This window comes from Miniopterus natalensis, chromosome 1 (assembly GCF_054644295.1).
Source record: "Miniopterus natalensis isolate mMinNat1 chromosome 1, mMinNat1.hap1, whole genome shotgun sequence".
Lineage (NCBI taxonomy): Eukaryota > Metazoa > Chordata > Mammalia > Chiroptera > Miniopteridae > Miniopterus > Miniopterus natalensis.
The window spans coordinates 117,335,473-117,407,561 of record NC_142081.1 but is presented as its reverse complement, the minus strand read 5'-3'; the positions used below and the strand labels follow the sequence as shown (position 1 = coordinate 117,407,561).

At 43.1% G+C, this 72,089-nt stretch overlaps 2 protein-coding genes across 2 annotated transcripts; one reads left to right on the top strand and one right to left on the bottom strand.

The window, feature by feature from the left end:
* Positions 1-36,606: 36,606 nt before the first annotated feature.
* On the top strand, positions 36,607-44,147 carry C1QL3 (complement C1q like 3). Its single transcript, XM_087815837.1, has 2 exons — positions 36,607-37,194; positions 42,914-44,147. Exons 1-2 carry the CDS (start codon positions 36,607-36,609, stop codon positions 43,091-43,093), a joined length of 768 nt encoding a protein of 255 aa, XP_087671963.1. The 3' UTR covers positions 43,094-44,147.
* A 1,019-nt stretch (positions 44,148-45,166) lies between these two features.
* PTER (phosphotriesterase related) lies at positions 45,167-66,445 on the bottom strand. Its single transcript, XM_016213238.2, has 4 exons — positions 65,978-66,445; positions 64,332-64,597; positions 52,368-52,508; positions 45,167-46,869 (listed from the first exon to the last, which is right to left on the bottom strand). Exons 1-4 carry the CDS (start codon positions 66,407-66,409, stop codon positions 46,659-46,661), a joined length of 1,050 nt encoding a protein of 349 aa, XP_016068724.2. The 5' UTR covers positions 66,410-66,445; the 3' UTR covers positions 45,167-46,658.
* Between the last annotated feature and the right edge of the window lie 5,644 nt (positions 66,446-72,089).

Here is a 72,089-nt window from a genome sequence, read left to right as displayed (position 1 = left end):
AACAAAGAGGAAGGTTGAAAAACCTGTGTCCCCGACACTGCAACCTGCTGGATCTTGGGACCAACGGGGACCTTTTCACTGCATGTTGGTTGACAGAGTGACAATCAGCACCTTTAGGGGGAACCACACAGGAACATTCCACAGGATTAAGGCAGCAAAGAAATGCTGTCTGCCTTGGGTAACTAAAGTCTGCTATTTTGCTATAAACAACGCTCTGCAAGTAGCACAACAATTCTTGCTCCCCCAGGGCACCCAGAGCTCAAACTTGTCATGAAAAAGTAATGGCAAGAAATTCTACAAAGGAATGTGTGACAGTAATTGGAAATAATTTGAGTAGAAGGAATATGAAAAAGGTTCCTTTCTATTATTAATTCTCTTTTTATAATATAAATGATCATTTGTAATACATTCATTTCGACAGTAGTCCAAGACTTTAAAACTACTCTCACAAATCAGTTATAAACTGATAATCAATTTCTTAGAGATTATACTGATTAAGGAAACTATTCTTCTACTATATTTTTTATCACCGGTATTTTTCAAATGTCACTTAAGTCTCTTAAACTTAAAAAACCTCACTGTTAGCCAGTATGCATGGTAAATGTAAAACTGATGGCACAAATGTTATGAATAGTACCTCTTAGGACAAAATTTGATTTGTTTGAAGGCAGATGACATTATAAAGGATAGTCAAGATGTCAGGTGAAGGAGTTGGTATGCAACTTGATTTACTTAGCATCTTTGTCACTTTATAGATTGAGATATGATTGATGGTAACATTAATATAGAAAGTATGTTAATATTAGAACAGGCTTTAAGATGCCCTAACTAGAAAATTCTCCCTGTCCTCAAACTGATGTAATTTGGAATAAAGTGCCCTAAGGATACAATGCTTCTTAGACGGCAAGGTTTTGATAGAAGTGTTCTTTCTTTTTTTCTTTTTAAGTTAAATCAGTTTTATTGAGGCATATGTTATATACAATAAAATGTACCTATTTTAAGCATGCATTTCAATACATTTTGACAAATTTATACACGAATGTAGCCACACCACCATCAAGGTATATAGGACACGTTCATCAGGCCAAGAGTTCTCCTTTCTTCTTTGTCTTTTCCTAGTCAACTCCTCTTCAGCCATCGGCACCTGCTAAACTATTTTCTGTTACTGTTGATTGGCTTTGTCTTTTCTAGAGTTTTATATACATCAAATCTTACAGTGTGTGTATTGTATCTCACTTCTTTCACTCAGCATAAGGCTTTTGAAATTTTTCTACATCGTTGCCTGTATCAATAGTTTATTCTTTGTTTCTGGCTTGTTAGTGTCCCATTATATAAGGATAGTGCATGTGTTCATCCATGCACTTGATGATGGACGTTTAGTTTGTTCCCCCTTTTTGGCTGTCATATGTGAAGCTGCCTTATACATTCGGGAATGTCTTTCTGTGAATATATGTTTTTATTTCTCTTGAGTAAATATGCACTAGTAGTATGGTAGGGCACATGGTAAGTGTATATTTATAAGAAACTGTCCACTTTTTTTCAGAGAGATTGAACAGTTTTATATCCCCACCACCAGTTATTCCATATATTTGCCAACACTTGCTGTTGTCACATCTTTTCAGTTTTGGCCATTCGAATGGTGCGAGGTGACCTCTAAGGGTGGGTGATGACTATTGATGTTGAGCATCATTTCATAGGCTTATTGGCCATGCCCAGATCTTCTCTAGTGAGGTGCCCGTTCAGATCTTTAGCTAGTTTTAAATAAGTGGGTTGTTCATTTTGTTATGGAGCCGTAAAAGTTCTGCATATTTTCTAGATATATTCCTTTATCAGCCATGTTCCAGTCCATGACAGACGGCGTGTACAACAGTAGCCCCCTGAGATTATAACGGAGCTAAAAAATTAGTGTTGCCTAGTGACGTCACAGCTGTGAGCCTCCCAGCTCCTGACCGCCAAGCCCGCGGCGCTGCGGGTGGGAACAGGCCGGCGCCCGGTGCATAAAGGCACAGCGCGTCCGCTTCTGTGCCGCGCATAATACGTGGTAAGGATACTATGTAAGGACACAGTGCTCGTCATGCTAATGACAAACTATGTGATGGCTTATGTGTTTACTATTATTTGAGACCGTACCCTTTCTGCTTCTAAAAATAAGTTGGCTGCGGCCTGGGCGCTGAGGCACCAGCCCCCGGCCCCCCCGTTTCCTGGGCCCCTTGGCTGCATCGCTCCCTCCTGCGCTCGGGTTCACCTCGTGTTGTCGGGGACAGAACGTGCCGTCCAGGCCCGCGGCCCAGGAGCACCGGGCTGCACCGCGCCCAGGCTGTCCCAGCCAGCGGTCTGTAAGTCACAGCGCGCTCACAACGATGAAATCGTGTGTGTCCCCGTTGTTAAGTGACACAAGACTCGGTGTGTGTATGCATGTGTAAATATGGGCAGCCCTCGCCGAACATCGTTGATAGAGTCTGTGACTTTAAGTGAAACAATACATAACGAAACCAGTTTTGCCATAAGCTGATTGATAGAAACAAGAGTGAAATCCCTGCTGCATCTCATCCATGTTATAACAAAACCATGCTGAATGAAATGATGTTATTCGAGGGCCTGCTGTATAAGATTTTCTCCAGTTGGTTTCTTGCCTTTTCATTTTCTTAACACGGTCATTTGAAGACCAGAAGTTGTGAGCTTTGATGAAAAGGGGCTCTTTTTAGTGCCTACTTTGTGTCTCCTCCACAGCTTTGAACTCTGAGTAGAGCTCTGTGAACTCAGAAGTAGACCCTTAGTGAATCTTTGTTTACTGACAAACTAGGAAAAGGAAAAGCATTAGCTCTGAATTGAGAATCCTGTTTTAGATGTTGACAGTCTGGCTTCCTTCAAGGAAAGTATGCAGATTTCTTTTAAAGCAGTCTCATGGGGTAGGAAAAATATCTATGCTCCCATTTTATAGGAAAATGATCTCAGGGCGACAAACAGAAAAACCGAAGTCCGTGACCCGAGGTGATGGAAGTGGCTGAGGCGAGCAGGGAGACTAATTGGTCACAGCGACGGTTCTAACCCCAGCCCTTGAGGGTCCTCCGCTTGGTGCCCAAGCCCATTGAGCTAAATAATTACAGCAAGGCCGGGGCCTGAAGGGATCAGCCCACGCTGCTGGTAGTAATTCTTTCCACTTTATTTTGTTTCTTGCCTTTCCCCGCCCTCCCTCCCTCCTTTCCTTTTCTGTCTGTCTTTCCTTCCTGCCCTCAGCGCCACCGTGTGCTCCATTCAGCTGTGCCTAGTCCCACCTTTCCTTCTGTGCCCCACGTTTCCTTCTGTCCCCCTTTCTTTCTCCCTCCCCCCCTCTCTGCCAGTCTTAAGTGAGGAGCTCACTCTTTATAACTAAGCAAACCCTAGTGTTCACAGGGCAGGAGAACACATTGGTCTATATAACCTGATGGTGGCAGAGCCAAGAGCCAAGGCCAGGCTCCCGGGGGGGGGGGGGGGGCAGGTGGGTCAAGGGGACTGGAAAACCCAGCCCGTTGCAGGAGAAAGCCCTGGGACGTTCTGTCTGTTTTTTCTTTTAAATTAAGTTCACTAGAAATGATTTTTTCCCCCCTGTGACTAAGCCTCTGTGAAACAGCAGCCATTATATAGATTTTTAAAGGAGTGATGGTTTTATCATACAAATCTCATCCTATTTGCCTGTTTCAAACTCGGATGAGGTCCTCCGTCCTCAGGGCGCCCTGCAAGGGCCTCCACGGGCAGGACCTTGCTCCCGGGCCTCAGCTCCTCTCTGGCCGCTCGCCCATATTCCAGTGTGTATGTGTGTGTGTGTGCAAGTGTGCTATTTATTTGGGTGGTTGTGTGTTTGTTTGTTTTCACACCAAGCCCCTCCTACTGCACACTGTTCCCCGCAGTCCTCTCATTGCATCCAACACTCTTCCCCCAGCCCCTCTCCTTTCTGTCTTTGTTCTTCATAATAACATAACTAGGTTTAGTTATGAAAAAAAATGCATGCTTGAAATAAATCCAACCAATACAGAGAAGTTCAAAATATAGTTTTTAAAAATTTTATATATATATATACACACACATACACACACACATATATATACATTTATATCACAGTTATATATAGAAATAAAATGTATTTATTGTATATTTTTACAAGAATGATAGATAAGGATAAGTGCTTAAAGTTTTATTAAAATAGGATTGCATTATTTATAGATTTTAAGTTAAAAGTTTTACATTTATTTGAACTTATAGTAAAAAGAAACTGAGGGGAAACTGAAAAATAAAGGTTTCTTTACCATGAGAAACATTACTTCCTAGAAAACCGCTCTAAAGTTAATAAAAATACAAATTATTAATGAACCATTCTCTTTTATGAGCCTTTATTAAGATATAATAGGCATGCAATAAACTACACATAAAATGCACCATTGCACACAACACGGACAAGCGATGCAACTGCGCTGTGCAATTTGGTAAGGTTTGCACATGTGCACACCCCTGGAATGAGGACCGCACTCAAGACAGCGACCAGACCTTCATGCTCAGAAGTTTCTTCACGCCCCTGTGCAAATCCGCTCCTTTCCCCCTCCCTGCCAACCTTGCCCCATCAAGGGGCTGTGGTTTCTATCACGTAGATTAGTTTGAATTTTCTAGAGTTGTATATACATGGAATCATACACTATGGACTCTTTTTTGCCTGGCTTTTGTCACTCAGCATAATTACTTCGCGGTTCGTCTGTATTGCCGTGCATCAGTCATGTACACCTTTTCATTGCTATATACTATTCCACTGAACATATATACAGCAACCTGTCACGGCCTGTTGATGGGCATTCGGGTTGTTTACAATTTAAGGCTATTAGAGTCATAAATCGAACTTCAAAATGTAAAACTTCTGTCCTTCAAAAGAAATTGTTGAAAGCATGAAAAGACAAGCCACAGTCTAAGACTAGATATTTGCAAAGCATGTATCTGATGGAGGGTTTGTGTCCAGCATCTAGACAGACCTCTCAAAACTCAAGAAAATAAACAACCCATTATAAATTTTTTAGCTACATATTTTGATTTTAACATAATCTGCTCACTCCTTGCTACAAAAAAAAATGAGGAAATTAGCACTTACACTTTCTCCTACAATTGCTCCCTTCTCTTCTCATTTATGGTTATATTACTGTTTTTTATATTGTCAAGGTTTATAGGATTTTCAATGTGGCCTGTGAGCATAATTGCCACTATATTTATTCCTAGTTGTTTATCTAAATAGATTCAATGCTTACAGCTAGTTCTTCACCAGATCTTCTTTATTCCTAAAGGTTTAATTTTTATTAATTTATGACTGGCTGGATCTTGTTGGCAGGTGACTTTGTTCCAGAAGGGCCCCCTGAGCTCCCTGCGTGCTTGATCATAGCTTTCTGCTGCTATTGTTCTTGATCACTGGTCGTGTCCGCTTTCCTCTCAGCCTAAAAATCGATGTCTTTCTTCCATGACTTTAAAATTAAGTTAATACCCCAGTACTTTTCCTTCCAATTGAACGGCATTACAATTAATTAACTAGCTGCGTAATTTTTGTTTAATGGCTTTCCTAGACGATATAAATTTTAAAGATAAAAATCATGTCTGTTTTACGATGGTGATAGCATATTCCTAGCACAATATATGGCTCAAAATTGGTGCTTGAAGCATTAGTTCATTTATTGAACAAGTATTTGAGGAACTAGAGCTATAACAGTAAATAAAATAGACCCCCCAAAAATCCCTACCCTCCTGGAGTTTACATTCTGGGGGGATGGGAGAGGAGGTAGAAAATGAACAAATAAACATATATAGTATTTGGAGTATTTTAGAGAAAAAAATATATGAATTTTATGTAAATCATTCATATATAAAATATATAATATGTAGAGAGTTTTAGAGAAATATCTTTAAGAGAGTAGAGGTTATGGTGATTTGAGACAAGGACTGTTTAAATGCAGTGGTTAAAGAAGCCTTACAGCAGAGTGGTATTTAGGGAAAGACCTGAAGGAGGCAGAATTCACTTAGGACCAGACTGAAGATGGTGAAAGGGAAAGAAAAACTGTAACTGATACAAAGAGGAGGAAGAAGGCGAGTTTAGAATGGATTAGTAGCCCCTTTCTCGTCACCCACGTTCGTGTTCAACCAGAAATTTATATACTGAACTGGGGAGCAGAAAGTAATTTGGAATTTTTGATTTACTTTTTTCCTTCAGCCATGCCTGTTCTCAACCAAGGAAGGGAAAGGTGTTGGAAGGGTGCCATAGGCCTCTGTTGGGATTACCCGATCTCAGTCACCAATTGGGAGCAAAAAGTAACAAGAAACTCTAAAACAAGGTATTTTAATAAAATAACTACAAAAAGGTTAGGAACTTCTCTTTTCTCTTTATTTCAGAACAAGGAGGGTAGAGAGGACTTATTCATCCTTTAAATAAGTATCTTTTTAAAAAATATGTTTTTATTGATTTCAGAGAGAGGAAAGGAGAGGGAGGGAGAGATAGAAACATCAATGATGAGAGTCATTGATCGGCTGCCTCCTGCACGCCCCCTACTGGGGATGGGGCCCGCAACCCAGGCATGTGCCCTGACTGGAATCGAACCGCAATCTCCTGGATCCTAGGTCGACGCTCAACCACTGAGCCACGTCAGCAGGCTAAGTAAGAATCTTTTGGGTACCTCCAGTGTGCTGTGGACTGTACAAACTTGTAGGGGTACAGCATTAAGCTCAGCAGATAAGGCTCTGTCTTGTCTTCATTGAGCTTTCAGCTTAGTGTTTCACACTTGAGGATTACATTAAATTTACACCAGAGATATTGGCAAGCACCACACGTCTGAGGTTGTTTTATTGATTATCTGGACTTAAGTTTAAGTGAAGACTATTAAAGAGGCAGCTTCGGAGAAAGCATTTTGTGAATTGGACTGTGGGTGGGCCAGGAAACCCCTTTGTCACTTAATTTCTTCATCTCTCAAATGGGAATAATAATAGTATCAAGTTCATAATGCTATTATGAAAATTCAATGTTTTAATACCTATAAAGGCCTTGGAATACTTTCTGGTTTATAATAATTGCTCACTTAATGTTAATTACTATTTTAAAAAAAATTAAGTGATGGAGAAAATGTTGACCATGCAGATGAAATTTAAAATTATGTCATATTTGTAGGTAAAATATTGTGAATAGCACAAAAAAATGAGGCAGAATTCTAGTATTCAAAATTATTACCTGATTCAGCAGAGAAGTCACTTGTGTCATTGATAAATGAGTGAAATTCCAACATATGTCTTCTTTGTTGTTCCACTTTCCTCTTACTCATTAACGTAAACAAAAGTATCAACCACGTTCATGTCAGAACTAAGCTCATTTATCATTTGCAGCCATAGCTTGCCTGCAGATACAAGAATTCATCAAAAGTCAACAAAAACATGCTATAGAATCAATCGGCTCCTGTTCAAACCCACTGTTGCCGTTTGTTTCTATCCACAGCATCACTGTGAGTTCAGAATCAAAGGTCAGAGGGCAAATGCTCTGTACTGCCTGTTGATTTGTAACCAAACGCCATCCCCTGCAGGCAGCTCTCTCACGGCCCACGTGGGTAACGGCAGAGGCTGGGCTGCTTGACGCCACAGCGTTAATCCTGCTCCCTGGCAACACCGGTGGACCGGCCAGTATAAAATAAAACTTTCATATGAGGAGCTGGCTGTACTGACCCTCCACTATGGGTTAGGTCACACTGAATCGCTCTTTCCTTCTGTCTGCCTAATGCTATCACCCAGCTCCCGATGGGTGGGACATCTGGTGGGTCTAGTGGCTGGGCCACATTCACAAAACAGCTTTACCTCGCTGAGAAACTGAGAGCTGTATGGACACCCCTCCTCGGTCCAGGCCACTGACCGGCTTTAATGCATAACACATGTTCCATGAAGGAGAGGTACAGCAGTGTCACTTATGTTGGGTTACTGAGACTTTGCATTGGAGTGTCCCTTCCTTCGAACATTTTCTTTTTTGTAAATTTAAGCCATATATAGCATGCCATAAATGGGGCAAGAAACCTGAAATTTTATAATAGTCTAGGAACGCACCCCTTTGAGGAAGTTGCTCCACTTCATGGGAGAATTTGCCAGTGTGATCAAAGAAGTAGGTTTCTGAAATTTCTTATTTTACTATTGCTAAAACATGTTATTAAATAACTAGGAAACCTAGCCCTGGCTGGTGTCGCTCAGTGGTTAGGGCATCAGCCCACTCACTGAAGAGTTTCAGGTTTGATTCCTGGTCAAGGGCATGTACCTGGGTTGCAGGCTCGATCCCCAGCCCCTGTCAGGGCATGTGTGGGAGGCAACAAACAGAGATGTCTCTCTCCAATCCATGTTTCTTTCTCGCTCTCTTTCTCTCCTTCCCTCCCTCCCTCCCACTCTCTCTAGAATCAATGGAAAAAATATCCTTGGGTGAGGGAGGATTAACAAAAAAATTATTAAAAAACAAATGAACAAACAAAAAAACTAGGATACGTTGAATACCTTTGCTTCTGATACTTGCTAATTCTGGACTTTGTGGATTTAGGCCAGGGATGCAAGTCAATATTGAAGACATGAGAGGATGATGTGGATGGAGGTGGACTCCTTCAGGCTCCCTGGAACAAGCTTATTTTCTGGTCTAGAAGGCTAAGGACACCCAAAGGTTGGTGATGTCGCAGATCAGATGGCAAGGCTAGACTTGGGATTTCCAATTAAATCAAAGATCTCTCTATGAAAGCCTTCAATATGTCGTTTCACTAAATCCAAACAACAGTATTTTTTTAGAAGTTTATTACCAACCTGAAAGAATTCTGGAAGTGGTGGTAGTCCACTGAATCTGCTTTGGTTCACTCTTTTACTTAAAAAATTCATATTGATAGATAGATGATAGATGATAGATAGATAGATAGATAGATAGATAGATAGATAGATAGATAGATAGATAGATAGATAGATATAGATAGATGATAGATGATGATGATGATGATAGATAGATAGATAGATAGACAGATGATAGATAGATGATAAATAGATAGATGATAGATAGATGATAGATAGATGATAGATAGATAGATAGATAGATAGATAGATAGATAGATAGATAGATAGATAGATAGATAGATGATAGATAGACAGACACACATAACTCATGGGATATTCTAGAAGTCAGAGCCTAACCAGGAATCAGAAATCATTTGATTTTTTTTTTAAAGGGGCTTTAATGAGAGTGGGTTACCCAAGTATGGAACAAGCAAGAATCTAAATGTGGGACGGTAAGGTGAGCCTAAAATTGGCAACACCAGGGAGCAAGAAGGACAGTGAGAGGAGGCGGGATTACTGAGGCCTGCAGGCAGGGAGAAGTATGCTGAGCTTCCTCTCCACCCCCCTCCCTTGCCTACTTCCCTTCCCCATCTTGCCTATAGCAGTTTTTATGTCTCTAACCATTGGAAGGGGGGAAAGGAGTGGGGGGGACAGTGGGAGGACAGTTCTTACCTCATGGCAGCTGGAACCACCATGGAAACACAGTAACTGTCCAGAGGCCATCTGCAGCAGCGAGATAGGGAAAATGCCCTGGTTTTTCTCTCCAACACCTCCATCTCTCTACAGTACCTCTTCCTTACTGAACCCAGTTAGAGCCCAGCTTACACAGGAGCCTGGAAAAGCAGCCTCCAGAATTAACTCTCCTGAATTAGCTTTCTATACCTGTATAGAGATTTAGGTATACCTGAGAATGACAAACTTAGAGGCTTAAAACAACCCATATTTATTATTTCATACTTTCCCTGGGTCGGAGTATAGGCACGGCTTAGGAAGGTCTTTTACTCAGGGTCACAGATGTTGAAATCAAGGTCTTGGCCAGGGTTGTGGTCTTATAGGAGGCTCTGGTCCTCCTCCACACTCATTTAGGCTGTTGACAGAATTAAACTCCTTGTGGTTGTAGGACTGAGTTTTCTGGCTGGCTATGAAGTCTCAAGAGGCTCTTACAGGTCGCACTCATGTCCTAGCCACCTGGCTCTCTCACAACATGGCAGCGTGCTTCTTTTAAGCCAGCAGGAGAGCCCCCCCTCCAGTCTGCTAAGACAGTCTCATACAACAAGGTCTAACCAAGGGGTAACTATCCCATCATTTTCACAAGTCCTTCCCCGTGAGTGTATACACCAGCAGTTGAGATTTGGGCACCATTTCAAATTCTGCTACCACAGCTCTGAGGTACTGCAGACAGTGGAGGTGGGCAAATAATAGGTTTGGGGGCAACTAGCTTCAGGGCCAGTGCAAACGCAAAATCAAAGCAACTTTATTTCCTTTTTGCTGAAGCACCCTTAGTGAGGCTCCTTAATTGCTTACCTTTGATGAAGATTTCAGCAGACCTCATGACTTCCCTGATCATTCTTAGCTCATGACACACTGAGTCAGTTAGTGGTGAAAATGCCCAGTTGCATGGAAGAGTCAGTACTTTAAAGATGATCAGAAATGATGCTTTTCCTCTTTCCATCTGGAGTCCAGATGCTATCGTCTGGGAAGGTGGTGTGATTACTTTCTGCTCTGTTTCCTTACTTTGCTCTTCTCTTCCTCCCCCCTGTTGCTAAGTGGAGGTTCTGAGCCCCCTACCCCCTACCCCCCCACACTGGAGCAGAGAGGAGGGTAGGATTTCACAGTGAGGGTGGAAGGTGGGCCGGGAGTTCTTACTTGACTGGGACTGTTAAAGGCTGGTTTTGTGCTTTCTAGCCTGGTAGATGTTGAGCACTTTCTCTTGTGGGTGCTTCTGTGGGTTCTTTGGCGACATCTTCAGGGGCCTGTCCCACCTGCAGTTCCCTGAATGCAGGAGAGTGAATCTCTCTTCTCTGTGGTTTCTAATGGTGCTTTTCTCAACCTCTATGAATCTGGATTCACCTCCAGCCTTTTTCCACCAAAGTCCCTTCATCTGCTAAGTGGCCATCTCAGACTTCATTAAGACTGTGACTTCTCAGCTCTCTCCCACATTTCCAGTCTATAAGAAACACTGGTGGATCCTTTTGCTCTGACAAACTCTCAAAGGCAGGGTAATGCCCAGGTCAGCCATCCTCTCTGAGCTAGCCAGCCTGCTTGCCACCCTTTAGGATAGGAGTTAGGTACCAGTCCACTGAGCCCACCATGTCATTCTAACTGAGGGGTTCCTGATGGGCCCCAGTAGGTTGGAAGTGCAGCGTACAGTCTCTCCACCTTGCCCCCGTGGGTGGGTGTGGGGAAGTAAGGCTCAAAGTACCCTAATAGCTCATTTTTATACCCATTTATTCCTTAGATCCTTAGATGCAGATAGGGGCTTAAGAACCATATAATACCTTTTGATTTTCTCTTTTGAGAAAACTTGCCCCTTGGCCCGCCACCCGACTTAGAAATATTGCCTAATTAACGAGATGTTTCAGTTGAAACTTTATTTTTTCCAGATGGAGAATCTTAAAATCAAGGGAAGCCCCTGATTGCATAGAGAGGACATACCTTTGTTTTGAGGAAACTAATTTATCTTTCAGCCCCTCTCTTTTCTGCCATAGAGAGACTCAAACTGTTGAGAGAAGCTGTCCCACATATACTCCCAGGAAGATCATTTGATTTTAGAGACTAGAATCCAACACAATATTCAACATCTTTCAGACCTATGCAGTCATTCTAATAAACTTAATAGCTAGGACATGTGTCTGTGAACATTATAAATCATGTTTCATCAGCAAGCTGTCATGAGCAACTTGAGTTGACTTACAGCCCGAGAGAAAGAATGGAATCAATGTTGTTTCCCTGCAGCATTCTTGTAATGCCACTGGTGCCTCAAAGATTCCTCATGTCTCAGCATTGAAACATCCATCTTGACTAATGGCAAAATTACACCCACGGGGTTTCACAAAAGACAAAAATCTCTCCTCATCTTTACCTGAGTATCTCAGAATGCTGCAGGCTGGCGTCTCTGGAACACCATGTGTCTTTGACCATGTTTATCCAGGTGTGGATGGTAGACCCTCTATGATTTTTCTTCTTCCCCCTTTGCTGATAAAATGGCACACGAAGACATTTTCCATGCTACAAATTAAGAGGAAAATATCAAAGTCGTATCAGGGAAGACAAACAAGTTGTTCCCGCAGAAAACAAAAAGCCCACCAAAAACATACAGTGAACCGCACTTTGAAAGGAGACATTTCACAGGAAACTCTTCACAGGGGCACAAATCCTCCTTTGCAAACCCGCTTCCTGCCACTGTCTTATGCATCACTTGTCACTCACGCTTTCACATTTTTCCAAATATCCATTTTTGATCGGATATCTCCGGTTCTCAAACATGTTTCTGTGTGCCCAGGGTGTCTTTCTCCTCCTTTGGTGCCTGATAGCCAAGGCTTACTTCAGACGTCTACCTTTCACCTGTAGGCAGAGCTTGTGCTCGATTCCTTCTGAGCCCCTAACGCTGAGCATGGAGTTGAGCAAGCAACAGTCCTGTTGGTCAAATCCAACCCATTGCCTGTTTTAATCAATAAAGTTTTATTGGAATACAGCCACCTCATTTGTTTGCATATTGTCTATGGCTGTTTTCTTGCTTCTAAGGTGGAGTTGAGTAGTTGCCACAGCAACCCAATGACCCACAGAGCCTATATATTCATTATCTGGTCCTTGAGAGAAAACCGTTGCTGACCTCCCTCCATTTGCATACATATAATAGGACCTTTGGCATCATGGGCAGAAACTGTTTGCTTAGTTACCATGTCACCCACCCACATCATCATAGCCTTAGCCCTTCAAGGTACAGACCATGAAGAACGGGGGCTCTAAAAGTAGATGGTCTCGTTTCAAGTTTCAGATCTGCCACTTAGGAGCTGTGTGACCTCAAGAAAATGACTTCGTCTGTCTGGGTCTCAGGGTTTTCACTGGGAAAACAGGGGTGATAATAATAACCTCACAGGGTTGCTTTGTGGATTAAATGAGATATTACAAAAGTACTTCAAATAATCTCTGGAACAGAAAATGTTAACTGCGAAGAGTCTTGGTACCCACGAGCCCTTCAAGTGCCCCACACGGAGAGGGCCTGGAATCTCATGCCTTCTCCTTGAAGGTTTCTTACATTTGTTGAAAGAGTGAATAAAGAGGAAAAAGACATAAATATTCCTGGGAGATGAAAATAATGGAAAATACCCAAAGTTGAAGACTGATTCCAGGCACAAAGCAGAAGTTGGACTCAACCTACTTAAAGAAGGGGCAATAAAGCACAGGCATGAAAGTCTTCATAGAAGAAAGAAGACAGGACAAACTGGAAAGCTTGTGCGAAAGAGTAGAAATTCTCCTCCAGTTACATGGTTGATTTTTTTAAAAAGCGGAAGAAAAATAGAGCGATGTTAGCGGAAAGCTCGCTCTCCATCACCCTCCCCGATTCCTTTGGGTTTGAAAGGAAGGAAGCTAAGACACAACGTCACCCTCGCCTGCAGTGCATGCTGAGGGAGGAGCTTCTGCAAATCTGTATTTCCATGCCTATTAAGTGAACCGAGTATGTACCTGCAAGAAACACCTTCACCCTGGCCTCACATGGGCCAGACTCTCTTCCATCCTGTGCATGCCCAGGGCTTCCACTGGCCACCTCACCCTGAGCCAGTGCTTCCCAGGTCTTTGACTCCCACGGCCTCCTAGCAGAAGCCAGAGCCACAGCTCTCCACCTCTGTCACTGCTCAGGGGACCCGTGCTGACTTGCCGTGATTAGAAGACCTTTGAAGGTCTTTGCCAGTTTTTCCTCAAAGCGTAAAAAGCGATTATTACAATTAATGCAATCCACCAAGTGTTCCTCTTCCAGAAAAGCTATTTCAGGGTAGGTCTGCCATCTGTCCCTTTCAGAGTTATGAACCTTATCAGTGAACTCCGTCCAAGATCCCAGGATTCGCATGCAAAGCCTCAGAGGGCATCCTCGGCGGGATCCACTCCAGCATTTGGCTGTTGGGCTGTGCAAGGTCTCAAGTTCACCTCCACTGTGGAAAAGGCTCCCCTGGCTGGGCGGGAGGGTGGACGAGTCCGGCCTCTAAACGGATATTTCTACATTTGTTGCTGCAGAGCGAGCCCACAGCCGGCAGAGGGAGCTTACTTTTTGCCGTCAACAACCCTCTCCCTCAGCACAACTCTGATGCTTGAAGATGCTCCTGACAACCAGGAAATATGGAAAAAACACCCTCGTTGGCATATGTTGTCGCCCAAGCCAAGGGAAATAGAAAAGTGCTGGCCAGAGGGATCCAGGCTGAACAGGAAAGAAAGGAGGCAGCAGAAACATGACTCCTAGTTTATACCAGGTGTTCTTAAAAAAGGTTTAAATTGAAACCAGAGATCCACGTTTAGCTATCAAAGATCAAGATAAAATTTAAAACAACTACTTGTTATCCTTTTTGCAAAAATAAAACGCTTGATTTCTGTCTTTCTCTTTCTCCCAGGAACTCTGAAGCGACATACCCCAGTTTTGAAAGCGTGGTGTCAACCGAATGGCTGGGAAAGGCCTGCTTCGCTTCTCACCCAGCTCCCTCGTTCCTCCGAAAGAAACCTGGCTGCAGAGCTGCCAAGCGTACGGTGGAGAGAGAAGCCTTATCCCAGCGACGACGGGAGCGACAGGCACAGTGGGAAACGCAGCGACTTCTCTCCTGTTCACACGTTCGGTGGAAGCTGCCATTTCTGGGATTTGGCACCTCTTTCTCTCCCACCATCAGGAGAGTTTCATGTAAGAGATACAAACATCTATAAAGTGCTCCCTGTCTGTGTTTCTAACGACTGGATGTTCCTCTAGTTTTTTGGCTCGTCCAGTGACTTTTTTCACTGGGATCCACGTAGCCCGTGGGTCTATGAGTGGTCGCCGGGAGGGAAATGAGTTAGGTTCTTTGAGATGACCTTTGGCACCTTCAGAATCTGTTTTCCAGGAGACAGGCTCTCAGCCAGGGGCCTGGGCGCAGGTGTAACAGAGGGCGTTTGTCTGGGGTGCAATGACAGCGTGTCCTTCGTCAGCCCCGGAGCCGTGGAGGGCGGGGTGGCCCTTGCTGTTGCCGGGAACTTTCCACTTTCCCCCGGTCCCAGGAGCCAGCTCGCACTCATGTGGGAGGGAAATGCAGACCCCACTCTTCCTTGGCAGCTTCTTAAAGCGTCGCTTGCCTGACCCTGTTCTCACCATGTATTTACTGTCACATTTAATATCTGTTATCAGGCTTTTGTTTACCAGTGAAGATATATATTTAAAAATTGCTATCGAGATGCTGCATCAACTTAAGATATATTTAAAGTTTTTACACAAGGCTGGGTTTTGCATATACTAGCTCATGTGCAAATGAAGTATAGTTTGCAAAGTAAATTCAATCAAGTTAACAGATATGAACATAGCCAGTAGCGAGATCTTCATTGCTCCCTCAAGCTTATTGCCAACCCTTATATGCCCTTTCGGACTGTGAGCCTCAGAGTTTAGGTGCAACTGAGATTCAAATGGACGGATGCAAAAGCAAGGTCATGCCTGTCATTCACAGACACTCCAGCTATTCCTTCTGCAAGAGAGGACTCGACCTGACCAGTGTGTGCACATGGCCCACGGGTAGCCCCAGAGTCACTACGCACAGCCTGCCGAGCCCTGTGACACGGCCCTGGGCAGCCAGGCCTTTAGACTGTCCAATGACCTGAGATGGCTCATACAAAGGACCCCTCCCAGAGTTACTACATTAATGAACTAAGCAAAGAAGACACGGATCCTCCAGAACCTGAGAACACATAAAGGAATGACCAGTTAGGACTGAGAGGAGAGCCGGGCCCACACACAGAGGAAGTCAGGAAAACACAAAGGAAGACTTAGAGGGAACACAGACACCGGAAAACCAAGCCCATCCTTGAAGACACCTGACTTCCTGATGGTTTCTGCTCCAGCCCAGGTCTGTGTTCATGACACACACCCTCTGCTTCAGTTGTGAAGCGAGCCTCTGCTCCTGCTTTCAGAACAGTCCCGGTCCCCTTAGGCACTTCGACTGTGGACTAGTATAAATAGCCTCATGTAAGCCATGGGGAAATATTGTTACACTTAACTACCTCTTCTTGCTATTCTTAAATATCTCGTAAATGTCCTCTTAATCCTGTGCAAAACAAAGATGACCGCCTTTCTTTCTCACTTGGTGCCCCGTGGACATGACTTGTAGGATTAGAGTATTTCTGCCGTGCGAGCCCCCTGCAGGCGCTGGAACAGTTCTCCAGAGAAGGCAGGGACCTGGAACACACCACCTAGGGAGCCAGGCGCCCTGGAGGCGTCCCTGGTTACAGTGAGGAGGAAAAACTGACATCTGTTTTCTTATGGCTAGTCCTTTTATTTAGGTGTTGTTGTTTTTTATATATATAACATGGCAGAAAATATACATGGAAAGATTTTAAACGTTAGATGAAAAGGAAACATCAGGGAGCATGTGGCATCTTTCAATCCCGTGGAAAATATGGGCATGAATATAGGACAGATTTTGGATGGTGCTGACCCCCATTCCCTGTGACGTCTGTCGAAGACAAGGGAAAGCTATGAGGCCATGCTCACCATTCATTGAGGTCAAGGGTGCTGGGATTTGTAAAGGGAACTTAGACAGATACACGCCTCATTCATTTATTCAGCAAATTGAATTCCAAGCACGACTTCAGGAGCTGAGGTTACAGCAGTGATGAGAGCAAAGTCCCCTCTGTCCTGGAGCTTACATCCTAAGCTCAGGGTGTCCCACAGGGTGACCTATGGGGTGCTAGCCTGTGGAGGGTCAGTAGCAGCAAAAAAGGGGACCCTCTAATTTTAAATCTTGGAAATGACTTGGTCAGATAAAATTAAATAGGTTTTTTGATAGCAGATCTGCAGAGCCATATAGTTTGCTACATCTGCCATAACAAAATACCAGAGACTGGGAGGCTTAAACAATAGATATTTATTGTCTGGAGGCTAGAAGTCCAACATCATGGTGTTGGTAGGGCTGGTTCTTCTGAGGCCTCTCTCCTTGGCTTGTAGATGACGGTCTTCTCCCCGGGTCCTTACGTGGTCTTCCCTCTGTGTGTCTGTGTCCTAAGGTCTTCTTATAAGGACACTAGTTATATTGGATTGGAGCCCACGGCCAAAGACTTCATTTTCCCTTAAAGATCCCGTTCCAAACTCAGTCGCATTCTGAGGTACTGGGGGTTAGGACTTTGACATAACAATTTGGGGAGGGGGGAGAAACAATTCAATAACAACAGCCTTGTGAACCCGAGTCTCCCTTAATTGTAAATCAGACCATGCCCATCCCATCCCCCTGCCTGTGCTATGGCTCCTTTAATGAAAGAGTGAACCCTAATATAAACTATGGACGTTAGTAATAATGTATCAATATTGGTTCATCTTTTGTAACAAATACACCAGGCTCATGCAGAGACATTGATAACAGGGCAACCTGCGTGGAGGGCAAAGAGGCTACCTAGAAACTCTGTCCTTTCTGCTCTGTTTTTCTGTACACCTGAAACTGCTCTAAAAAAATGTCTATTGATTTGCTTTCAAAACAGGACAAATCCTACATAAACAGAAAAAATAAAAGACCCCATGAGTTACAGAGATGTTTCATTACCAGGGACCTTGAGAAGCGGGCCCCTTTCCGCCTCCCCGACCTCTCCTCCCCCCGCTTCACCCTGTTCCCGCCGCACCCACCTTCCTGCCCCAGCACGTCGGCCTTGTTCATAGCGAGGGGCCTTTTGCTAGTTGTTTCCTGAGCCTGGACCTTTTTTCCTCCCCAGAGTTTCCAGGTCTCAGCTTACATATCTCTTCCTCAGTGAGCTCCTCCCTGCTCACTTGGCCTAAGGAAGTGCACAGGGCACTGTCCCCTTAGCTGCTTTTATTTTCTTCACAGAATTCCTCCCTGCTTGGTATGTTTTGTTTCCGTGCCTACGACGGCCTTCCTTTCCTGCCCTCCCACCCCCGGTTCTTGGGCTCACCGAGCCTTCCCTGACCACTTCTCACCATTTCCTCTGAGACCTCCTGGTCTGCGTGCCGTCTGCCCTGATCTATTGCAGCAGCCTCCTAACTGGTTATCAATAAGATATAAATGAAGACGGGTGGGAGTCCTTGAAGACGATTCCAACAATTTGGTTCTTTCAGTCCAATTTAGATTTAATTTTATACACAAGGATTTCCCCCCACCTTTTTCTCTTGAACAGTGTAGCTATAAACACAAGGTGGGGGGGGGATGAACACCCTCCTTCCCATAAAGATCTTTGTTTAGCGTTTCAGGTTGAACACCTTGGAACTGTTAGGGCAGCCACCTGAGTTGATCTCAGCTGGTGTCGTCGAGAAAGGTGAGCCTGAGCACAGTGAGAATTTATGAGGCAATTTAGGAAAAGATAGATTTAAAAACACTGAGCGTGCCTGGTGGATCTGGGAGCACAGGTGTACTTTCTTCTGTTTGGAAAGAATGGCAGAGAGATGCTCCCCAGCCCTGCATTAGCTGGTGCACGCCAGTGCTCCTCAGCTACCTCAGAGGAGATGGGCTTTAATGTGTGGGTTGAGAGGTAGGGAAGGGGCCCGGTATTTTTATGCCTCATTTTCAGAAGGGAATGACCCCTCTTTCCAAAAAACTATCGCAGGGTGAATGAGTTAATGGTTTTGTTTGATTTTTAATTTTTTGTCTTTTTTTTTGCTTTATTTTGTGTGCGTGTTTTGTTTTGTTTTTGCAAACAACAGAAACAAACTCAAACCAACTGAAGCAAAGATGGGGGAACTGGTGACAGAAACATAGGGGCGTCTTGTGGAAATGATGGGCAGAAATAGAAGTTGGCTCCTGGAAAGAAAGCTCTCAGGGCTCCTGTGACTGCTGCTTTCTGCCTGACCACATACTCCTTCGCTGTCTCCGTGAATTACCTTCCCTTCTGTGCCGTAAGGTGGGCATCCATTGCCCTCCTTCCATTGTCTGAGAATAAAAAATTAAGCGTTGCAGCCAGGAGAGGCCATCACAAACCTCGGTCTCAATCCAAGTTCCTGGGGAAAGTCATCTTACAGGCACAGTGTCCGTCTCTGGTCCAGTGTCTGTGGCCAAGGGCAAGGAAGCAGAGACTCAAAATACAAACTAACCTGTTCCACCTCCTTGCTCTGTACACTGTGAAAGAGAGATGAGGGGTGGGGAAGTGAGAAAATTCTCAGGGAAGGGGACTCGTTGGGAGCTGGACTAATATTCCCCCAGGGCTCCACCGAGCGGGTATACCGGTCATTCAGTCATTAAAGATTTAATTAGCTGCTACTACAAGAGGGCAGAAAGGCAAGCATTGGGGAGACTCTCTGCCCTCCAGGAGCTGGGAATCAAAATATCCATGTGTGGAAAGTGTCAGGAAATATATAAACAGGGCATTATGGGATAAAATACAGGGTGTCCCCAAAAACGTAGGCGCACTTAAACAGCTGATAGCTCAATTTTGAAAATGAAATGTATTTTAATAAACACTGCCTTTATAATTATTCAAAGTATGTGTGTACATTTCTGGGACACCCTATATGTATTGAGTACCTGCCATTTGCAAGATGCTGCAGAATGTTAGGGAGCGAGGGCACTGATAACTAGCACTCCTCTTTGCCCAAGTTCTCAACCAACTTAAAAATAATATGAAGCAAACAGAGCTCAAAGTACTACCTTTATTACCAACAAAGGCTAGGTTGGGGAATGTAGTTTTTATCTGCAGGCAAATGGGCTGCCTTTGCTAAAGCCCAGAATTGGGCAGCGGTGGCTGGGACCAGGCATGTAGAATGGTGTTTATTGAACACCAACTATATGCCAAGCACTACTCTAGATATGGAGACAGAGAGGCGAGCAAAGTTAAGTTTCTGCCCTTATGAACTTGACTTTCCGGTGGGGGTAAAGAGACAAAAACGGTAAGATTGTGGTATAGCCCCTGGTGTTAGTTTGCTGGGGCTGCCGTCACAGTGCTACAGGCCGGGCGGCTTCAGTAACAGAAAGGGCTTTTCTCACAGTTCTGGGGGCTGGAAGTCTGAGGCCCAGGTGTCAGGAGGATTGTTTTCTTCTGGGAGCCCTGAGGGGACAGTTCATTCTAGGCCTCTCTCCTTGGCTTGGAGATGGCCGTCTTCTCTCTGTGTCTACACTGGACCTTCCCTCTGTGAGTCTGTGTCCTAATCTCCTCCTATGAGGTCACCAGTCACACTGGATCAGGACCCACCCTCATGACCTCATTTTAACTCGTATCTCCACGGACCCAATCTCCGAATAGGAGAAAAGTCAACCCATACCAGCACCATAAAGAAAAACAAAGCAGAGTTACAGGACTTCAGTGGAGAATGGAACACTATTTTAGAATGAATGGTCAGGGAAGGCATTTCTGAGGAAGTAAAATTTGAATAATAGTTTTCTTTTGATGAATAGTAAGCCCCTTAAGAGCTGGGGCCTTTGAAGGTGTGCCAGATGGGGTAACATAAGCAGGGGCCTGGTCCTGGAAGCGTGTGCGAGATATGCGAGTGGAAGGTGAGGAAATAGATCTGGGTGGACTCAGGGTGACCTTTTTTGGGTAGTTATAGAGATTAAGGTCATAAGCAGGGTGTAGAGAGGTGATAAAGTACACTTCCTGTGATGTTAGGAATTCGAGATTTGTCTTGAGACAACTGGGCTGGGAATCCTTTGAAGATGCCAGGAAATGGAGAAACCGTGAATGTGATCCCTTGGGGAGAAAACTGAATGAGGGGACTGTAGAGTGAGGACTGGGAGAGGCTGGCAGGCGAGAGACCATGCAGGAAGCTGTTATGAGGGTCCTGGTATGTCGTCATAAAGACCTGCTGTAGAGAGCAATTTCAGGATGAAAAAGTCTAAATGAGAGATAATTTTAAAGGAAGAATCGGCTAAGTCCAAATCGGCATTCACATCTCTTACTTACGTGACATAAGTCAGACTCGTTAAGCTCCCTGGAGATGGGAACCCACAGTTAGAGCTGTGCCCGTATCTGTGGTTCATCTGTTGCTTCATTTAAAATGCAGAGAATGCAGCCAAATTTGAGTTGCAAATGCTGAGCAGGTCTCCAGTTTCAGGAGACGGCAAGTGCCTGGCTGTGCTGAGGACTGGAATTTTCATTGTTCTCCTGCCTCTTACGCATGTCCACACGGAGACCATTACGTATGGGTGGAATGCTGGCCCCCTCCCCAAATCCGTGTGTTGAAGTCTTCGCCCCAAGTACCTCAGGATGTGACTGTATTTGGAGATGGGGCCTTTAAAGAGATCATTTAAAGAGGTAGGGTAAAACGAAGCCGTATGGGTGGGCCCTAATCCAAAGTATCTGCTGTCCTTATCAGAAGAAGAGATCAGGACACAGACACACACACAGAGGGAAGACCATGTAAAGACACAGGGAGGGGACAGCCACGCACGAGCCAAGGAGACAGGCCTCAGAAGACCCAACCCTGCCCACACCTTGATCTCGGACTTCCAACCTCCAGGAAATTAATTTCTGGTGAGAAAATAAATTTCTGCTGTTGAAGCCTCCCTGTCTGTGGTTCTTTGTGTGCACAGACTAGGAAACTGCTACACCACTGTGTTCTGATGGCCACTGCTGAGTGTGCAGAGAGTTCCAGAAACCTTCCTTGACCTCATCGCTTTGGGTCAATTCCCTTCCTTTTGTTCTGCCCTTTAGTAGAGGAAAAAGATTCTGGTCACTCTTATCATACTGCTCTGTCCAATACATAGCCACCAGTCACTTGTAGTTATTTAAACTTAACTTAATTAAAATTAAATAGCGTTAAAATTCAACTTCTCTGTTGCACTTGCCACATTTCAAGTGCTCGGTACTTCATGGGACTAGTGGCTGCCTTACTGGGCAGAACACGGATAGGACGTTTCCTCCATCACAGAAAGTTCCCTTGGGCGGGGCTGGTGTAGAAAAGAGCTTAACCATCCCTTAAAGCCCCAACCTGACTGCATTTGTTAAGGTTTTCTCAGTGGGGAGCAACATAAACCCCCTCTAGGTAGAACACGTTAAAAAAAAATGGAGGGTGTATAGCAAGGTGTGGGGGGTGCTTATTGGGGGATATAAAATATCTCAAAATGATCAGAAGGACAGTTGAAAGAACCATGGGCAGCTCCAAGGACTTTGGCTTTTCCGGGCCTTTGCTCAGTGGAGCTGTGTACATCTTCCTATTGCACATATCCAAAATCAGGAAAAATCTGAATGGCCCGTTGTGAGACAAAGGTCTAAAATGTGGCTGGTGCAGAGATGGCAGTGGGGTTCAAGAGGACCAGATGGCCACAGGATGTCTACCGGTGTCTCCCCAATGATCCCAGAGAACAAGGAGTCACTGTGGGTGGGGTTGGGTAACAGCATCTGTTTAGTGGTTGATCCAGAACCTTCCATTGCACATCAAACATGGCCTATGTTTTGATCTTTACTTTTAATAGCGCAGAAGCAGCAAATACAATGGTTCTCTCTACCTATTTTGACAAACGTTAACTGAGGACTTATTTGGTGTCCAGGTGCTTGTACAGATGCTATGGGATATATAGAATAAAGGCTGAGGTATGTTTTGTTAAAAATATATCTAATTCCTTAATAGAAACTTGTGCTATGCAAAACCACATCATTTCAGAGCTGACAGGAGGCTGGTTTCACTGGATTCTTTGCTCCTTAATCTCACAATGTTAATAAATATTTTCATTCTTTTACTGCTTGAGCACTATGAAAAAATTACACAAAGCAGTAAATAAACAGCCATTAAACCTGAAGTCCTTCCTTCCAAAGCAACAATCTCATTTGCTTTAACTAGTTCTTATTGCCGAGATCAGCTATAATGACATCTTGCCGAAGCCCACAATTTTATGTTAGTGAGAAAAATCCTATAATTTTCCCTTTCATGAAGAGTACCCCGAAAAGAGTTTTCCAACTTCAGTCTTGTACATTTTATTTAAATCACTGCACAGATACCCCAAACATCCCTAGTAACACCAAGCTCAATGACTGCATCTAAATTCCACGCAAATACCTCAAAGCCCTTTAAAATACGCTCTCTACCAGAAAGAGGCCACTTCACTGCAGAGAACTCAGTTCAGGTGGAACTCTCTCCTACTATAAATTAAAAAATGGCACACAAGTGAATCATTAAAATAATTGCATTTGTGGTTAAAAAATTAAATCACTAATGACTCCAAAATTAATAATCAGGAAATAATACAAGTGGAGTGTCCTGAGTGCATAACAGCAAAAATGAATCTCAGGGCCAGCAAAACAGTGGAGATTTTAATGTGGAATTGCCCCCCTCCCAGCGGTCCATCCAGGCACACATCCCTCAGTTCCGATGACTCTGAAGGGCCACGTCCACCATGCCACCAGGGCACTGACCCGGGGTCTCAGTAGATTCTGAGTTGGTCAAAGGAAGTGGCTGGCACCGGTCTGGCCAGTCTTCTGGCGTCCCCTCCCTACTGCTTATCTTCAATGGCACTGGTCAATACTGTAATTGCCATTTCAAAGGGATCCTAATTCTTACCATATGCTCACATTGGTTCAAAACCTTTCCATGAGCATGATGAAATTTGAACGCCAAGCTTCAATGTGCCGCCACACTCGGAGCTTGTGTTGTTCTAAAAAAGCTGGTATGGAGAAGCCCTCGGAGGAAGAAAGCCAGGCTATCATTTTCTCTGTCATTCAGACTCTCCTTTCCTAGTTTAAACCACCTGTATTTATTCTTGCATTTTTATCTCCCTGGCTCATTCCCTTTTGTGTCCTGAAGGAGTATTTATTTTTCCCCTTTTGTATCACGTCCTGTTGATCAATTAGGAAGAGCAGTTTGCCTTTTATTTTTGGCTGGGGAGAGAGTGTTACCTTTCGAATGGTTTCTGGTCCTGGGTATTAATGTACCCATCACAGGGATGGCATTACCATCCACTGAATCCATTTTAAGCTCATTTACATTGTACAATACTTATTGCTAACTCAGTGTACAGATCTAAAGGGAGCTGAAAATCATTAAAATTCGCCCTATTGCATGCTTAAAGATCTTCAGAAAATTCATCGACTGTCTCAGGAGTTCTGGATGATTTCACCACGCATATACTCATCTATATTTTAGAGATTGTGAGTAAATATCCAATGACCTACTATAGGCTAAATTAAGGAGTTACTGGAGTTGAAATAAATACTCTTAATTACAAGTAACCAATTAAATGTGAAGGGAGAAAAGGGATTTTTATGTTTAGAGTAAGTAGACCAGTGCTTGCAATCCACAGGGGTACAAACAGTTGTTAATTTTTTATATGAGTAGTTTCTGGTGTTTATGAATATTGTTATTAAATAGTATATGCAATCATTTTCTATTTTCAGAATTGCCGATTTGGGTGTGACTTGGTTAACTTCCTATTTGTTCAAGGTTGTGTGTGTTTTTGTTGTTGTTAATCCTCACATGAGGATATTTTTTCCGTTGTTTTTCAGAGAGAATGGAAGGGAGGGAGAAGAGGGAGAGAGAGACAGAAAGAGAGAATGTGAGAGAGAAAACATCTATGTGGGAGAGACACATCAACTGGTTGCCTCCCACATGCACCCCTCCTGGGGGCAGGGAGCGAGCCGGCAAGCCAGGTACATGGCCTTGACCGGGAATCGAACCCGAGACCCTTCAGTGCACAGGCTGACTCTCTAATCACCGAGCCACACTAGCCAGGGCAAGGTTGTGGGGGTTTCTTTCATTTTTTTTAAATTTATCTTTATTGTTGAAAGTATTACAGATGTTCCCCTTTATTCCCCCATTGATCCCCTCCACCCTGCATCCCCCCCATCCCTAGGCCTTCCCCATACCAATGTCTGTGTCCATGGGTTATACATATAAGCATATAAGTTCTTTGATTCATCTCTCCCCACCCACTCCCCCACCCTCACCTTTCCTCTGAGATCCCTCAGTCTGTTCCATGCTTCTATGTCTCTGGATATATTTTGTTCATCAGTTTATTTTGATCATTAGATTCCGCATATGAGTGAGATCATGTGGTACTTGTCTCTCTCTGTCTGGCTTATTTCACTTAGCGTAACACTCTCCAGTAAGGTTGTGTTTTTATAATACAAGCAGTAATACTTTTATATCTGTAGTAATTCACTGGTCAAAATATTGTAGGCATGACTTGGGAACAAATCTGCCAAATGGCTTTTTTTCCCTGTCTGTAGCTAGTCACATTTGACTGAAAATCTCATACTGAAAAGCAACAGAAATGTGGAATTTATTTGCTTTTATCTTTACTGAGCTTGGCCCCTCCAGCGATACCACTTACTGCACTTCTGATTTTGATTTGAAAGTCAGTTGTCCTCTCTCCTGGTTTAAACTCTAGTCCCAGTTTTTTATCTCATTCATGTTACTCTTGCTCCTTGCGTGTTTTCTGGGAGAGGCCTGTGCCTCGCATCGGACGTGTCTGCTTTCTGTGAATGCCCTTCAGGGTGTGCTGGGTGGTAAGCTGAGTTACACGCGGGCTACCTCAGCTCCTCGCTGGGGAACCTGCCTCGTCCTCTGTAGGGCTCCCTCGGCAGTTAGCGTGATACTGTTTCCCACCCCTCACCTCTCCACGTGTAAGCTCTTCTTGGAATCTGGGAGAGAAGACAGTCTTTCTCCTGAAAGACTGACTCGTTTCTTTCTTTCTTTTTTTTAAGTATGTGTTTGTATTTTTTTATATGTATTTATAGATTTTAGAAGAGAGAGAAATGGAGGAGAGAGACATTGATGTGAGAGCGCAACACTGAGGGAAGGATCGGCTGCCTCCTGCAGCGCCCTGCTGGGTGGAGCCCGCAGCCCAGGCCTGGGCCCTGCCTGGGAGTCCGGCCAGAGGCCTCTCAGGGCACGGGGCATGGCTCAGCCAACGGAGCCACATGGCCAGGGTGATGTGTTTCTCTCCCTCCCTCCCTCCCTCTCCCTCCCTCCCTCCCTCTCCCTCCCTCCCTCCCTCTCCCTCCCTCCCTCCCTCCCTCCCTCCCTCTCTCCTTCCCTCCCTCCCCCTCTTTCTTTCTTTCTTTCTTTCTTTCTTTCTTTCTTTCTTTCTTTCTTTCTTTCTTTCTTTCTTTCTTCCTTCCTTCCTTCCTTCCTTCCTTCCTTCCTTCCTTCCTTCCTTCCTTTCTTTCTTTCTTTCTTTCTTTCTTTCTTTCTTTCTTTCTTTCTTTCTTCTTCTTTCTTTCTCTTTCTTTCTTTCTTTCTTTCTTTCTTTCTTTCTTTCTTTCTTTCTTTCTTTCTTTCTTTTTCTTTCTTTCTCTCTCTCCTTCCTCCCTTCCTTCCCTCCTTCCTTCCTTCCTTCCTTCCTTCCTTCCTTCCTTCCTTCCTTCCTTCCTTCCTTCCTTCCTTCCTTCCTTCCTTCCTTCCTTCCTTCCTTTCTTCCTTTATCTCTATCCCTCCCATCACTTAGGGAACTCCAAGGTTTTAGGAGCTCGATATGAGGCTCCCTTTCTGCCTTGGCTGTTGGGGGCCACAACAGCACCTTGTTTTCTACTCGGTAGCTCCCATCCTTGATGTAACTTCTGCTGCGATTCGTCTTCCCTTGTCCCCAGCCTTTCCTTTAGTCACATGTCTCTAGTTCTCTTATTATTATTATTTTTTTTTAAGGGAACTGTTTTGTGTGTCTTATTTTTTTCTTGTTAGACATTTCAACCACTTCTTTGGAAACAGGAGACATTTAAAAGAATTAATGTAATTCTGTATTTTAAATATATATATATATTGTCTCCATTTCTTGAGGGCAAATAGGGCATAGGAAGAATACATTTCCTCACACCTTGAAGAAATGAGGGGAGAACCCCACAGGAGACCTGCTGGGCCCATGGTGTAGGTGCTTCATATGGTTGTCCTCTCGGGCACGAATCTCGGAAGAACTCCCCTTCCCCTTCAGTAATCGCAGGCGAATGTCTGCTCCCACCACACCCACGGTGGAAGGTGTCTGGAGAATGCAACGGTTAAACAGATCTAACCGTATTTTTAAACTATTGGAACTGGTCCTAAATATCAAGCCTCCAGGCGTCCCTTGCTGCATAGTAAACACACACTAGGTGTGATGTGACATCTAGGTCCCTGATACATGTCGAACCCCATGTCTCGTACAGGTTATTCCTCTGTTCTCATCTTTACTTCCTTTAGGAGGAATCCATCCGAACCTGGTCTTGATCTGCCGTTGCGGGCAGCGTAAGGAGGGCTGTCCCTGGAAACGTCTGCCGTCCACCCAGGCTAGCTCGCTACCTCTACATGTCTTATAACGTATCTTTAAAAGTTCTTCTGAGCCCGGCCGGGCGTGGCTCAGCGGTTGAGCATCAACCTAGGATCCAGGCGATCGGGGTTCGATTCCCGGTCAGGGCACATGCCCGGGTTGTGGGCTCGATCAATGACTCTCTCATCATTGATGTTTCTATCTCTCTCTCCCTATCCTTTCTTCTCTCTGAAATCAATAAAGATATATTTTTTAAAAAGAAAAGAAAATAAAAAATAAAAGTTCTTCTGAAAAGGATGCTGCTTATTCCCAATGCAACAATTCAAATCAAGAAACACGTCTTTAGCTCCTAGTGAACAGGTCCTCAGTGCCTGTGGGTGGTAGCGAGGCGAGGGTCGGGCGGAAGGCCAAAGCCGACAGGACCGGGTGTTCCTCTCAGGAACAGGGGGGCAGGGGCCCCTGACAAAGCAGAGGAAGGTGATGCAGTGAGAGGACAGAATGGGAAGCACCGAGAAGAGGAGGTGCCCGGGAGCGGGGACAGGGCGCAGGTGGCAGGGAGCTCTGGGGAGGAGGGACGAAGGACGTGGCTTCAGAGCAGGGCCTTAAAAGAGGGATAAGAATGGAGATTAGGAGAGAGGAGAGGCAGGAGGTAGGTTGAACGGGTGGAGGCAAGGCAAGAGCAAAGTGGGGCATGAAAACAAAGTTTCAGGCATGATTAACTGGTAACAGGACAATGGGGTAAACAGGCGATCGTTTATGAAAATTAAGGCTGGGAAGTTGGCGGCCCTGTAGCAATTTACGCAGCACCTGGCATTCCATGCTTAAGGAATTGTACTTTCTGGTCATCTGGACAATGGGAAAGTTATTGTTTCTGGACAGAGTGGTGACTGGCTCGGAGCAGGAAGGCAGGAAGATGATTTAAATGTCACGAATGAGATCCTTTGGCGATGGGAGGGACAGGAGGAAAGGGAAATGGACAGCAAATCCAATTCTCTTCTTCCGTGTTTTAAATTAAATTAAATTGAATTAAATTGAACACATTAATGAGAAGATAATAGAAGCAACTTGTCCAGAGAATTCATTCTAATTCAGTCAAACAGCAGATAAAACACTAGATTAGGGCCTTCTCAATTTGTTCTGAATTTCTGAAAGAAAAGTTAATTATGTGGTTTAGACGTAATGCAGGATTTTTCTCTGAGAACTACACTTTTCCAAAAATTCCTTTTAATCAGCTCCTAATTTTTCCTCTTTTCTGTTCAAGGCCTTAAAAAAAAAAAAAAAAGGCCATATGGATGCCACCCCCAGTCCTCAGTGAAATGGGCAAAGAGGACCAATCAGTGGTCTGTGTGATTCTAGAACAAATGTCCATATGCCAAAATCCTGTCCTGGGGCTTTCAACAAAGAAACCATCATGGGTAGTCCATATCTGGCTCTCATTGTCTGGCTATTAAGACCTTCTGCCCACCCACAAAAATAAACAAATCCTTAAGAGGAAATGTAAAAGAAATCTCAGAGATATAGATGATGATAGATAGATGATAGATGATAGATAGATGATGATAGATAGATGATAGATAGATAGATAGATAGATAGATAGATAGATAGATAGATAGATAGATAGATAATAGATAGATAGATGATAGATAGTTAGATGATAGATGATAGATAGATGATAGATGATAAATAGATGACAGATAGATGATAGATAGATGATAGATAGATAGATATAGATAGATGATAGATAGATAGATAGATAGATAGATAGATAGATAGATAGATAGATAGATAGATAGATAGATGATAGATAGATGATAGATGATAGATGATAGATGGATAGATGATAGATAGATGATAGATGGATAGATGATAGATAGATAGATAGATAGATAGATAGATAGATAGATAGATAGATAGATAGATATAGATAGATAGATGATAGATAGATGATAGATGGATAGATGATAGATAGATGATAGATGGATAGATGATAGATAGATGATAGATGGATAGATGATAGATAGATAGATAGATGATAGATAGATAGATAGATAGATAGATAGATAGATAGATAGATAGATAGATAGATAGATAGATGATAGATAGGTATAGATATAAATTTGGGGATATTCACAAACAAATATATAAATATCTTTTGGCAGTTATTAGATTATAGAAAGGTAATCCTCTAGTTTAGCCAGTAGTTTTACAATTTCTTTCATGAAAACATAGCCAAAATTCACGAACACTGCCATTGGTAATAAAATAAACAATTTGGCATCTTTTCCTGCCCCCGTGAAGTTGCTGGCTTGCTGGAATGGTCCAAACAAGGTAGCAGCAGGAGATAAAAGGCCAAAACCCCCAGAATGAGTCTCATCTGTGGAGTGGCTCACACTCAATCTTGCCATCTGCTGATGAGCATTAGAAGGGCCTGGGTGAAAACAGGAAACCTCTGTGGATATTGGCAAGTGAAAGGGCGACCACTTGTATCTTGAGCTACACTGGAAAAAGAAACTTACAAAACCCTCATCTAAGTGGGACCAACTTTACTGACTTTGTTCACTTTGCAGAGCCAAAAATAAAGCGATTGATTAAGTTATAAATTGTTACAACTACTTTCAATGGGGAACATCAACATATACATTGACTTATATTGAACATACAACTACGTACACCCAGCTCATTGTTCCCTCCCCCACCCCCACCTTATTACAAATCTAAACTACCTCCACAATTATTTTTAGGATTATGGCTTCAAATGATATCTAATTTTACATAATTTAAGATGATTCCTGAGAGATGGCCTGTTCACATACAAAACCCCAAGGGACACAGCCTTTACTCACAGGACGCGCTGTTCCTGTGGAAGGCGAGCTGCTCTGGGGTTCCGCTCCCATAGGAGTGGGGCCACGTGCACTTTCACTTGGTGCCCGTTCCTGCCTCCTCCAGCCTGATTACTCCTCGAGCCAGATTCTGAAGTAGCGGCTGCTCTCGTCGGGGCCTGGCTCCGTTGGTGGCTTTCTGTAACATCTCTCCGATGCGTGATGATTTAGATATTTAAGGCAAAACAAATCAGAGAAAACAATAAGACTGCCACAGTCCTCATCACTGCCTGCCCATGGATCTGTCTGCTGCACGGCTTCTCAGCTGTGTTCCCATGACATGTCTTCTGCTTGAAAGTTCCCTGTAGTCTAATGGCAGCTGCTTTTAGTTTTTTGGATTCCCTGGCCTACCTTGTATGACTGAGTTATCACGTCCGCACAGTAGTTCCCCCAGTAATCTGCAGGGGATACATTCCCAGACCCCCAGCGGGTGCCTGAAACCACAGGGAGTAGCAAACCCTATATATACTGTGTTTTTTCCTAGACATACATGATGTTTATATATTTTGTTTATATGTTATTCAGAGTAAGAGATTAACCACAATAGCTAATACCAAAACAGTAATTATAACAATATACTGTAATAAATGTGAATGTGGCCTCTCTCTCTAAAAAGCTCATTGTACTATTCTCACGGTTCTTCTTGTGATTATGTGAGATGGTACAATGCCTACCTGATGAGATGAAGTGGAGTGAATGACACAGGCATTGTGACAACGGAGCATTAGGCACCTATAAGGGTTACATGAACACCAGCACTGCGATACCACGGCAGTCCGCCTGATAACCGAGACGGCTCCTAAGTGCTTAATGGATGGGGAGTGTGTACAGCGCGGATATTTTGGAAAAGGAATGATTCATGTCCTGGATGGGACAGAGCAGGTGGGTGTGAGAGTTCATGGTGCTACCCAGAATGGGGTGCAATTTAAAACTTAATGACTTGTTTATTTCTGGAATTTCTCATTTAATAGTTTCCAACTGCAGTTGACCTCTGGTAAATGAAACTGCAGAAAGGGAAACCCTGGCTGAGGGGGGACTACTCTAGCTTGGAGGACTTTCAGATCTCTTAGCTTTCATTCTTTGTAACTTTCCCCTTGGTCCTACATTAAGTAAGGTCAAAGGACCAAACATTCAACCCATGGCAAGCAAGTATCTAATATCATATCCATACTAGTAAGAATTGGAGACCAACTTAAAGCCATATATTGTAACCAAGTCTTATGTAATGTTCTAGTTACCATCTCCATCTGGCTAATTCGATCATTTTCTGACAACAGATGGGCCAAGTCAGCCTTCCAACTCACTATCTTCTCTGGTGAGTGTTGTGTTGAAAATTCCCCGAGTGTGGTTGTGACTTAGGTCTCCCTCAGAGCGACTGCTCTTCTGGCTGACTATATACAAAGAGTCCTCTTCTGGTGTATTTGCTTTGTTGAAAGTCACCATCCTCAGGAACCATTTCTCAATGACTACTTCAGTGATTTAAATACGCCTGCAACTTGTTGACCTGGGTAACTTTCCAGAGGACAAAAAGCGAGTTCTTACGCTTCCTGTTAGCTTATAAATCTGAAAACTGTGTCTATCAAGCTGCAGTGAATTGAAACAATCTTGCTATGAAACTGTTTTTTATTACTTTAGAGGATGGTAAAGTGATCCCTGTTTTGAGTTTTGTCTGGCTTTGTTTTATATTATAGAAGAAACACATGGGCAGCTCTCCTGGACAACATTTATGTTCTTTTTAGTTTTATTTAAGTCTTTTTGTCTAATACTTTTTGTCCTTTGTCTTAAGTCTAACCCTTTAGCTTTAGCTTCCTTTAATAAGTTTTGTGTTCTACCATCCAAATTATAAACATATACACTACTCAGTAGGCCTACAATATGGTAAGATGAATGTTGATGTTCTTAGGTTCTCATTATGCATTGAGTGTCATTGTAATGATATGCCTTAACTCAATCACCACGACAACCCTATGATTTAGGTATTAGTGTTGTTCCTATTTTATAGAAATGGAAATTCAGTCTCAGGGAGATTAAGTAACTTTCATAGCTACTAAATGAGGAAGGTAGAATTCAAATTCAGACCCATCTGATTCCAAAGCTTCATGTGATGATTCCATAACTCCACGCAGACCCTTTCTGGCTGGAAATCTATAGTTCTTCAGTCAAAGGGAGTGTTTGTCCTGAAACACAATTTGGAGACCCAGAAATTAAAGAGCAATAGCTAATCCAGTCACATGTTTTATATTTTTTGTCTGTTCCTCTAGATAGCCCTTGAGTTTGTTAATTTTTTTCCTGTTAAAAGAAATGCTATTTCTGTTTAAGTGCTGCTAGATTTGGAAATAATTCTCATGACTAAATATTTGTTTGCCTAGGAAGAGCCCAGCTATGCTGCCAGTGGGTGCTCAGTAAAGATTAATGGATGGCCGTGCGTGTCTGTGTGGGAGTCGGCTGCTTAGAATCTGCTCAGTTCTCCGAAAGAGACAGCAATGAAGTAAGGAAGGTGAGAATCTCAGGATCATCGCCCGACCCAGACCCTGGGGTTTCGTATTGGACTTTATCATTTAAGGGTCCCAAGGCCCATCTGGGGCCTGCTGTTTTCCTGAGAAATGACCAGGAAGTGCTGGGAAGATTAGATTCCAGGGCCTACTTCCAAAATTAATACTATCAAATATGAGAGAGAGCTGGGCTCTCTGGTGAGGACTGAAGAAAATCAAATATTTTTTTAATCGACACATTTTCTATTATTATATACATATAAAGATGGTGAGTAATATGCCATATCAGATGGTTTATTCAAACTGTCAGAATCAGGGCTGAAGCATGAATAGCTTTCTAGAGAACCTCCTGAGAGATTCAAGCAGTGGAGAGTGGGCAGTCACCAGCCATAAATGTATCTACCACCAGCCATCCCTAAAAATCTTGGAGGGGGGGAGCATTCCTTCCAAAGGACATGGTGGGACATTTCGAGAGAAAAGGAAAGAGGCCGATAATTTAAACTTCACTAAAAAACCGAATGTCTACACACTGCCCAGGTCGGTGCACTCCACTAGAAGATGGGGGTCAGCCTTGTGACCCGGGAGATGGTATCTACACGATGAGTGATGGCTACTGGGCACCTTTCCGATCTCAGCAGAACTTTGAGACGTTAGCGCCCTCCCTTGCAAAATCAAGCTTTGTTTGGGCATTAGAGAAAATGGAAAGAGGAAAGCCTCAATTACTGGGACTAGTACCATAGGTCTCGGGCTGGGCTGGGATGCGCTGGCATTGCGCTGTAGAGGGCGTGTGCAAGCACACCTTGGAAATACGGTGGGCTTGGTTCCCAGATCACCACAGTAAAGTGAATATCGTAATAAAGTGAGTCACACGGATTTCTGGATTTCCCAGCGCATACAAAAGTTATGTTTACACCATACTGTATTAAGAGAGCCACAGCGTAATGTCTAAAAAAAAAAACAAACCAAAGCAATGTACATACCTTAATTAAAAGCACTTTATTGCTAAAACATGCTAACCATTATCTGAGCCTTCAGCAAGCCATAATCTTTTTGCTGGTGGTTGCCGCGCACCTTTAATGTGTACAAAACGCGGTATCTGTGAAGGGGGTAAGAGGAGACGCGCCGAGCTGGCGCCCGGAGGCCTCCTTCTGCGCTGAGCTCCGTCTCCGCCTCTCCATTCGCAAAGCCAGCAGGTGGAGGCTGGCTTTCTAGGGTCCATTCCAACTCTACTGTTTTATGTTATCCTTGACCAGTTTCTCTATGAGATGAACATTCTTCAAAGAGGAAACTCCATGTATCTTGAGGTTTTCAATGACAACTTATTTATACAATGCTACCTTTAGAAAACTCCCAATTTTACCCCCCACTGAACTCTCTGTAGCAATAAGGAGATCTTTTGAAGTGTGATAATTTGGTGGTATCGGAGAACAGTTTATTTCATGAACTCACTGCTCTCCATTGCTGACACCATACTTTTTACCATCCTGTCCTTTTACAGAAAGGTGACTTCTGAGAAGCAACCCAGAAGATGCATCAGGAAAATAGGTATTGTGTCCAGGGCAGAACTTAGCTATGTGCCTGCTGCTTAAACATATGAAAATAAGGTAGCTCATGTGAATAGAAATATTCTGAAATATATGTATACGTATACCCAAGATATAGACGCACATTTATAAATAATAAAAGTGAAAGGTTGGAGACGTGGGAGGGAGTATTTCCCAGTAGCAGGACTATCTTCAACAGCCAGGCAGAGAGATACTGCGGAGACATGGGCCAGGCTTAGCCCCGGTGCCCCACACTCAGGGTTCATTCTCCCAGGAAAGACTTGCAGGAGCCGCTGACATTTCTCTAAAAAGAATCAATGAAGCTTTGTTTCCTTCTGCCTGCTCATTTGACCTTATTCACTTTTGAAAGGAGGAAAGAAAGAATGACTCCAATAGGGAGGGTCAGGGTAGAAGAAACAGAGAAGTAGGTGTCCGTGTTGTGGAGCCCACGACAGGATCGTCACCCAGGGTGTTACTGTTTTGTGTGCTTGCTGTGGTCTTTCTTTCTTGCTTCTCATTTCCCATTCTCGCCCTGATGTAATAAGTCTCCGTCTTCCCAGCCATCATCCCCATATTGACAAGCAAATGTCACCCATGTTTGATTGACATCTATTGCTCCTGAATGCAAAAGTATGATTTACGAATCAATTCTACTTGTTTATTTCAAGCCGTTCTTGTGTGTCTTATGTATGTGTTGGTGGGATAACCTGCCTAATATCTACTCTGGAGGCTTTCCATTAATATTATAAATCCAGGCCGTTCCTTCCCCTGTTCTCTCACGGCAAACGGGGCCCTTCCTTCTCATATTTTTTCTATTTTCCCAGTCCCCCAGTGCGCAGGCAGGAAATATGCTACGGAGTTTATAGGACTTTTTCCATATCTTTGGAAAAGAGCTTGCCCAATGCTTTGGTAAATGCTTCTTGCTTTAGCTTAAGTCTTTTGAAGGCATTTCACAAGTGATAATTTCTCATGCATGTAGCACCCCTCAGTAAATGCAACTTTGGGCCCAATGGTTGTAAAGGCTGCTAGAATTGTAAGCCTGTAAGTGGAGTTATACATGTATACACTCACCGCCTGCAACATCTGTAAAAGAACCAACCCCTCCCCCCTTTGTGGGGTGGGCATGTTCATTTAAAATCATTGAGAAATGTCCTTTGGCTTTTCAACACACCTTGCTGTTCTCTGAGTAACATTTTACTCCGTTTTAGGAGGCTGGCGAGGAAAACCATAAGGTTAAAAAAAAAAAAAATCACATCTACCATCTGGAAAATTCTAAAGGGCCCTCCTTATGTTAAAAGTGGCATTTTTAAAAAACACCTGAAGCACTGATTGTGGGTGAGCCTGTAGAGGAATATTGTCAACCAAGCCACCCTCCTTTCAACCTTCCTCCCCACTCTCCCCCTGGGGCTGCTGGCAGCGGTGACACCGGCGCTCAGGTGTGACCCTTGAGTTCCAGGGCTCACGCACATCTGCCCCCTTCCCCCCGCGCCTGTCCGGCGAGAGCGCTGCCATCGCCTGGATTCCGCAAGGGAGCATTGAGGATCTCGCTGTTATCCATGTGCGGGGGGCGGGGGGAGGCCGAAAAAAAAAATTCCCACATTGTCAGAGTAATGCCAAACTCTGCCTGAGTGGGATGAGCGGAGCAGATGCTGCAATGAGATGCCAGAGCGGCTCCCCTTCCTCTGCGCCTTGGGTGCCTATAAATTGCTCGGGCGCGCGTTTCCAGCCTCCTCTGCTGCTGGCAGGTGGCACCCGGGCAGAGTCCTGCGCTCCGCCTCGCTCGCGCCCGGCTCCCGGCCGCCCCGCGCTCCCGCCGCCGCGCCTCGGCTGCTCCGGGGCGTCCGCGCCCCAGCCCGAGCCTCGCGGGGCGCCCCTGCCCGCCCCTGCGCGCACCCCGGGAGCGGCCGGCCCCAGCTCGCGCGCCCCGCGCGGGCCTTTGGGGGTGCGCGTCTGTTAGAGTTGTGCTGGTCGCCAAGGAGGAAGAGAGAGAGAGAGAGAGAGGCAGAGGAGAGGCGGACCGAGCGGGCGAGAGCAGACCAGGAGGAGGCAGGAAAAGGCAACTTCGGAGGGAAAGTTGGTGCGAACTGGCGCAGTCGGCAAAAACGGAAAAGTCGATCGCTGGCGGCGGCATAAAAGTGCGAGCGGCCCGGGCGGGCGCGGAGGCGGCGGCCGGCTGTGCGCTCCGAGCGCGGGGCCGCCCCGGGCAGCGCGGCCACAGGTGCGACGGGGCGAGAGGGGCGAGCGGGCGCACGGCGCACCCCTCCCCGGCCCCGGCGCCGGACTTCTCGGGTCGCTCGGCGCCCGAGCTCCCTCCGGGCCGCAGCCTCGGCGGGGGGAGCGCGAGCAGCCTCGGAGCGGCCGGCGCGCGCCCGCCCGGGGGAGTTGGGGCTCGCAGGGGGTTGTTTTCGGCTCTGAAGAGGTCCCCGCCCAACCTTCAAAATTTTGTCCAAAAGCAGACAAGAGGATCGCCCCGCGCTGAGCCGGCTGGTGGGCAGCAGGAGGCGCCTGATCGCCGCCGGGGCGCTGGGGGTGGTGATGGTGCTGCTGCTGGTCATCCTGATCCCGGTGCTGGTCAGCTCGGCCGGCACGTCGGCGCACTACGAGATGCTGGGCACCTGCCGCATGGTCTGCGACCCCTACGGGGGCACCAAGGCGCCCAGCACGGCCGCCACGCCCGACCGCGGCCTCATGCAGTCCCTGCCCACCTTCATCCAGGGCCCCAAAGGCGAGGCGGGCCGGCCCGGGAAGGCGGGCCCGCGGGGGCCCCCTGGAGAGCCCGGGCCGCCCGGCCCCGCGGGCCCGCCGGGCGAGAAGGGCGAGCCGGGCCGCCAGGGCCTGCCGGGGCCGCCGGGGGCGCCGGGCCTGAACGCGGCGGGGGCCATCAGCGCGGCCACCTACAGCACGGTGCCCAAGATCGCCTTCTACGCCGGCCTCAAGCGGCAGCACGAAGGCTACGAGGTGCTCAAGTTCGACGACGTCGTCACCAACCTCGGCAACCACTACGACCCCACCACGGGCAAGTTCACCTGCTCCATCCCCGGCATCTACTTCTTCACCTACCACGTCCTGATGCGCGGCGGGGACGGCACCAGCATGTGGGCTGATCTCTGCAAAAACAACCAGGTGCGCGCGGGCGGCGCGGGGACGCTGCGGGCGAGAGGGAGGACGCCCCGCAGACGGGGCGGGGGCCCCGCAGAAGGGGCGCTGCGGCTCGGGGCTCCCGGGTGCGCTGCGAAGGGAGGGCGCGGTTCCGCTCTGGGGACTCCGGGGTCGAAAGTCAAAAAGGGCTGCTCCCCGAGGCCCCGAGAGGGCGGTGCCCCCAGCCCGGGGCCCGCACTCGGCGCTTCGGTGCGTGAGCGCGACCCTCGAGGGGCGGGAGGCCGGGAGCTCGGTGTCCTGAACGGCGCGTGAACCGGGGAGTCCTGGAGCAGCAGCCGGGGACCCCCGGCTGTGGGGTGGTTGCTCAGGGGCTTTGGCGGGAATGGGAGGGCCGGGGGAGTCCAGGCTGGGCGTGCCAGGGCCACCAACCCACCCCCGGGGGAGAGAGAAAGACCAGTCCGGGGGAGAAAGGGGGGTCCGAAGGAGCGAGTCAGCGGGGACCCTGAGGCCCGCAGCGACCCGCACCGGGAAACTCGCCTGCGGTCAAATTCAACACAAATCCGGTTTAGTTTTCAGCCAGGGAGACGAAGGGGGAGATGTAATGAGTGTTGAGAACAGAAGAAAAAAGTTGAAACTCATGGTTTTAGACCGTAACACAGGATCCCGAACATAGAACCCAAACTCCGCTTCCTGGGGCAGGTCCCGGGACGCACGGGCAGGTGGACGGGAGAGCGGGAGGGGAGCCCAGCGGGAAGCCGGGGCCGCGCGGCGCGAGCCCAGGCACCTGCGCCAAGGTCGCTGCACCCGGGCCTTCCAGCGCGCAGGGCCGGGGGCCTTGGCCTTGGCTGTGAACAGCCTCAGATTAGCCCTGGGCCAGGAGGACGTGCTCTCCGGAGCTGTTGGCGCTGCCACAAGGGCCACATGGCTGCAGTTTTATACTGGGGCAACTTTCCCGTTTGCTCGAGAAATTCGCAGTCATTGCAGAACCAAAGGGTGTCTTATCTCCTAGTCAGAAGAGGAAAATAATATGTGTAACTGCCTGAAGGTGTAATCAGATCCTCTGCACATGCTGGATCGGTGGCTGCTGGGGGCGAGGCCTTGCCGCCTGCAGTCTAGACAGAGTTTTGGGGCTGTAACTTTGTTTATCGGGTGGCACAGTGAATGGCCCTTGACCCTGCCATGGCCAACTTTGATTTAACAAGGTCTATGGGGCTTGGTCACTTTCCCCTTGAATTCAGACCTTTTTAGCTATAACCCAGGTTTCTATTAAGCAGCACTGAAGCTGGAGTTCTTCCGAAAACCTAATTCACTGTCAGGATTGTTTCAAAAACGAAAGACAAATATCTTAAATGTATAAGAGATAGAAAGGACAAAAAATCCCATCCCGCCCCTCACTTCTAAAGGAATTTAGAAGAAAATAGCTTAAAGGACTCTCAGGACTCAGGACTCTGTGGAACAAAAAGAGAAGAATTGGCCACCAGGAGGCACTGACAGGGTTGTTTATTATAGTTATTATGCACAAAAATAATATTAAGATAAATAAAAATTATTTGCAGAGCCCTGGGATAGTTATAGGTAAATGGCTACCAAGGGCATGACTCACTGTACCCACAGAGACTCATGGACAAAAGGACTCATGGACAGCCCCTCAGCAGGCAGGGGTGAGGCACCCATTTATTTACAAATTGGCTATCTTCTGACTCAACGGTTAAGTCTGGAAAATACTATCTAAAGAAAATACTATCTGGAAAATACATGCTAAAGAGACTGTTTTTAGAGATATTCATTAACATGGAATAAAATTCAGGTTTAATCAGTCCATGTATAAAAGTGCTCACATCTTTAAATATCTGGAAATTGCAATTGCATGAAAAACCAGGGAACAATATATTTAAATTACCTGAAATGTTGATATCTAGACTGCTGAGCCCGAGAATCTTACACTGGTTCCATGAAAACCATTCCACATACACATTCTATGTGCATTTCATTTTTAAATTATTTCATTATTCAGAGTGCAGAGTGCTCCTTTGTATCACCCTAGCGTGTACATTCTTTGAGGGTCAGGAAAAAAGAGCAAGGCAAAACAGCTGACCTTAAAGGTATAATGCTTTCCATTGGCATTATTAAGTTGCTGCTCAGCAAAGGTGTGCAACAAGGAATTCAGAAAATAAATATCGTAGCAAACAATATAGTTTTGAATTCAGCATGGGCTATTTTGGGAAATAGTTATTACAATATTACTGTTAAGGAATTTTATCTCTAGAATAGAACTATTTTGCAAAGTCTAGGCTGCACACAGTTGTGGATGAGAAATCTTATAACATCTTTATTAATATTGAATAAATAGTTTATCCTTGCTTTTCAATTATGCTCTTGTCTAATCACTTCTTAGAATGGCAGTTGCCACCTCTGAGCTGACATAATTTGTTTTCATAAAACAGAAACTCAGAGATCCATGTCAGTATAATGTTCTGTGGATTAAATGGATTAGAGAAACACAAAAATTGCACTAAAAAATGCAGTTCACTCTCGGATAGAGGAATGTCTCTGGAATGCTACCATATGAGAAGCAATTTATTTATGCTTTGTGTTAATGTAGGATCACAGATGGAAACATCAAAGGCCAGTAAATGAACCTGATGCGCCACTTAACCTTTTGTTTATGATTCCACAGAAGTACAATGAAAATGAAATTATGAGAACATCAGTAGCAATTAATTAAATTAGCAAATGTTACCATAAATATTGTTCTAATGATAATCCTCACTAATGTGATAATGCTAAAGCTATACAACCTATTACGCTCTCACAAACCTGCCACTAAAAGCACCACGGTTCTCACATTCCCCTTGAAACCATCAACCTAAACTTAATCTTATCATCTGTTGAGAGCCCATGACAGTGCATATTAAAGGTAAAAATTGGACTCAAATAGCTGGGAAATATTTTAATATGTTTCTATACCTCTAGCAGAAAACCTGAATAAAAATATTGCTACTTGGATATAATCACTATAATATTACTATAATAAGCCACTATAATGAAAACTTACCAACAGGCTCAAGATTAGAATTATAAAATAATTAAGGACCAATTTTCACTCTAAGAATTTATTTGTTAAGGCACCAGTGAACAAGAGGTATATTGGAAACAGTGACTAGTTTGTGGGTTTTATTCTATACCCTATAGAATAAAAACTGCATCATTCTATTTACTAGTGAGATCAGGAAATGTCAAATTAATTATCTTTGTAGGGGCCATAAAACATGCACTAAAGATCAAGCAGAATCTAAATACTTAACTCAGATATGAAAAGATACTAGCGTACATTTAGATAGAAATGAGTATGTTGAGCTAAGGAAAGGATGCATCGTATTTCCGGAGAAAATGCTAAAATCAGTGTACATTTAGGAACCTGAAAATAGCCTCCAGGGTGGATGCATTACCTCCCTCAATAGTTTGATGGCTTAAATGCAGAACTGTTGGAAGTCACCGAGCTAGAGACTAGAGCTTGAAATTTCAAGTGCCATTATACTTTTAGAGTAGGATGAGGTGAGCAGGGATACTAAAATCATGCAAAAGACACTGGAGCATGGCAGCTATTTAATTGGGAAGGTCTTATGGTACAGTACAGGTTAAAATCTTAGAGAATCACTTTCATTTAAGAGCAATCACACTGGCTTTTTTCACAAAGGAAGCGAAAACCATAGGAGTAACTTCCAGTCTGTGGGATCACACTAATGTATTTACAGGTTTTTGTGATTACCCCTGCTGAATAAAAATGGTAATAATGACATGGTTTGTGGTTATACCCTATAGAATAAAAACTGCATTATATGTATTTTTTAAGATTATTGTCTCAGAATCAAGTGATTTTAATGAGTCCTGGTTCCCAAAGGCCTTTGTATAGAAAACAGTGTTAAAGCACAATACCCATGGAACATATAGTAAATGCTAAGGCAGTAAATAAGGTGTGTGTGGTTATTAATAACAGCTGAGAAGTATATTAGGGATTGATACTATATTACTAATATGGTTAATTACTATTTTGTATTTTAATTTTTCTCACCCACGAAAAATCCACACATGAAAAAGATCAGGTCATAATCGCACTATCCCCCTTGTAGATGTTTTTCCCTGGGAATTAATGACTAGATGACATTAACAAATCAAAGCACTCAACTCCTACAAACTTACGGTTAATTCCTAGGAAATATTATGACATTAAGTTGTATTATTACTTAATGGACAAAACAGATCACCTCCCTAAATTGGTGAGTCCATTCCAGCCAGTGCTTCTGGGCGTAACTGTGGGGTATATCGTGATAATCGGACTGGTGTCGGCCAGCACAGTGTTGAGGAATTCTAAATGCTCTAAGCCTTTCCTCCTTTTGCTCTATGATAGCCAGAAAGAAAATTTTAAATACTTCTCAAATCACTTTACAAGTTCAGCAGTGTCAAAGAGCCTTTTCCTTTTTTAACATTTCAGCATTAATGTGAGAACATACCACATGAAAATTTAATTTGAAAATCTACCATTTACATTTTGAAAAAAATGCATGGAAATTCTTGACTTATGTCTCAGTTCCTTCATTTTGCCAAGTGATAAATTCTGGCACATTGTACCCCAAGTCATGCATTATCACATAGCGCAGGTTTACAAAACCACTAAATCACTTGCTATGTTATTCAGGGAAATACCGTTATGCTGGAAGAGAAACAAGCCACAAAGTAGATGTTTTACTGAAGGAAATCAAATACAAGCCTGCCTGTTGAAAAATTGTTTCTAAGGCAGAATCAAAATTTAGCTAAATGGGCATGAAGCCTAATTTGAGTTGAGGATGTGACAGAATGCCCATGTTACTTGATATGATAGCAATTTGATTGTTTGCAAATGTCTGTCAAATCACTAATGAAACCACAGGCTCCACACGAATGGGTTTATAAGCAAGCAAACCACACACTTAGAATCACCGAAATGAGATCATTCAAAAACTCTAGCAATTTGAGAAACTTCAAATCATGGAAATTTAGTTCCTTCTATAATTTCAGACATGTTGAAATGAAATAATTTGCTTAATTGCACACATCACGATTAAGTGATTAAAAAGGCACAAATAGAAAAAAAACACCACCTGTAAAGTTGGATGATATAGTCAAAGATGTTTAAAAGAGTTAAGCTTCTGGCAAAAGGGGCTTTACTTGAATTAGACTTTGAAATCCCCAAATCAGCTGGCTTTCCTCCTGTACAGTAGAGTAGTGGTATTTCTCTGAGTCTTTACCTCCTGCGGATCTCATGTTCTAATAATCGTGGGGACTAGAGCTGCAGCTTGGGTTGAGCTCCTGTGCTCCTCACCGGCTGGTTAGAATATTGCTATCTGGGTAAATGAAAATGCAAGAAATGACTCTTATTTCCACTTCAAGAAGTGATTGGGCAGAGAGGTAAAAGAATCAGAAAACGTAGTGATTTAAGGAGAGAACGGATTGGCACGCACTGTTTACAACACATGGTAAGGACAGGCGGCTGCCATGCAGGCACCGTTGCGCCTTTCCATTCCTCCTTTCCATCAGCATAGTTGAGACGATTACAAAGATATCCTCGCAAAGCTCCAAGGCCAAGGTGGCCGTGGCGGCGTCGGTTGTCTGCCGTGAGCAGGCCGGCTCCTGAGGCTGTGCGCGCGGCCCAAAGGGGATGCCCCCGGCCCAGCTCTAACCGTTGCCCGTTGCCCGTTGCCCGCAGGTGCGCGCCAGTGCCATCGCCCAGGACGCCGACCAGAATTACGACTATGCCAGCAACAGCGTGGTCCTTCACCTGGAGCCGGGGGACGAAGTCTACATCAAGCTCGACGGCGGCAAGGCCCACGGAGGGAACAACAACAAATACAGCACATTTTCCGGATTTATCATTTACGCCGACTGACGATGCAGAAGCTAAGCCGATGAGCTTGGACGCTGGATTCGTGTGGCCAACATCAGTGAATCAAGGATCCCAGGGGAACGCCGGCTGTGGGGCATCTCGGTTGTGTGTATGTGGGGAATTCAAATGCTACCTGACTCACATCTGTGTTCTCAGAAACATTATGTAAAAAAAAAAAATAGATTAAAAACAAGATAAGCAGATGTGTGATCCACTACCGCCAAAGCAAATACTCCTTGTTGTTAGTGTCCATGTGAATGAAGTCCTATATAGATCACAAATTTTTATAGAAAAATCTAAGACGCTCAATTATTTCTTCAGTATATAAGATCCTTTGGTGTACCGTGATCCTGCTGCTCTTATCCATGTCAGCTTTGGTTCTTGTGAGTGTACCTGCTTTTTATGATCCTTGGAGTCCATTCGTAGTGTGGGGAGGAATGATTGTACCCTGCAGGAGAAGGTCGAATCGAAATAATGCTGCTTGTCCCCAAAGAAATTGTTTGCCTTGTACTCGTGTGAACTTTAGAGCTAGACCCGGAAATGATTCAACTTCAAGCCTTAACCTGGAATTTTCTGGATTTGAGGGAATTCCCAAGCCTATGGTTATTTTCCCATTTTCTTTTTCTTATGAATGTTATTTTCTCTCTTTACTGGTGATAGTCTTTTAAAATAGAGGTTGAAATTGTATCATAGGATTACCTTCTAAGTGTGAAAATGTGTAATATGTATGGTATTTAGAAAATCCCGTGTGTACATTTTGTCAGTAGAATGTGTTTAGATTTACTTGGAAAGTCAGAGGAATTTATTCTTTGGTGTTAAATCAGACTGAGGCTTTTGCCTTCTTTGGAACAAAAGATTATTCATAAGCCAGCGCACAAAGGTTTAACTTGAGCTACTGCATGCATCACCAGGGGGACACTAAGTAAGGCCTTCAAATAGTTACTATAAGTCATGGCCTGAGGTTACTTCAAAAAGAACAATTTCACATATAACCAGTATGACAACAAAGTGTATATATTTTATAGAAATACCTGCTACATATGTGTGTGTGTATATACACACCTATATATATTAGATGAAATAAAATATATATGGCTTCAGACCATAAGCACAGTGGCTGGTATAGCCTCAGACATTTAATTAAAAAAAATATATATATATGTGCACACACACACACAAACATAAATTATTTGACTTATTTTGGATTGAAATATATTTTGGATGACAAAAATATATGGAATAGCAAAATAATTTAAATGACTTCTCTTTTACGAGTTATCCTGAAAATTATATTGAATTAGGTTAAAATGCCCTATGCGTCACATGTCTGTAAATTAAGCCTATGGCTTCTCTGTAACCTTCTGCCAGTCAATACTTTTCACTGCATTTGGTGGCAGACTGTTAATGTGAGGATCGCTGAAACAAAGTGGCTCTCCTTTGTAATGTTTATGAATTATATGCATTTGAATGATCACTTTTTCTTTCTCAGGTGGGTCAAAGCTGACAGTAAAGTAGATTTTGAGAGTAGTGTAAATCCTTTGTCTGTTTAAAATACACTGCCAAAAGCCATCTCTTTAAAACTAAGAAAAATATTAAAAATGCATGCTGATAGATTCAAACTATCAGACCACTTCCACTATTACAATGAAAAATCTGTTCCCCTCTCAGCTGCCTTTTGAAGACTCTTTGACAAGTAGATTTCAAAAACAGATTTAAAAATCTGTTTTACTGGTGAAGGATATTTGCTTTTTTTTTTTTTCATTTAAAAGAATTAATTTGTTCTCCTGACTTGTTCCTCTGGGTACTTTCTGTTCTCATGCAGAAAGCTTCATCATCTTTGATACGCAGAAATATCTTTTATTTAGCAGACCTCACCTTTCCAAAAGAGTTATGCATGGTGTTCCCATAAGAAGGTGCTGTTTTCTTGGTTTAAATGCCTTAGTCTGAGTAACCGTCATGATTATATGATTAAAAACACTTAGCCCATTCACCAAGAATAATGACTAATTCGATTTGGCCTTTCTAATATATAAGATAACTCAGAAAGGAGTTGCAATGGATTTTATTTCTATTGAACAATATATAGTTATCAAAGAATTGGCAACAGGGTTTGTAGAATTTTTTTTTTTTTAGGTAACAGCATACTGAGGATTCAACCAAAAAGATTAATTTTTAAAAAGCAATGCACATCAACTAAGAGTTTTAAAAAGGCTTTATTTACACAAATCATCAGGGCTGGGTACTATTTATTTATTTATTTATTTATTTATTTATTTATTTATTTATGAGTATGTTTATTAAAGCTGGGGACAGTGAAACAAAGGAAGGACTTAGGGGCTTAGGAGAGCCTGGGCTGGCCTGCTTTGGCTCCCTAGAAACGTTATAGGCAAGAAGTGATCCAAGGTGGGGCTGCTTTAGCTCACTGAAAAGTCAGAGAAAAGGGTGACTTGGAGACAGGTTCAGGGGTTAAGCCTGGGACGAGCTGCCATTGCTTGCTGCTTCCCTGGTTGCAAGTCTCATGGGGACCCTTATAGTATTAAAAAATAGTATGTGCTCAAGAGAAGGTCATGGGCGTGCTCCAAGGAGGGCGCCAAGGCTGATAACTTTTAGAGCATAGGCTGAAGAGTCAGACTGTCATTTCTAGTAGACCCGACCTTTTCCTCATATAAATAAGCATTATTTTCTCTATTTAGGCCCAAGGAAAAACAAAGAAAAGGTAAAGGGAATAAAGGGACTATATATATATATGGCAAACGTTTCTCTTTTTTTGCATTATACATTATTAATTAAATTGTGGCCTTTGTTATTATAAATGTAATGATTCATTAAAGTATATTATGTAATATATTCTGACTTTTATGATTGAATTTTTATAATTCAGTGTTATGTGTTCATGCCCCCTTATAAAAAATTTTCAAAACACAACAAAATTTATAGCAAAAGTGGGTGCCAGAAAGCCACAGGCAACACGATTCATTGTAAGTATATATAGACAGGTGGACAGCATATAATTAACCTTCCACAATATTTTTACCATTGTAAATTGGTAATTGTCTTACAGTCTCTATTGAAAAAAATCTCAAAATTTCACTTCCCTTGCTGAAGAAGCTATTCTAAAGTGCCATATTATTCATTAAGCATTAATTAAAGAACAGCAGGATAATTAGTAGGATCATCAATATTACAAGAAATATTGGATTGCTCCAGAAGGGGGTAATTTAACTAAAAACACTTTAAATTCTCAAGTAGGGCAGCTGATAGATTAAGAAAACAAAACAAAACTTCCCTAAAGGGATTTAGCCTGTAAATCATTGTTTGGAAGTAGGCACTTCTGTGCTTATGTTGTTAAGGCAAAGCAATAGGGCTCAGTAAGGCTCCATGACTCCCAAAAGGCGCAGATGTGATAGCCAGGTTCTAAGAAGGCAAGATGCTTCTAATTCTCATAAAAAGGAAATGACCCATCATTAGTCCCATGTAGCGCTGATTAATTGATACCTCACAGTGGATTTGAAAGAGCTGAATGCTCCCTGTAAGCTTCCTATTCAAGGTGTGAACTTACAACCAACCCTTATTTGAAAGTTAGCCATTGCCGAGGGTTTGCTATTAGTATCTTATCAAGGGCTTTCTCGCTTATACCTCTAAGCAGCATTTTAGGAACAATGTTGGTGAGTATGTGAGAATAGCCGTGGCCTCCGTATTTCATCAGCCGGTGCTTTGTGTGTATGTCATGGGCCATCAGAATTCGGTCTTCATAGCCTTCGTCCACCAGGAGACGTACCCTGTGAAGAATGTTAACTCATTATGTGGCATTTGTCTCACATTTACAGTTTTCAGGGCGCTTTACACGTTGTACTTACAAACCTACTGTGCTTGTCGCAGAGACCCCGCCTTCCCCGTGGCATGTGCACTGGGAGACCCTTAATAAATACTGTGTGGTGATGATAAAGCGATGGCTGCATTTTGGTAGGATCACGGTCCTTGTTGCATGCCCACAGATATGTGTAGCCTTTGATATTTAGGACAATGCCTGGCAGTGCTGCGTTAAAGATAGCTTCGAACAGGAGGTGCCAGTTTGAATGGATGGCCCCTTTAGCATTCCACTAAATAACTGTTCTGCCTCTGTAGCTGGTTCTCACTCTAAAAATGCCTCTCTTAGTGGGCCTTTTTTTTTTTTCAGATCTCAGTCTCTCTCCTTTTTTTCTAGCAAATAACACCAATGACTACTTCTGATTAAATAGGGAAACAGAAGGAATCTTCGTACAAGTGAAACCTTCTGAGAGTAAAACCAGCTGGTTTGGAAGTGAAGGGTATATGATAGCTAGACAGTCATTTTTAAAAGCTGAGCAATGGTATGTTTATATTTGGAGCATTTGTCCCTTTGACGTCTATGGGAATTTTTACTTAGTCTTGGAGCACTGGGTTAAATTGACCACTCAAAATTTACTCTTCCTTCTATTTCAGTAAGATTGCTATAAATGATGAGCCGTTCCTTTGTCTAAACATCTAATGCTATAATTCAAAACATGAGTCACCTCCTGACAGCCACCATCTGTACATGTCCGGACTCTGGGCAGTGTCTGTCGTGACATCCATGGGTCTCTGGTGACAGGAGGTGCAACTTGGGCACAGTGGCTCTTCTCTGGCATTTGCTATAAAGTCTTGTCAGTTTCTAGATTCCCAAATGGATCTAGGTAATATTTATATTTCAGTGGCACTTCCTGGCATTCTAGTGCATGGGGCATATTTAACAGCTACTACAATAAGCAAAACCTGAGGTGCTACACAAAAACTCAAGCACAAAGCCCTTCCTTCTGAGAACATACATTTTAAAAATAAATTTCAATGGAAGATTTGGTCTTGTGTTTGCAGGTCAAAGGGATATAAGTGCCAGAGAAGAGGAGCCACCCTGGGCATTTTGTCTAGAACTCCATATTCATGTCATGTGTGCCCTATACATGGAATGCTAATTGTGTCACCACAGTTCTCTTTGAGTCTTTAAAAATTTGTGTAATGCCCAAAAGTTCTGAAGTTACCTTTGGAACAAATTCTCTTTAACAGAATTATCTAAGAGTTATTGGTCATTTATGAGACAGAAAGATTTGACAGAAACAATGCAGGATGTGTCTTTACAGGATGTTTTAGGGTATGCTTCCCTAAGATTTTGTCTCTTTTCTTTGAGGGGAAAAAAGGGGGGTATCTCGTTACTACAGAGGCATGTCATATGGACGAACAGATTCCTGTAAGAGGCCTTGTGTCAACACAAACTTACTGAATTGCGAAGTAGTGAGGAAAGAATATAATGGATAAGATAGTCCTTTGAAAATGGGAACCCTTAGGACTCATTAAGTCAAGAATCTGGAGACTCCTAGGAAAGATAATGTTATAGCTCTAGAAACATAATGATATCCCATCGAGAAAACTACCTGGTCACTCCTAAAATGAGATCATCCCTCCTGTGGGGCCACTGTAAGGAAGAACAGTAGTTCTAGCGACACCACCAGAAGGAATGAACCACTACAGATGAGAAGACAAAAAAATCGCAGTAATTATAGAAATACAAATGAGTTAGTGTTTTGCAAACAAATATTAGAGAGAGACTACAAAGTGTGAAAAGGCAGAGATATAATAAGATTTGAGAACTGGAGCACAAGATTGAAAACAGGTGTTAGACACAGAATTTCTGGTGCTGAAAACCAGAGGTAGGCAGGCGCGTGCTTCTCTGTTCTTGCACTTCTGAGCTTTATGACTACCGGGGCTCAGAAAAGGACTGCCACTGAAAGATGAAAACCAAGTGCCCAAGAGATAGGGACAAGGGCACTGGGGCACATACCATCCAAAAGTGCATTCAGGATTACTGTGGGCTGTACTTGAGTCAGTGACCTAATGCATTGTTTTAATTTAAGGAAGATAAGTGTATATACATACACATATACATAGAAATACATAAACACACACATATATAATTTTGTATATATTTTCATACATCTAGAATGTTTACAATTGGTGCAATGAAAGCTGACCAAATTAAGTTCTTGTTCTTGATTTAATAGCCGAAAGGATATTAAATATGGTAAGAAGGCCTACTGGGAGAGGAGTTGGTCATCCTTCCCCCATCTCCTTCATAGATCCCCCTCGGCAAATCTCCTGTCTCTTATTCCAGAAGGTCTGGGAGCCTCATGGAAGGTGTAAGGGTGCAAAAGATATACCTCACTGCCACAAAGGAAGCAGGTCCCAGGAGCTAGCTTCCAATTTCCAAGATGAATCATAAAATATTTATTGAGGACATTTATCAGGAAATCATGATTCGAGATCATGAAAGATCATAAAGACCTACCACGCCATCCCATTTTAAATTCCAGACAATATTCACCTCTGAGCATGGCACAAGCTAGAAGGGCCCTTGGGAAGCCTGTTAGCCAGTATTAAATAACGCTACTGGGCCAGTAAATGAAAAATATAGAACAAAATAAACAAAAATGAAACAATATATCTGTTTATCAAAGGGCTAGTTTGAGTAGTAAAAAAAAAAAAAAAATAGATCTAGTTTCACTGGTCAGGACAGTCCAAGCAGTCTGCGTATGGAGAGCTAAGCCTCTCCACGTTCATGTAACTAGTGTAACACTGATCAGCTAGCTCTCTCTAGTGATGCTAAACTTGAAGCATATTTTCCTGTGCACGTGGTCATCAGGAGGAGTGCTGATGCCCAGGGACAGCGGAATATAGACAGAAAGGCCCACTGCCCAGGGGCAAATGCTAAGCCTGTCCCAACTGTGGCCTCTGGCTCAAGCTCATCTCAGCCCCAGGGTGCACACGTTTAACTGTTGATACTTGAACCTCACAGTTTCTAGACATCATGTCTCCACTCCAGTGTTGCTTACTTCCATTCTAACCAGGTTTCTACACTGATAACCGTATTCCGGCCCTTGTCACCATGGAGAGCTACCTCCTCTCTGAATTCTCAGTCTTCAGTTTCCCACCCTGACCCCCAGTCGCATCTTCCTAGCTTCTCGCTCGCCCTCTCCTACGACATGTATCCACCCGCTCCACCAAAGCTTGCAGCTATGTGCCCCCGCCCCCTGCCACATATATTCCCTTTTCTCTCTACATTTTCTTCCCTCCAGCCCAGACCTCATGACCCTCCTCTCAACCCCTCTCTTGTTCCCTTAGCTATCAACAACATTTTTTGGACAAAATCCCAACTCTTGATCTCTCCAACTCTTTGCATCTTTTTTTCTTCTATTTTTGCTTCTACTGACAAAGCTTCTTTGGTTCCACTACCAAACTACAAGACATTTTTGGGGAAAATATTCACCAAGTCATGTGTGTATTGGGGCCAATACACAGTCATGCAGCCGGGACCTCTAGCCTCACCTGGGTCTTGCACACATCATGTCTCTGGTCATATCTCTCTCTCCACCTGACATCCATCCCCGGCCTACACCCTCTTCTACAAGCTCCTGCCCGGAATCCACTCCTTCTTTCTCAGGAGATGATTGTTAAGGGCTCACTAGAGACCACATGGGGCCATATGCTCTCACTCCCTGTTTCTCCCCGCAAGAGGTATCTGTATTCACCCCTTTACTGGCCTCATCTCCCCTCATTTCCATGGAGAAAGTGCATCTCCTTTTAACCAACTTCTGATTTGCCATCTATTTGTCTCCTTAGGAGCCTTGCTCTGTATCTCTTATCTCTCCAGTTTTTTAAAAATTAACATTCATTGACCAGTTCCATATTCTGCCCTAGTCGGTCAGCTAAAAACTTTGCATACTTTATTTCATATACATTCTCTAACAAGCCTGTAGAAGAGGCATTACTTACTCCCGTGGATTCAGCCTCTCTGCCTCTCTGCTCTTGCTCTCAGCTACATAATCATGGCTCAGCTCCTAACAAAACCTTCCTTAGATCTGTCTTATCATCTAGCTTTAGCCCTACACCCCTGCTTCCTTCCCTTTACTACCAAGCTTCTGGATTTTATTTATTTTTTTAATAACAGTTCCTTACATTTATTGGGGTGACAGTGGTTAATACGAACATCTAGGTTTCAGGTGTGGGTTTGCTCTGTGTGCCCACCGCCCAAAGTCCTACCTTCCCCTGTCACGGTATATTAGGCCCCTTTACCCCCACGCCCCTAAGCTTCTTGCAAGAATAACCTCCACATTCTCTCCCTCCCTCGCCTCCTACTCATTCCCCGAGCCTTTTCCACCAAGGCTGCACTTACTGAGAAATGAGAGCCTCCGGACTGAAATCCACTGGATGCTTTTCGGTCTTTATCTCACTTGATATCTGCCACCGGCCACCAGCGTTCAAGCCGTCCCGCCTGCAGCCTGCCGCCCCACCAGCGCCCATGATGACACACTCGCCTGCCATTCTCTTACCACTTTGCAAACTTCTCCACCTGCCCTTGAGGGGCTGTTCCTGAGTCCACCCCTTAAACGCATGTGTTCCCGGGGGCTCGGCCCTCATTCTCTGAGTGATCTGACTCATCCCCACACTTCCAGCTGTCACGTACAAACCAATGGCATCTACACTCATGTCTCAGTTCAAGCAATTTCCAGCCCGAGCTTCACACTCTTTTCCAAGGGCCCCGCTGGAGAGCAGCCCTTAGGTATTCCCGAACAAAAGTCATCCTTTCAACCTCAGATCTAGCTCTTCCTCCGGGTTCCCTGACCTGCTCCATTCGGTGTTCATATCACCATGTAACTAAGATGAAACAGGTAGCCATTCATCCCTGACTCTCAACATTTTCCATTTCGTGGCATAGAATGACATGTACAGTTGTTTGCTTTCACTGAATATCAGACAGTTTTGAAAGGTTAGATTTTTATATGATGTTTGGTCTTTAGACAGTATACTTATAGCATTTAAGTTGCAGTCGACTCTTTAGTGAGTACTTTTAATAAAGCATTTCAAAAATATATTGTATGAGGTTATGACTTGAGTGTGTTCAACCTGGGAAAGAAACATCTTACTTTCTGAGAGATAAAGGAGAGAAACATGTTTTGTTCTCGTTACCATGGCAGGGGTTGAGTGTTATCTGTGTTTCTTGTCAGCTGCCCATCTGCACTGAATGTCTAAGGCTCTGCTGAGCTTTTGCCTGCTTAGGATGGCTCATTCTCTTACTATAATATATAGAGATTCTTCTCCCTGAAACAGCATTGATGTATTTCTATCTGCAGGTCTTTGGTTCTGCCTGCTTACTGATTCCAGAACCTTTGCTAATACCCACCCAGACATGAAAATCAAAAGCGAATGCTATCAGAGATTTAATCATATTTACCTTCTAATTCTTTTATTATCATCGGGCATGTCAATATCTGGGTTCAATTGGTAATGAAAGAGTTCAGTACCAAAGAGATCATATTCCAAGTAACAGCCAAGTTGAGCAAACTCCAGTAGTTCTTTCTTATTAAGTATAGTCCTAGAGACAATAAGACAGACATAGTGTTATTATCGAGAGCCTATTTTCCACATGCACAGATTAAAAGCTTTAAACACACTATGTACAGGAACATAGTTTAAGTAAAGTAACAGAAATTTTGAATTGGCCCTTATGATGTGACTATAAAATAGTAAGTTCACTTTGTTATCAGAAATAAGAGAATTTATCCATCCGAAGGAACTTTTCCCTTTCAAAGTACTTGGGATCTATAGACATTTTAATTAAGTTGCCAAACTAAAAAAAAAATTTACTTTTTTTAACTTCACCCGAGGATATGTTTTTATTGATGAGAGAGAGAGAGAGAGGCAGAGAGAAACATCAATCAGTTGCCTCCCGTATGTGCCCCACCAGGGTTCGAAACCACAACCTGCGTATGTGCCTTGACTGGGGATCAAGCCTGCAACCTTTTGGTGTATGGAACAATGCTCCATCCAACTGAGTGACCTGGCCAGGGCTACTCAAAAACAATTTTGCAATTCTCCTATAGAATTGTCTTCAGGATATGGTCCATGTATGTTTGAAAATCCTTAGTGGTACTGCTGTGAACTGTGGAAACTATTACAGGAAACTTGGCACCAGGTGCCATGAATTCTGTGAGTAAATGCTAATATGGGTTAAAACTGAAGCGAAGGTAAAATAAGAGGATCAGTTTCTTGTGAAGATCATGACATGGTTCTAAACTTAATTTCAAAACTTATGTAAACATCATTGCAGCTTCTTAAAAAGGGGCAACACTCCTATAGATATTTATGTTCTGGTGTGCTCACTTTTAAAATACAATTTATAATTTTATGCTGATTTTTGTGGATATCTTCTCATTCAATAGATATCTTAGCAATAATATCACAATTTTATGTCGTAAAACTATGCAAATGAATGGGAAAAGAGAAAGATTTAAGATAAGTACAGTAAACGGACAAAGGAGCAGAGTCAAATGATTTCAAGAAACTTATAACTAGTAAAAAGGGATGCATTAAGTTAGACCCAAAAAAGCATGGTAGAATTTCAAACACATAGAGAAATAAATAAATAAATATATAAATAAGAAAGAATAAGAAAGAAAGAAAGAAAGAAAGAAAGAAAGAAAGAAAGAAAGAAAGAAAGAAAGAAAGAAAGAAAGAAAGAAAGAAAGAAAAAACATTCTACCAAAAGACAATGAATATGGAAATAATGTGAGGGGAAAATACACCCTGTTAGACATTGTGTAAAGGTAATTAAAGGCCTAGAAAAAGGATGATTGTTTGGGACCCAAGACTGGCCTGGAGAAGAGTTGGGATGTCAGGCATTCATTGTCTGATTAGGCTTTGATGTTCTCTAATATACTATCACTTTGGCAACTCCAGGATGCAAGGATTAAAGCACTATTATATGTCTATAAATCTCTTCTAAGAGGTCAGAAGTATTCTCAAAGCCTTTCTTCCAAACCATAGCAGGACCAATTAAGCCTCAGTGTGTCACAGTGCAGGTTTCTGCTGTGCTGAGGCGCTTTCCGCGAGCTCACTGTTGACTTCCCCTCCGAGCAGGCACATTGGAGCTGGCTCCCCTTTATCCGAGCCACCGATTTAGCGTAACTTATCATTGACAGTATTGTTTAGGCAGAGAGGCTAAAATACCTTCCCTTCAGACTATAAAATGTGCATTATTTCTGTGCGATCTTCTATTAAACTACTCCTTTTCCATCTTCTTACCATGGAAACCATCTTTTGCTTCCAAAATTACTAGGCTAAAAGAATATGTGTTTTTCTATAGTAAACATATTCTGTCCCCCCCCCCCCCCCAAAGAACCATGCTTCAAAACAAAATATACACAATTAAAATAACCTAAGGGGGAAGAGATACCTTTAGTATTTTCCCTTTTGAGTCAATTCATTTAGTTTGTTGATTACCCCATGGGCAGTGTACTGGGGCAGGGGTGGGGGGAGGGCCGGTTGGAGTCAAGAAAGAGAACGGGGTGCCAATAACAGGCTGGATCAGACTCTGATTTCTACTCCTGAAATCTTTTTTCTTTCGTTGGCATAATGCCTTGAGAGCAAGTTTTCTAAATTTTAAGGGGTATATTGAGAAACATATTCAATGAAAAGTCCATAGTAAATAAAAAGCCATAGAAAAATCTTTAGTCTTAGAACCAATTGTAAATAAAAAGTAAAGCTGTTTACCATCATCATCATTATCATAGCTAAGAATAAGAGCCTACTGTGTGTAGCAATGTGCTAAGTGCTTCATATGTATTATCTCATTCAACATTCTCCACGATTCTTTCAGGTCTTGATTTTACAGATGAGGGAACTGGGACTTGAGATATTAAATATTGAAGGTGATATGCTGAAGTATAAGTGCATTTTGAGGCTAGAATCTACTCTCTTAACTATCTTACTTACTATATGACTTCTCTGGCTACATATTCTGTACTCAAAGGACATTTTCCAAAATTGCATTGACTTTCTGTTCATATCATGTGTTTTAATTTTTATTTTGAAATTTAGTTCCCTCCCACAGTAACCTCAAACTGCACTTGAAAATGGGAAATTTACCATCAAAGAGGGTGATCAACCCCCAAAGTAAGAAAGGATTGCTTTGTGGAACTTAATTACTAGTTCAGAGAGTGATTACATATAATAGGATCTGACCATTGCAGTTACTTCAGACAATTGGAATGACGTGGTCAAAGGAGGAGAAGGAACTATATTAATCATGACCATTGCTTACTTTCTTACTAGGAGCCTGATATTGATTGCTTTAAGCCTCTTATAAATATTAAGGGGTATATATTAAGGGTCCTTCTTTCTCTTGAAGTCCAGACTTGCATGTCTAATTGCCTGCTGTCATGTCAATTTTGATGTCCAATAGACAGCTCAAGTTTAACATGTCTCGAAATAACCCCTTGTCTACCACCCTAAACTAGCTGTTCTAGCACCCTTCCCTGTCTCAGTGCATGGCAATTCCATCCATCCAGTTGCTCAAGCCAAAAAACATGTGATTATCCTGACTGCTTTGTTTCTTTTATACTCTACATCTAGCCCATTAGGGTAGACATTTGGCTCAACTTTCAAAATATGACCAGAATCCAGATAGGTCACCACCTCCCTGCTATCCTACTGGTTCAAATAACCATCATCTCTTGCAGGATCTCTGCAGTAGATCTCACTGCTCTCCTTATTTCTACCTTTATTCTACTACAGTCTAATCAAATACAGCAGCCAAAGTCTATCTCCACACCGAAGTCAGATCAGGTCTCTCCTTTGCTCAGAACCTACTAATGGCTTGCCATTTCCCTCAAAGGAAAAAGCCAGGGCCTTGCAGTGGCCCCTGAGGCCATGCCTGGTCTCTTCAGATGCGGTCTTACAACAGCCTAATCTAAGAGAGGAGTGGGGAATGTAGGTATCCAAATCTCCAGATGCCAGTTATATGTAAATGCGACTTATATTACCAGCGCTAGCTGAAGAATATCACCATAGGTAGAAATACTTTTCTAGAGGAAGACTAACATGTTTAGTAAGACTCATCCTGCACATGTAAGTTTCCAGAGTAACCCCTGGGAATTCCTATCCTGTAGAACAGCCCATAGAAAGGAGAGTGACTTTGAGGAAAATGGTTCTTTGGTAAACACTTAAACATTTTACAGCCATGTGTAGGGAGATTTCCTCAGCAGAGAAGCAATTAAGCCGATGTTTTGGACATTAGGAGGCAGACAAATTTGCTGTTATTAAAAATCCAAGAAAGCCCTGGCCGGTGGCTCAGTTAGTTGAGAGTCGCCCCATGCACTAAAAGGTTGTTGGTTGATTCCTGGTCAAGGCACATGCCTGGGTTGTGGGCTTGATCCCCAATAGGGGGCATACAAGAGACAGCCCATCCATGTTCTGCTCTCACATCAATGTTTCTTTCTATACATTCCCCTCTCTCTCTCTCTAAAAATCAATAAAAAATATATATTTTTTAAAAATCCAGGATATATAAGTACGTATACATAAATACATAAATTAGTTTTTACTGACATTTAATGATATGACACCCTTTGGATAACTGAACATTAGTGTGTAGAAATTAAGAAATGAATTGATTTAAATTCTTCTTGCTGAAGTGCAAAACCCCTGGGGGGAAATAGTGTTAGTGGACATGCATATTTTTCATGAGAAAGGCCTAAAAAAAAATAGAACTTGGTATTAGATGTTAATGAGAGGTAGGATAGGAGGAGCAGGGGAACAAGAACAATAAACACTTAATCACCATCAAGTATTTAAAGCAGCCCTATCTCATTTAATCTGTTCAAACACTACGTGAGGGAGGTGTGATTATCACCACTTACAGGTGAGGAAAGTTGAGGAGTTGTGAATAAACCCAGACTACGTTTGTCCTCAGAAGCCACGCTCTTAGGCCAGGCTGCCCCTTCTGTGCTGAGAGCCTCCAGCACCCACAGCAGCCCCCTTCCTTCTCGCCAGCACTCACCTATGGAGAGATCCACCCCATCACAGAGACACCTCGGAGCATCTGCACCATCAATGCCTAACAAGGTGACTTAACCACATTACAGTGACACTCAGTTGGACAACTTCCCGGGACTGTCAAGGTGCTACTGAAGTTGCATTTATGCAAGTGACTTTTTTTTTTTTTCTCACTTGGAGAAAGGATTGACCCCAGATGTCAGAATGGTATCATGGGAAAATGTACTCTGCTTGACGTCTTTTCAGATACGAATTAAAGAGAGGTCCTGCCCCTCCCAGACATCAAAGATCTCAAAGCTTTTCTTATATAAGTGTAGGGGTCAACCTCAGCCAGTTCTGCTCATTCCATATTCTCTATCCGTGAATGATTATATTCTTTCTTATTCCAGTCTTCCCCAGCCTTGAAGGGAAGTATTTTTCACCTCTTGTCCTAAACGGTCAGCCAAGTGACTATGAGATGCAGAAGAGCTCCTGTATTTCACACTGGGCAAAGTCCCTCCTTCAAGGTGCACGGTGTGACTGCAATGCCATTTGTCCAATATCCTGGGATTTCCCAGGAGGAAGATGAGGTTTTTGTACCAAATGTTTGTTCTTGTCATTCATATTATATAATTTCTTCTGTTGCATGCTTTACACTTTTGCTCTTCAACTAATAAGCAAATTCGGTCTATATAAGGAACAGGCATACATTTATGACAAACATATTGCCATTAGCTAAGAAAATGGTATCTAAAGTGATTTGCCTATCTCTGTTTGCAGAATACGGTTATCATTTATTAGTGTTTTAAAGTTGGTACTAAAAGGCAGGGATCGTTGATTCTCTTTTTCTTACCTCTTTATATTCTAGATCTTATCCAAGTGCTGAGGGGTTTAGTTTAATGTCAAATGCACTCTGATGGGAGCAAGGAAGTCTGTGTGAAGTGATAATTTAGACAGGGGTCCGTGGGCCATTTAGGGAGAGGGAACTAGAGCAGAAGAAAGGATGTGATTCGTGGGTGTGATCAAGATGATAACAATGCCTAACATGTGCCTTGGGCTTTGCAGTTTCACAGAACTCTCAAATATTGCTTTCACGGAACAGTCTTTTCAATATTAGAAAATAATTGGGAACAAAAAACAATAGAAAAGTAATTCAGATTGCCGTGTATTTATTTCCCTTTATCAGTATTTGAGCAAGCATGCCCCCCCCCACACACGTTATTCAGTTCTCTGACTGCTTGGGCCTCTACCATAAGAGATGTTTAATGACATCATCGGAAGGAATGATGTCACACTTTCAATATTATGACTTAAGTGCAGGCTTAAGCAAAAGGAACAGATGGCTGCAAGAGAGAGAGACCCTTATTTGAATCAGACAAAACTACAAGCTGGCTCTGAATTGTGAAATATATTTAAAACATTATTTTAAAATACATTTTGTGGTTTATACACCCTAGGAAGAGCTTTTTACTCTATGAACTTTCCAGCTGCCACGTAGCACCAAAGAGGCTGTGTTTCTCGCGTAGGCGATACCCAGTTCAGGGAATGATGGTACTGAGGGGAGTGAAGATAAATCTCATAGCCATGGCAATCCTATTTGTTAAAATGTCACATTTCATGGGAATGGTGTCAGAGTCGTGAAAAACTGCTTCAGAAGAAAAAAAATCACCAGGGAAGGGTTTGATGGTTACAATGTACTGGAGATAATACATGGCCGGTGCATCCAACGGCCCTGACAGTGGCTGGTCTGCCCAGTGTCTCTATTAAAGGTGCACTTTTGGACATTCAACAAATATCAGTTACAAACATAACTTAATTGCACTTTATTCGGCACTTTTATAAGCATCGCAAAGCGCTGCTACATTTAAGTTTGTCGAACATTTGTCTGGATTTTCTTTTTAAATAGGTCCTGTCTTGAAAGGAAGTCCAAGATAAACAATAATGGGGGAAATTTGCATTACACTTAAAGGATTAAAAATAATTTTTCTTAACCCCTTTGACACATGAGCAAAAGACTGGGAGGATTAAGTGACCTACTCAAGGTCACACAGCAAGTAAGTTCTGGTGTCGGAACTAAAATTAAGCATGGTGACCCCCACACCCCCTGTTTCTCACTGTCCCATGCAGACATAGACTAGACATCACATCAGTGAAAGCACAGCTGCCGCAATGTCATCACACGATTTCCAGCTGAAGTGTATCCGAGGTTTGTGTTTCTATGTCCGTGAGTACTCTCCAGACCAGTGTAGGTTTTAATGTGAAATTTAGTCATAGTCATGCCCAAGTATATATACAAGTAGCCACAATGGCATGTTTCAAAGCATCCATTTTAAAAATATTTTCCCATTGTCTGCCATAGTGATAACAGAAGAAATACCAGTGGACATTAGTAAATGGGAAAAGGGAAATGTTATTTGTAAATATTTTCTTTGAAAAAAATGCACTTGCTTTTCGGGTCCCTTTCTGCTTTGTTGCCTGAGTTGATGTCTTTAATTTCTCATTCTGTGCTTGGATCTGAACCAATAAGACTAGATAAGTTGTTTTTGCTGTACTTAATGTGTACAATATACATACTATATAATGCACACTCCTTTTTTTCACAGCATACTGTACATTATGCACATAACACATGCATATACACCACCCCTACAGTAAACCGTTAAGAGATACAGCACTGTGCCCACAGGATTCTAAGTATTTAAACCATTTCATGGGCACGACATTCCAACTGTGTGTTTTTTAAGTACTGCCATACTATTTAGATATATAAAGATGTTTTGCTCAATTCAAGTTTGTCAAATATTTGTTTTTGAACGATTTCATGTTATTTCACTAGTATTCATAGAAATTAAAAGTGTACAGTTCCAAGGATACCGGATAGTCTTTTTTTTTTTTCTTCTTTTTTTATGGCTTTTCAAAGGCAACCTTAAGGTTAAAAGTCACCATAATCATAATTAAATAAACAGTTTGAAGGCAGAGATTGGGTCTTGCTCCCTGCTACCCCTCAGTGTCTGGTTTATGATAGTTAGGCTTTCAATAAATATTTGTGGAAGGAAGGAAGGAAGGAAGGAAGGAAGGAAGGAAGGAAGGAAGGAAGGAAGGAAGGAAGGAAGGAAGGAAGGAAGGAAGGAAGGAAGGAAGGAAGGAAGGAAGGAATATTCCACTCAATCTAATTAAGAGCATGAAAAAATGTTTCAAAATTGTATCCTTCGAAGAGCTAGGTAGATTTGCATGGATAATCAGGAGCACAGAGAATAAAATGTGTTGGTGGCCCATCATCTGTGTCTTCCTTTCTCCTCTGTCAGAAACCCTTTGGTCAAATTCTTTGACCTTCCACAGGGAGCAGTTTTCAGACAGAAAATGTGCTATTTTCCTGAACTTTATTATTATTGTGTCCCTCCTCAAACTCTAGGCCCTGGATTTCCGTCAAAGCCTTTTGGTTTGTTAAATAGAGAACCAAGCAGAAAAAAGATTGAGGCATACCAAGTGTCTGGTGCCTTCCCTAGGGCTCAGAATGTAATCAGTAAATAGTTAGTACCCAAATACCGACCAGTCATGTCATTTTACCCAACTTTCCTTGGTAATGAAAGAATTGTGTTGTTATAAAAATACCTACAGCTACTCTATAGCGCATTAAGGATAAACTTCCTTGGAGATGAATCACAAAAAGACTATCTGTGGGGTGTCTTCTTTGATCACATATAGCCCATGTTAGACTGGGGACAGAGGCAGTGCTGTAATTACATGCCACCTGGAAATGTGGCTAGAGTTTTAACAGGTAGTAAAATTATAATAAATGATTAAAAGGCATAAAGCCTTTGTAGATGAAAAGCCCAAACAGGAATAGAAATGCTGGTGTTATTTTCCAATAAATGTTGACTTTGGGTGGCTGTAACTGTCAAGGGCAGCCCCCTGTGAGGTTCCCTAGGGTTAAATTCACAGCCGTCCACAGGCACTTCCACAGGCCCATATTTCTTAAAGAGAACAGATGGTTAGGGGAGGCCTAGACACAGAAGCAGATTTATCTTGTCAGGCTGTTATCTCCAGGTAAATGACCTTAAGCAGGTCACAAATGGTCACATGACAACAATGTGGTTCAGAGGTGTCCTAAGGTGACAGCCATTCATTAACTCTTCCCTCTCAAGGTCCCACAAGCTCTTTTGGGACAGGCATACAGCAGTTTGCTGTAGCTGCTGCTGTGTGTGTGTGCGTGCATGTATTTTAAGGCAAAATGCCTGATGAATGAGTGCCAGTGAAGGTCTATGTATTCAAAAACATTTCATTGCTTCAATGTTATGTGGACATCCTGGAATCTTTTATTCCCTAGACTTAACTGATAGAAATCCTACCTTTAAGGGGACAAAAGAAAAGTTTCACAGGTAGCCAAGGCTGAGCACCAGCCCTACTGGAGAGCCCAGGGCTCTAAGGGGCTGCAGGGCCGAGCCAGCGCCTCCACTGGTTACGTCACAATCACAGCAGCCTGTGGGGTCTGAACCTTCTTTGTGCCTGAGAAAACATGGTGGGAGAAACAGAATAATTTTCTGGGGTTTTTTGGGGTGTTTTTTTCCTGGAGGCCTTGTTGTCAGGATGCTTTTCTTTTTGTGTGTTGTCAGTGCATTTTGCTGCGTGAAATACATGCCCTTTTGTGATTTGTCCCCATTATGAAAGCCGGAGCCCTTGCCCTTTCAGCGAGGATCAGATTGTGTGCAGCGCAGCGGACCTCAGAGAGCCTGTGAAAGGCTGACCTAGTCAAACCTCCGCCTGGCGACGGTCTTGCTGTGAAAAGTCACATCAGAGAGCTCAAGTTGCCTGGATCTGCCTCCCTGATTTTTTTTTTTTTCTGTTACTTTATTCAATTTGTTTTTCCAAATGTGCTACTTTTTCTAAAGCCATTTCCCCAGTTCCTCTCCACTGAAATGTTCATACTTCTCTACATTTCTTTGCCAGGCACTGGAACCCTGAAAAATCCCTAATATAGACACAGAAGATGGGGGGGGGGGGGGCGCTGTTCTAGAATTGGCCTCAGGATTTTCTAGGATGTTCAGAGTTTGTCTGATGTCAGATCAATTTCTCCTCCCCATCCTGAGCCATTCTAGAGGGGGGCACTGAAATGGATGCCAGTGAAAATCAGATGGTGTAGCTTTATTATTTTTAAAAAAATACATATACATGTGTGTGTATATATACACACATGTATAGGTATAAATGTTGTTTGACTTTATGAACAAGAAATATACATATATTTATTGCTTGATTCTATGAGCAAGGAAGCTCTACTGCACTAGGAGTTAAAGGCTGTTTCACAATTTCCAGTGGAACCTTATTTTTTATTAATGCCAAGCATAATTTTCTAACTCACCTACAAGTCTAACTAAGAACAGAAAGCACCAGAAAGATTCTTCCTTAAGAACCATTGTGAACCGGGTTCGAGCAGTATGGCAGACTAGACGGTCACAACAGGAAACCTTCCCAGGACAGTACAAGTAAAATACTGGATACAGTAAAAGGGGGCAAAAACACATTTTTAAATGCTTGGTTCAGCTGGTGGGAAAGTAAAGGACCTGCTCAGAAACAAGAAAGCAGACAAAATGAGGAATAGAGGGAAACCCAGAACTATCATCGTCCTGGGGGGTCTTAATGGGCCCATAGTAGAGAGTCAGGGCCGGATAGGGCAGGAGACAAAGGAGACGCAGCCTGAGCCAGCGCATAAAGGAAGCACTCCTCTCATCCCAAACCACACCCATGCGAATAAACGAGTTAAAAACTGGCCCACAGACGGAGTCTTCGGAGATTATGTCTTTCTGAGTCTTGTCTTCCGGTGAAAGGGAGGCAGGCTGGGAAAAAGTCTCTTCTGAGAATCCAAAACCACAACCTGCACTCACTGGGTTTAGGGGCCAGAATTCACAGCACCTGTGTGGTTCTAAACCCTTCGCGTCAAAAGTTTAGTTTTAAAAGTCACAATAAGGCCCGGCCGGGCGTGACTCAGTAGTTGAGCGTCGACCTAGGATCCAGGCGATCAGGGTTCAATTCCCGACCAGCGCACATGCCCGGGTTGTGGGCTCGATCCCCGGTCGGGGGTTTGCAGGAGGCAGCGGATCAATGCCTCTCTCACCATTGATGTTTCTGTCTCTCTCTCTCCCTCTCCTTTCCTCTCTCTGAAATCAATAAAGATGTATTAAATAAATAAGTAAATAAAAATTAAAAGTCACAATAAGACAAATACAATATCATTCTACTGTATAAGGTCCCTAGAACAGCCAGCTTCATAAGGCCAGACAGTAGGATGGTGGTTGCCACGAGCCTGGGGGGGGGGGCGGAGGGGGAGTTGTAGTTGAGTGAGTACAGAGTTTCAGTTTCGCAAGATAAAAAGAATTCTGGAGACCGGCTGCACAATAATCCACACTACTAAACTTCACACTTCAAAATGGTTAAGATGGTAAATGTTATGTTATATGTATTTTACCACAATTTATACAATTTTTTAAAAATTTAGTTTAAAGTAATACCAGGTTAGTAGTGCCCTTAACAGCCTATAAGAAACAAACAAAACAAATCAAAACCAAAAAACGGGGAGAAAACTCAACCCAGGGCTCTTAATAATTTCCAAGGAATCTAAGATCACACTAAATTTTTTCATACAGAAGGAAATAACCTCACATGGACAAGAGCTAAAAGAATCAACAAACTAGAAAGTTAGAGTAAAAAAAATAATAGAAATTAGATTTATTAATTTATGCATGCATGTATATTATTTTTTAACATTTGAGTTGAAAACATGTTGAAGGGGAAAAATGTATCAAAATTAACCGAGCAGATTTGAAAAGTAACAAATGAAACTAATAGAAATAAAGAAAAAAACTATAGTTCTTAGCATTATAAACCGAATCGAGAGTCTAAGCAACAGGTTGCTTTCACTGGAGAGAGAAGTAGTAAATAAGAAGACAGAATGGAGAAAATTACAGTTCAAAGATGGAAATGGATGGAAATATGAAGGTGTTAAGAGACATGGAAGACAGGTAATTAGATCTTACATATGTCAAGTTGGAGTTTATGATGCAAATATAAAGAAAATATGAAGAAGCAATATTTGAAGAGACAAGGGCTGAGGTTTTCCAGAAACAATGAAAGATACATCCTCATGCCCAGGAAGTACCCAATTTAGAAATAACTGTAATGTATTATTAGTCACACAGACACTGTGTTAATTCCTTAATCAACCCAATCCAAAGGCTAGTGTGTAGCCTGTGTAACATTGTTAGGCTTATTCATGAGATTAACTCCAGCCAACATCTGCTTATATAGTCAGCTACTTTGCTGTCCCCTACACGTCCAATCATCCATAATCATCTGGGCACTTGCACTAATTTGTACATAATCTGCTTACCTATCAAGGTGCGACATAACTGTCTTGGAGATGTCCATACCTGCTTCTTGCAATATTCGGATAATCTGAAAGGGTGCACTTGGATTCCTTCCAGGATGAATGATAACAGGACAGCCAAGCTGGGCCTGGGCATGAGCTGCTGCCTGAAGAACTTTTTTTTCGCTCTCAGTCAGAGGCCAGGAGCAACCAATTTCTCCAATGACGCCACACTTGACACTGGTTCCATCAGCTCCATGGAGAACTTCATTAATGAGGATGTCAGTAAGCTTAGGAAGGGTGGGAATGAATATATGTTATAGACTGTGGAATTTCTCAACATAGTATCACCCAATATGTTAATGAATGCGTTCTTTTAGTTACTGATTCTTCAAAAATGTATTCGTCATTCATTCAATTAATGTTGGTCAAGGAGAAAGGCATTTTGCTGGCCAGATCTCAAATACAAAAAGTAATTCTAAATCAAAGATTCAGCAGTATCTTACTGTGACTATTTAATAAGAAGCGTATGGCTTTAGGAAGCTATAGGGGAAATAAAAAATTACTTAAGGAAAGGACATTCAGATGAGAGAGAAAAAATCAATAATTTAACCAGAGGAATGTTTAGACATAAAAAGGCTGCCTTTGAACTTACATCAACTGTATCAAGTAATTCTTTAATTCCCCCTTATTCATGCATTCTTTTATCCTATACAGCATAGAAAATTCACAGTATACAATACTCATGTTACATTGTTTTGGTCAGATGTATAGCTACTGCTAAGAGTAGCTGGAAGACTGTAATAGTTGACATCATGGTAGTCCTCAAGTGATGTAAATATATAAAAAGGGAAAGCCCTGACTGGAAAATAATGCAGGTAAAGTTTTGAAATACAAAGTATTTTAAAGATTAACTAAGTGTTTGCAAAAACTGCAGCTGACGTGCTATGCCTATCAAACAGGCAATGGAAGATACAAATGAATATCTATGTGTGTGTGTATATGTATATACATATATTTACATATATATATGTATAAACACATACATGTACGTCTAGAAAGAGAGCACATACGCATGCCCAAAAGTTTTGCTGCTTATTTGTTTTTATTGTCCCTGAAAGATGTAATTCCTTATATCCATTCTTACTTAAGATCTTATGACAAAAACAGGGGAATGGATTTTCTTCCACCCCTCCTGTTTTGTAAAAGGAGAAGGGAACATATTGGCAAATGTGCCAAGTCTCTGCCTGCCAAGTTTCACCCTACAGTGAATTTTTATGACTGGTTATTATAAGACCCAGCAACAAAATCGAGGCTGCCTAACTGAAGCTTATCATGAAAAACTGAGGTTTACAAACAGGCGGGGGCACCGCTGCTGAGCAGGGATGCAGTGTCCACGAATCTGAGCATTAACACATTGGGTTCTGCAATGACCGGTGCTTTCAGATCTCCTTCCTCGATGCTTTTTCTTTATGAAACGAAATGTTCCTAACTTGGGTCTCAACTGGAAGATGTCCTCGCTCTCCAGCAAATTTGTGTAGAATGCCCAGCTACCTGTGAGCCAGTGACATTTCCAAATGTAGATGACATGTGGGGATAACGTGAATCCTGGCTATTGGGAATGTATGTATATCCAAGTATTGTCAAAGAATTTAGTTAGGGCTTTCTACCTGCTCCACTGACATGGCTCTGGTCTCTGGAGAGTGAGTGGCATCCACGTAAAAGCCAGCGCCGGCTATGATGTGGACACCGGTCTCTTCTGCGAGCCACTTCAAGGTCAGCACGTCCCGGCTAATCCCGGTGGTCGTGTTTTCCACCAAAGCCCCTCCACCTTTGGCTTTAAAATACAGCAGCTCTTCCTTGATTGCTTCCTTCTCTTGATTCAACTGAAGGTTCTCTCTATGGGAGTAAGGGTTCTTCTGAATCCAAAACAAATTTTTCATCATAATGGGCTCCTTAGAGACAGCGTCGTGAGACGGAGGAGGTGGGTCGTAACAGCAGTCAAAGGTCATTGTCAAATGTTCGTGCGTCAGGGTGCAGCCCAGTTTGCTTGGCTCCAGCAGTCCCAGGACAGTTTGGACCTTGCCGCTTAAGGAAGACATTTCTGAGGGCACCTGGAGATGCTCTAAAAAGAGTGTTTTCTGGAAAGAAACAGAAAGATAATCAGAAAATTTAACACATACATAAATTCTTTCCATAGGGGAAGGGAGGCTGTGGACGTGCACCCGTGGAAGGAAGATCAGTGAAACTAGAAATACGACTTCACTCTTTGTCCCGCCAGCATCCGGGCCTGTCCCTGTGAAGACGTGAGTGCACTGCAATACTCAGTGACATGTGTGGTGGTCAGTGTCCCCAGGTCACTTCCACTGGGACTCCTCCGCCTGATTAAACCCCAACCTCATCTACTGGCAATGTCTCTTGATATTCAATTCATATTTTTCTTTTGCTTAATTTTATCTCATTAGTCATAGCTGTGCTTCCTTGGATAATTCAACAATAATCTCCATTAAAAAACCTTTATAATCAATGGCATATCAAAACCAGCCATCAAGTATGGAAACCATCTCATTTGTCATTTTCCAGCTAAGTTAAATACACCTGGGCTACTGAGCGGTCCCTTCGCCATTTACTATCCAACGGAACAAACTTTTGTTGAAGGTCCACCACATGCCAGAAACTGAAGACACAAAGGAAAATAAGACAAAATCTCTGACCTTGATGATTTCACACATTATTGCCCAAAAGACAATGGGGGTGGGGGTGGGAGTCGGGGCAGAGCACGCACAGGTTTAATGTTGGAAAAACAAAAGCAAAACCAAACAAACCTCTTCACTCTCGATGTTTTTATTTTGTCTATGGCACAGAGTCAGAAACACGCTTTAAAAATAAAACTAAAATCCCTTCGTCATAATGAAAGCAACTATGACTTACTGAAACTGAAACCTGCCCTCTCTAAAAAGACTAAATGCCTCTCCATTTATCCTTTATTTGCTTTCATTTGGAACACAAGTTAAGTTTTCACCAAATTTCTGTCGTTGACACCAAGAACCCCAACCCCGGCGCTTTCATTTGAAAGTACTTTTCCTAAATGAAAGGACTTCACTTGGAAACAAACAGGTGCTACCGAGAGTGGTGGCCAAGAGCAAACCCTGTGTTCCTTCCACACAGAGCCCCAGCCAGGCCCACTGAGAGGACAGTGGAAGAAAAACAGACCGGGAACTGGGGAAAAGACAATGCCTTTGGAAGGGCCCAGAGGGTTCATCTAAAAGACACTCTGAAATCGCTTTTTGCCACATCCTTCTGAAGACCTCGTCTGACTTTGAGCATCCGTTTTCCCACTTGTAAATCAGAATAACAGTGCACATTTCACAGGCTTTTATAAGAATTAAATTTGGTACCACAGACAGAAAGATCAGTAAACGTGTCTGGCACATAGCATACGTTTGATAAATAGCAGCTTTGTTTTGCATGTATCTCCTAGGTTATTTCTTTTCAGAGGGAGTGGTTGATTAGAGGGGAGCATTTGGGGTATAAGACAAATTTATGGTGGTCACGGTGCATACATAAGGCAAGGTAGAAACAAGTCAGGGTTGAGAAAAGGGGACTGAGTTCAAGTCCAATTTATATCAAGCCACTGCAGTTATGTGGAACCCAGGTGTTTGATACATATTGGTCTACAATGTGTAAATGATTGATTTAGACCATTTGACAGAGAACTTAGAACTTGGGGCTAGCATGGCCATTTGTTTTTGTTGATATGGTCTTCAGGAGGCCAAGCTTCCAATATCTAAATAATTCTCATGGTGTCTGTGATGAAAGGAGATGGCATCTGTTTAGAGAACCACATGTAGCTGCCAGTCACTACACAGGGCATAGTTTTCACCGACGATGTCAAGGATTTCTGTTCAACAATGCCTTACGGAGAGCAAGGACTACGCAGCTAGTTCCTCCAGTTGATGAAACCACGGTACCATTAATAATCAATTCAACCTTCCATGGGGGTGCATTTGCTCTTTCATTCCTTCCGGCTGATGGTCTTACACATATGTTCCTGGAGGGTTACTGGGGCCTGACACTTGAACAAATTGATAAAACACTATCACTTTTCCTAGAAGAGTGCCAAACTGCATATTTAATTGATATAAATTTGAAAGAGCAATGTTGGTAAGTTTCAAGCTTCACAAGCTGTGAGTCTTTGTGAAAGAAAACAACACCAAAAACCCTTAAGAAATGTCATCTCTTCTGGAAATTTCCTCCAAACACTCTCAGGCAGAACTAGTTGGAGCTCTATGATAAGACACAATGTATACAGAACAAACTGCGGCCACGATGGCTCTAAGCTGGAATATGTCTTTCAGTGGGATGAGATGTGTTTGTAGAACTCGTGGTTACTGTGCAGCTAGGGGGCAGCCTTTGGGCCACATCCACCCTGCAAGTGGTTCTCTTCTCGGTGGACACGCCAAGCTGTTAGTGGCCTTCAACCGTAGGGATGAGAGTTCACAGAACAAGGAGGACAGTACTGGACAATGACAGCTGCAGAGTGCAGCTGTGCAGACAAGAGTGACTCCCTACAAAGAAAGCAGGCTTCAGGCATTCTGTGGAAAACCCATGGGGCACCACTTCATTCAGCATTAGGACACACAGAAGGTAGTGAGAAAAGGGTTAGCAGGAGCTATAAATACGGTTGCCACAGTTTTTGCTGCACTTCAACTGTGAAATCTGAGCAGTCAGAGAGACTGAGGATAGGCTGCAATCACTATTACAGCCTCGTTAAAGGAAACAGCCCTTCTGATTCCAATGGGTGTAGAATTGTTATTGCTGAGGTGCTCTCTGTGTCCCCACCTGTTGCTGGTGGAAGTGGGCTTCTTGTGATGTTACAAGAAAAGGAATTTTCTGAGACTCCCATGGGCAAAGGAGTGATATTTATTTATGTGGTTTCCAAGGTCTCATCTCCTTCCATCCCGCCAAGGAGAAAGTCCAGCTGCGTCTTCTGCAGAGCTAGGATTAAAGCCACTGCCCAGAGTCTCCCTTCCATATTGAAGCACAGTCCAGTTCAGCATCTGGGTAAGTTAGTTTGTGTTCCCAGCTGCAGTCCATCGTATGTGGGGTCCACATGGCCTTGGGCCATGTGGCTTCTAGGGACACAGGCAAGTGCAAGAAAGCAGGAATAAAGCCAGAGGAACAAGAGAGAGAATTCCTTTGCCTGGGGATTATGTATTCCCAACTTTTTGTGGGCTTGCATTGGCTCCACCTCTCTAGCCAATGATCTTTGTTTCCAGGTTAGACTAACAGGTAAGCACCTACCCTACGTCACCCCAACTTCACTGTGCATGTACCCATCTCCCTCTTTGTTTTATCCCTTCCCCCCAGGGATCTTCAGGGAATGGACCTGGGGAGTGTAACATTGCAGCTTCCTTGTGAAGCTGCCCAGATGACCATGCTGATAATTCCTGACTTTCCCTTTGCTCCTTCCTGTTATTAATAACTAGCTAATTACAATGGTACTAGAATCAAAAAAGAACACAGAACAGAAAAAGAAAAAAAGAGGAAAAAAAGGAGAGAAACAGAAAATAGCACTGAACTGAAAACCAGAGACAATATGTAGGATTTGTGAGTTTTGAAAATATGTGCATGAATTCACTTCTATAAAATACATACATTTACCAAATTGTTGGAGATTTGCTGGTGGGTGAGTAGTCTGGGGCCAACTTTGTTTCACTGAGATTTCATCCTGGCCATTATGCTTGAGATTTTTATTTCTACTTGAATTGAATATCCATTTCAATTACATTTCACATTTCAGAGGGTAGGACTTCCTGAATATCTTACATATGAATGAGTGGAATTCACAGACATATGCTCTTTTCCTGTCCCTGCTTCTGCTGTATCCAGTCCTAGACCTGATTAAAGGACTCTGCAGTTTTCGATGCAATGGTCAAATCGGCAATTTGATGTTTGGTGAATTGGTTTTGTTGCCAGACTAAAGTGCATCAAAGCCCAGTAAGACACGAACAGGAGGTTACAGCAAAGAAAGTAAGGGTTTATTTTTAGGAAGTGACCCACACCTGGAGACACAGTGACTCACACCTGGAGACAGAAGGGCTAATGCTCAAAGACTTAGCTCCCTGATGGCTTCCAGGGGGTGGGTTATACAGGGAAAAATTTTTAATCATGGTGACTAGGGAGTTAGGGTCATGGTCAGGGTCATGGTCTCTACTGATTGACTGGCCCTAGGTTAGGAGGCAGTTGATCATTGCATCTGGTCCTGATGTCAACAATGGCATTGCTTCGCTGGTTCCGCAGTTTTTCTGGGCCTGGAGCTGACACACAACTGAGGCCTAGACATTATCTCTAGCTTGACCAAAGCTCTGTCTCTGTGGTCAACAGACCCAGGCTTTGTTCCTAAGATTATTTGATGCTGATCAGAACCTCATTGTCCTGGGGGCCTAATGATGAAGAAGTGGACATGCAAGGGGAAGGAAGCAGGTGAGTCAGGGTGCTGGGTGAAGCCAGTTTGAATCAAAGGAAAGAAAGGAGAAAAGTTCATATTAAAGAAATGAAGTTTCTATGCGGTTACACTTTTCAGTTCACTTCCCTAACAACTGTACAAGCTCTAATCCCCATAATAAATCCTTCAGTCCATTGCACTTATTGTTTTCCTTAAAAAATGGGAAAGCATTCCAGAGTTGTGTGCAGGAGAGGGCATGAATTGGATAATCAGGCAGCCCTGTGGAGAACGGTCAGAAGACTGCTCAGTGGGTGTTGCTAGAATGTGGAAGAAATCAGGTGGTGCTTTGGTCTGAGATGACATCAGTGCAGACAGTGAGGAAGCAGAAGCAGTAAGAGGTACAGCAGATGGGAGTTTCTAACTGGACTCGCTGGTGTTATAAAAGTTCTCCCAAATAAATGGACTCCCATGAGAAAAGTGCCGGCTGGTGCAAATCTGTGGGCACTTCTATTTTTTCACATCTTTTGGGCTACATCACACAGAGTGGTGGCACTCTACGAACACTGAGCTTAAAGCTGACATTTGATTTGTAATCAAAACATTTTAAAAACTACCCAGTATTTTTTAAAGCTTGTTTGAATATGCGATGTGCAGGTTCAAACCTGTGACATGTTTCCTCTCAAACAGCGTTGGCCCGGTGGCTGAACAGCAGTGACACAATGGTTTCCTCCTTGCATCCATCACCACACGTCCATTTGCCCAGGTATTTATGATAAAGGGCTCCACTGCATGGAGATCTATAACTTTTCATAGTAAACATTGTCAAAAAAATAAATAATCGTGCCCAAATAAAGAGAAAGAAACCCAACCATTTCAGCACACAGAGCAATAATGGAACTCAGCAAGTTCTTCAAGCTGAGACACAAACAACACAAAGCCACTGAGGGACACAAATGAGCAGCTTGTGTCTGGTCTTCAGAGGAAAGGGGTGGGTTTCTTCCCAAGCTTTTTCCCCCCTCCTATTTGACTAAGGAAACAGGAGAGAAAACCTAGGCACATTTCCAAATTCCAGACAACAAATATGACGACAGTGGCAGAGATGTACCCAGGAAGTGACGCTCCTGGAAAAAGGTATTCCCAGGACCCCTGTCCTGCACTCCTTGATGCGAACGGTCAGTGGTGATTATTAAAGTCAGAAATCACATCAGGCAGCTCCACAGAAGGCGTCCGTCTTGTGGCTTCATTGACTCTTTAGTCAAAAGCTTGCCAACTGGCCAGCCCTCTGAGCCACACACACCTTGACTTTGGTAAACAGTGCTACAGTCACGTGCCGA

Coding starts and splice junctions, on each gene's coding strand:
- C1QL3 (XM_087815837.1), top strand. CDS start 36,607: ATGGTGCTGCTGCTGGTCATCCTGATCCCGGTGCTGGTCAGCTCGGCC. Junction 37,195..42,913: donor ATCTCTGCAAAAACAACCAG/GTGCGCGCGGGC, acceptor CGTTGCCCGCAG/GTGCGCGCCAGTGCCATCGC.
- PTER (XM_016213238.2), bottom strand. CDS start 66,409: ATGTCTTCCTTAAGCGGCAAGGTCCAAACTGTCCTGGGACTGCTGGAG. Junction 52,509..64,331: donor GTTATGTCGCACCTTGATAG/GTAAGCAGATTA, acceptor TATTGTCTCTAG/GACTATACTTAATAAGAAAG. Junction 46,870..52,367: donor GATAATAAAAGAATTAGAAG/GTAAATATGATT, acceptor CATTCTTCACAG/GGTACGTCTCCTGGTGGACG.